At 39.0% G+C, this 72089-nt stretch overlaps 2 protein-coding genes across 2 annotated transcripts; one reads left to right on the top strand and one right to left on the bottom strand.

The window, feature by feature from the left end:
• The first annotated feature begins 25218 nt into the window (after window positions 1-25218).
• Window positions 25219-31616, top strand: en2b (engrailed homeobox 2b). Its single transcript, XM_058418850.1, has 2 exons — window positions 25219-26020; window positions 30023-31616. The coding sequence occupies exons 1-2, from the start codon at window positions 25609-25611 to the stop codon at window positions 30340-30342; spliced, it is 732 nt and encodes a 243-aa protein (XP_058274833.1). The 5' UTR covers window positions 25219-25608; the 3' UTR covers window positions 30343-31616.
• A 5667-nt stretch (window positions 31617-37283) lies between these two features.
• On the bottom strand, window positions 37284-51748 carry cnpy1 (canopy FGF signaling regulator 1). The gene is made up of 6 exons (XM_058417899.1): window positions 51513-51748; window positions 48914-49013; window positions 47457-47572; window positions 41855-42064; window positions 40795-40891; window positions 37284-37492 (listed from the first exon to the last, which is right to left on the bottom strand). The coding sequence occupies exons 2-6, from the start codon at window positions 49002-49004 to the stop codon at window positions 37452-37454; spliced, it is 555 nt and encodes a 184-aa protein (XP_058273882.1). The 5' UTR covers window positions 49005-49013; window positions 51513-51748; the 3' UTR covers window positions 37284-37451.
• Window positions 51749-72089: the final 20341 nt, after the last annotated feature.

The raw sequence follows: 72089 nt of genomic DNA, 5'->3' as shown, positions 1-72089 counted from the left end.
CACACACACACATTGAAAACACACACACACACATCGAAAACACACACACACACACATCGAAAACACACACACACACACACATCGAAAACACACACACACACATTGAAAACACACACACACACATCGAAAACACACACACACACATCGAAAACACACACACACATCGAAAACACACACACACACACACATCGAAAACACACACACACACATTGAAAACACACACACACACATCGAAAACACACACACACACATTGAAAACACACACACACACATCGAAAACACACACACACACATCGAAAACACACACACACATCGAAAACACACATACACACACATCGAAAACACACACACACACATTGAAAACACACACACACATCGAAAACACACACACACACATCAAAAACACACACACACACATCGAAAACACACATACACACACATCGAAAACACACACACACACATCGAAAACACATACACACACATCGAAAACACACACACACATTGAAAACACACACACACATCGAAAACACACACACACACATTGAAAACACACACACACACATTGAAAACACACACACACACATCGAAAACACACATACACACACATCGAAAACACACACACACACATCGAAAACACACACACACACATCGAAAACACACACACACACACACATTGAAAACACACACACACACACATCGAAAACACACACACACACATCGAAAACACACACACACATCGAAAACACACACACACACACACATCGAAAACACACACACACACACACACACACATTGAAAACACAGACACACACATCGAAAACACACACACACACACACATCGAAAACACACACACACACATCGAAAACACACACACACACACACATTGAAAACACATACACACACATCGAAAACACACACACACACATCGAAAACACATACACACACATCGAAAACACACACACACATTGAAAACACACACACACATCGAAAACACACACACACACATTGAAAACACACACACACACATTGAAAACACACACACACACATCGAAAACACACATACACACACATCGAAAACACACACACACACATCGAAAACACACACACACACATCGAAAACACACACACACACACATAGAAAACACACACACACACATTGAAAACACACACACACACACATCGAAAACACACACACACATCGAAAACACACACACACACATCGAAAACACACACACACACACATCGAAAACACACACACACACACACATCGAAAACACACACACACACACACACATCGAAAACACACACACACACACACATCGAAAACACACACACACACACATCGAAAACACACACACACATCGAAAACACACACACACACACACATCGAAAACACACACACACACATCGAAAACACACACACACACACACATTGAAAACACACACACACACACATCGAAAACACACACACACACACACACACATTGAAAACACACACACACACACACACACACATTGAAAACACACACACACACACATCGAAAACACACACACACACACATTGAAAAGACACACACACATCGAAAACACACACACAGACACATTGAAAACACACACACACATCGAAAACACACACACACACACATCGAAAACACACACACACACATCGAAAACACACACACACACACACACACACATTGAAAACACACACACACACATCGAAAACACACACACACACACATCGAAAACACACACACACACACACATCGAAAACACACACACACACATTGAAAACACACACACACACATCGAAAACACACACACACACATCGAAAACACACACACACACATCGAAAACACACACACACACATCGAAAACACACACACACATCGAAAACACACATACACACACATCGAAAACACACACACACACATTGAAAACACACACACACATCGAAAACACACACACACACATGAAAAACACACACACACACATCGAAAACACACATACACACACATCGAAAACACACACATACACATCGAAAACACATACACACACATCGAAAACACACACACACATTGAAAACACACACACACATCGAAAACACACACACACACATTGAAAACACACACACACACATTGAAAACACACACACACACATCGAAAACACACATACACACACATCGAAAACACACACACACACATCGAAAACACACACACACACATCGAAAACACACACACACACACACACATAGAAAACACACACACACACATTGAAAACACACACACACACACATCGAAAACACACACACACATCGAAAACACACACACACACATCGAAAACACACACACACACACACACACATCGAAAACACACACACACACACACATCGAAAACACACACACACACACACACATCGAAAACACACACATACACACATCGAAAACACACACACACACACACACACATCGAAAACACACACACACACACACATCGAAAACACACACACACACACATCGAAAACACACACACACACACATCGAAAACACACACACACATCGAAAACACACACACACACACACATCGAAAACACACACACACACACACATCGAAAACACACACACGCACACATCGAAAACACACAGACACACATATCGAAAACACACACACACATCGAAAACACACACATACACACATCGAAAACACACACACACACACATCGAAAACACACACACACACACATCGAAAACACACACACACACACATTGAAAACACACACACGCACACATCGAAAACACACACACACACATCGAAAACACACACACATCGAAAACACACATACACACACATCGAAAACACACACATCGAAAACACACACACACACACACATCGAAAACACACACACACACACACACACATTGAAAACACACACACACACATCGAAAACACACACATCGTAAACACACACACACACATCGAAAACACACACACACACATCGAAAACACACACACAAACACACACACATCGAAAACACACACACACACACACACATCGAAAACACACACACACACACATCGAAAACACACACACACACATCGAAAACACACACACACACACATCGAAAACACACACACACACATCGAAAACACACACACACACATCGAAAACACACACACAAACACACACACATCGAAAACACACACACACACATCGAAAACACACACACAAACACACACACATCGAAAACACACACACACACATCGAAAACACACACACACATCGAAAACACACACACACACATCGAAAACACACACACACACATCGAAAACACACACACACACACACACATCGAAAACACATACACACACATCGAAAACACACACACATCGAAAACACACACACACACACACACATCGAAAACACATACACACACATCGAAAACACACACACACACACATCGAAAACACACACACACATCGAAAACACACACACACACACATCGAAAACACACACACACACACATCGAAAACACACACACACACATCGAAAACACACACACACACACATCGAAAACACACACACACACACATCGAAAACACACACACACACACATCGAAAACACACACACACACATCGAAAACACACACACACACACACACATTGAAAACACACACACACACATCGAAAACACACACACACACATCGAAAACACACACACACACATCGAAAACACACACACACACATCGAAAACACATACACACACATCGAAAACACACACACACATCGAAAACACACACACACACATCGAAAACACACACACACACACATCGAAAACACACACACACACATCGAAAACACACACACACACATCGAAAACACACACACACACATCGAAAACACACACACACACATCGAAAACACATACACACACATCGAAAACACACACACACACACATCGAAAACACACACACACACACACACACATCGAAAACACATACACACACATCGAAAACACACACACACACACACACACACACATCGAAAACACACACACACACACATCGAAAACACACACACACACACATCGAAAACACACACACATCGAAAACACACACACACACACACACACACATCGAAAACACACACACACACATTGAAAACACACACACACACATCGAAAACACACACACACACACATTGAAAACACACACACACACACACATTGAAAACACACACACACACACATCGAAAACACACACACACACACACATTGAAAACACACACACACATCGAAAACACACACACACACATTGAAAACACACACACACATCGAAAACACACACACACACACACATTGAAAACACACACACATCGAAAACACACACACACACACACACACATTGAAAACTCACACACACATCGAAAACACACACACACACACACACACATTGAAAACACACACACATCGAAAACACATACACACATCAAAAACACACACACATCGAAAACACACACACACATTGAAAACACACACACACACACATCGAAAACACACACACACATTGAAAACACACACACACACATCGAAAACACACACACACACACATTGAAAACACACACACACACATCGAAAACACACACACATCGAAAACACACACACACACATCGAAAACACACACACACACACACACACACACATTGAAAACACACACACACACATCGAAAACACACACACACATTGAAAACACACACACACACATCGAAAACACACACACACACACACATTGAAAACACACACACACACATCGAAAACACACACACACACATCGAAAACACACACACACACACATCGAAAACACACACACACACACACACACACACATTGAAAACACACACACACACACACACACATTGAAAACACACACACACACATCGAAAACACACACACACACACATCGAAAACACACACACACACACACATTGAAAACACACACACACACACACACATCGAAAACACACACACACACACACACATCGAAAACACACACACACATCGAAAACACACACACACACACATCGAAAACACACACACACATCGAAAACACACATACACACACATCGAAAACACACACACACATCGAAAACACACACACACACACACACATCGAAAACACACACACACACACATCGAAAACACACACACACACACACGCATCGAAAACACACACATACACACATCGAAAACACACACACACACACACATCGAAAACACACACACACACACATAGAACACACACACACACACATCGAAAACACACACACACACATTGAAAACACACACACACACACACATCGAAAACACACACACACACACATTGAAAACACACACACACACACATTGAAAACACACACACACACACATCGAAAACACACACACACACACATCGAAAACACACACACACACATCGAAAACACACACACACACACACACATCGAAAACACACACACACATCGAAAACACACACACACACACACACATCGAAAACACACACACACATCGAAAACACACACACACACACACACACACACATCGAAAACACACACACACACACACATCGAAAACACACACACACACACACACACATCGAAAACACACACACACACACACACATCGAAAACACACACACACACACACATCGAAAACACACACACACACACACACATCGAAAACACACACACACACATCGAAAACACACACACACACACATCGAAAACACACACACACACACATCGAAAACACACACACACACACATCGAAAACACACACACACACACACATCGAAAACACACACACACACACATCGAAAACACACACACACACACACATTGAAAACACACACATACACATCGAAAACACACACACACACACACATTGAAAACACACACACACATCGAAAACACACACACACACACACACACATTGAAAACTCACACACACATCGAAAACACACACACACACACACACATTGAAAACACACACACATCGAAAACACATACACACACATCAAAAACACACACACATCGAAAACACACACACACACACACACATTGAAAACACACACACACACATCGAAAACACACACACACATTGAAAACACACACACACACATCGAAAACACACACACACACACATTGAAAACACACACACACACATCGAAAACACACACACACACATCGAAAACACACACACACACACACACACACATTGAAAACACACACATACACATCGAAAACACACACACACACATCGAAAACACACACACACACACACACACACATTGAAAACACACACATACACATCGAAAACACACACACACACACACATCGAAAACACACACACACACACACACATCGAAAACACACACACACACACATCGAAAACACACACACACACACACACATCGAAAACACACACACACACACACACATCGAAAACACACACTATTATAAATCAGCAAAAGCAAATCTGATTTTTTTTAATGAAAATGAAATATTTAAGGTGTTTCTATTCATTGATGTGAATCTGGTGTAAACGTTAAAGCTGATGATCTCATAAACCTGATGTTCTACACCACGGGTTCTCAAACCTTTAACTATAAAATATTCCATAAACCCCCAAGTACAGGTTTAATTGATGAACACAACCTAACTATTTAACTATTCAAAAATATTCAGATATGAGTCTCATTATGTAAATGTGCACAATATTATCTTAGCTAATTACTGAAGCTGGAGCGCTTTCCGCTCACAGAACGCTTCTAAAAATAATGATTAATAAAATGATCATGTGATCTGAGATTAAAGTCAATATGGTTGTAGATGAATTATTAGAATGTTATAATAGATAGATTAACTTGGATTAAATCATTCCACACCCTTTGGCATCCCTGAAACCTGACCTGAGAAACCCTTTACACATCATTCTATAAAATTCTATAAAATTAGAATTGAAAAAAAAAAAAGGAAGCTGCTGTGAGACAATGTCCAGCTGTAGGAATAAATAAAACTGAATTGAATTTTGATGAAACGTGTTTAAACGTGAGAGAAATGTGACTGAAGAACCAACATCACGTTATCCAGGCAGCTTCAGTTTCTGAAATGTGACAAAAGCAGGACTTCTGATGTCTTTTGCTCAAGATCATTTTTAGCTCAAACAAAGGTTCTCACATCTCAATCTCACCCTCACACACACACACACACACACACTAATTTAACTGAGTAGAAAAGTAGATGTTTATGTTTATCTAAGGTTATATGTTGAAGCTGCTTAAGAGAAATCTCAGGTCTATACGCCACACACTGATGGCCACGCTGAATAAATGACACTGGATTATTCGGGTCATAACAAGCAGCATGATGTAAGTGAATCCTATATTTCTGTTATTGTGCGAGTAAAGTATCAGGTTGCGTTTGGGCCATTACCTAAATCCCCGTCTGAAAGGCCGCTTAAGGAGCTTAAGGGCCTCGGTGCTCACGAGCGGCCGGTGGAAAGCGGGCCGTTCAGCTCGGCTGAGCCTTTATGAAGTGGGTTAGGCCCGAGGCTCGCTAGGCCTCTCGGTCTTGCCGCGGCCCCTCGGCGACTCTCACAGCTGTAAGCGAGGAGAAGAAAAGGCTGGATTTCTCTCCGTCGTGCACTGCTGAACTCCCGGCTGCTCCCTGTGTCATTCAAAACAGGCCTCCTAACGAGACTGCTACTCCGAATAACCGAGACCGGTGTCATTCAAATCACTGACAAAAAACTGATATGCCATATAACTGGCGCTTGTTTCATTCAAATAAGCGACAAATCTCTGAGAGTTCAGCCTGGAGGACCAACTGAGACGTTCTGCAGAGGCTCTAACGTCTGATTTTCATAACATTCAACACTGAAATGCTTCAAAACTGTATTTAAAGACAGAATATGAGCTGTACCCTGAAGGAAAAGGTTCTTTAAGAGTTTTTTTGTAGAGTGTGGATCCATTTCTGGTGGATCTTTAAGCGTTCTCTGAGAGGCAGATAGACAAAGAACCTTAAATAATATCTATTGATTGAGGTGTAGAATTAATGTAGAGAAAATATCATAATGTGGCTTCCTCTTTCTCTTCCCATGCTCAGCCGTTTATCTCGTCTTTTTATATTTTTACAATTAAATTTCACACAAAATTCAAATCAAATATTCAAAATATTTTTTATAATAATATCTTTGCCATCTGGATCTGATATCTTTTTATTTATATAAATATATATTATATAAATATATATATTTATTATTAATAATATTTTTTTTGTTTTCTGATGTCTGGTCCAGTGTTTTGTTCTGGTTCTACCTGGGACCGGGTCCCAGGTATCAGATCAGTGTGGTCTCTAATGGATTTAATTCAGGATTCTTTTAATTCTACTTAATTAAACATTCCTGAATCTGTAAGTAAAAAAAATCTCTAAGTGCTTTTTCATACATTTATTTTCAATTGTTATTTTTCACATGAGATTTTTCCACCCTGTGATCACACATTACATGAGAAACGTAAATGCTCATGTGTGTGTGTTGGGGTATCTATTAGTGTGTGTTGGGGTATCTATAAGTGTGTGTTGGGGTATCTATGAATGTGTGTTGGGGTATCTATGAGTGTGTGTTGGGGTATCCATGAGTGTGTGTTGAGTGTGTGTTGGGGTATCTATGAGTGTGTGTTGAGTGTGTGTTGGGGTATCTATTAGTGTGTTTTGGGGTATCTATGAGTGTGTGTTGGGAATCTATGAGTGTGTGTTAGGGTATCTATGAGTGTGTGCTGAGTGTGTGTTGTGGTAAATGTAAGTGTATTAGGGTATCTATAAGTGTGTGTTGGGGTATCTATGTGTGTGTTAGGGTATCTATGAGTGTGTGTTGAGTGTGTGTTGGGGTATCTATGTGTGTGTTAGGGTATCTATGAGTGTGTGTTGAGTGTGTGTTGGGGTATCTGAGTGTGTTGAGTGTGTGTTGGGGTATCTATAAGTGTGTGTTGGGGTATCTATAAGTGTGTGTTAGGGTATCTATGAGTGTGTGTTGAAGTATCTATGAGTGTGTGTTGGATGTATCTATGAGTGTGTGTTGAAGTATCTATGAGTGTGTGTTGGATGTATCTATGAGTGTGTGTTGGATGTATCTATGAGTGTGTGTTGGATGTATCTATGAGTGTGTGTTGGATGTATCTATGAGTGTGTGTTGGATGTATCTATGAGTGTGTGTTGAAGTATCTATGAGTGTGTGTTGAAGTATCTATGAGTGTGTGTTGGATGTATCTATGAGTGTGTGTTGAAGTATCTATGAGTGTGTGTTGAAGTATCTATGAGTGTGTGTTGGATGTATCTATGAGTGTGTGTTGGATGTATCTATGAGTGTGTGTTGAAGTATCTATGAGTGTGTGTTGAAGTATCTATGAGTGTGTGTTGGATGTATCTATGAGTGTGTGTTGGATGTATCTATGAGTGTGTGTTGAAGTATCTATGAGTGTGTGTTGAAGTATCTATGAGTGTGTGTTGAAGTATCTATGAGTGTGTGTTGAAGTATCTATGAGTGTGTGTTGAAGTATCTATGAGTGTGTGTTGAAGTATCTATGAGTGTGTGTTGGATGTATCTATGAGTGTGTGTTGGATGTATCTATGAGTGTGTGTTGGATGTATCTATGAGTGTGTGTTGAGTGTGTGTTGGGGTATCTGAGTGTGTTGAGTGTGTGTTGGGGTATCTATAAGTGTGTGTTGGGGTATCTATAAGTGTGTGTTAGGGTATCTATGAGTGTGTGTTGAAGTATCTATAAGTGTGTGTTAGGGTATCTATGAGTGTGTGTTGAAGTATCTATGAGTGTGTGTTGAAGTATCTATGAGTGTGTGTTGGATGTATCTATGAGTGTGTGTTGGGGTATCTATGAGTGTGTGTTGAAGTATCTATGAGTGTGTGTTGGATGTATCTATGAGTGTGTGTTGGATGTATCTATGAGTGTGTGTTGAAGTATCTATGAGTGTGTGTTGGATGTATCTATGAGTGTGTGTTGAAGTATCTATGAGTGTGTGTTGGATGTATCTATGAGTGTGTGTTGGGGTATCTATAAGTGTTTGAAGCTACACACAGCCTAACTACTGGTGTGTGTTAATGAGTGTGTGTACCTTTTATACCTTTAGTCTCTGTTACGCAGACAGATTACACTCTGTGTTAGAATCACCTGTAAAGGTGCAGTAGATCTACATTACAGGAGCAGTAGATCCACATTACAGGTGCAGTAGATCCACATTACAGGTGCAGTAGATCCACATTAAAAGTACATAGATCCACATTACAGGTGCAGTAGATCCATATTAAAAGTACATAGATCCACATTACAGGTGCAGTAGATCCACATTAAAAGTACAGTAGATCCAAAATTACAGGTGCAGTAGATCCACATTACAGGTACAGTAGATCCAAAATTACAGGTACAGTAGATCCATATTACAGGTACAGATCTACATTACAGGTACAGTAGATCCACATTACAGGTACAGTAGATCCACATTACAGGTACAGTAGATTCACATTACAGGTGCAGTAGATCCAAAATTACAGGTACAATAGATCCAAAATTACAGGTACAGTAGATCCACATTACAGGTACAGTAGATTCACATTACAGGTGCAGTAGATCCAAAATTACAGGTACAATAGATCCAAAATTACAGGTACAGTAGATCCACATTACAGGTAGAGTAGATTCACATTACAGGTACAGTAGATCCAAAATTACAGGTACAATAGATCCAAAATTACAGGTACAGTAGATCCACATTACAGGTACAGTAGATCCAAAATTACAGGTACAGTAGATCCACATTACAGGTACAGATCTATATTACAGGTACAGTAGATCCACATTACAGGTATAGTAGATCCACATTACAGGTGCAGTAGATCTACATTACAGGTGCAGTAGATCCACATTACAGGTGCAGTAGAGCCACATTACAGGTGCAGTAGAGCCACATTACAGGTACAGTAGATCCACATTACAGGTGCAGTAGATCCACATTACAGGTACAGTAGATCTACATTACAGGTGCAGTAGATCTACATTACAGGTGCAGTAGATCCACATTACAGGTGCAGTAGATCCACATTACAGGTACAGTGGATCCACATTCAGGTACAGTAGATCCACATTACAGGTGCAGTAGATCCACATTACAGGTGAAGTAGATCTACATTACAGGTGCAGTAGAGCCACATTACAGGTACAGTAGATCCACATTACAGGTGCAGTAGATCCACATTACAGGTGCAGTAGATCCACATTATAGGTGAAGTAGATCTACATTACAGGTGCAGTAGATCTACATTACAGGTACAGTAGATCCACATTACAGGTACAGTAGATCCACATTAAAAGTACATAGATCGACAGTACAGGTGAAGTAGATCTACATTACAGGTGCAGTAGATCCACATTACAGGTGCAGTAGATCTACATTACAGGTTCAGTAGATCTACGTTACGGGTACAGTAGATCCACATTACAGGTGCAGTAGATCCACATTATAGGTGAAGTAGATCTACATTACAGATGCAGTAGATCTACATTACAGGTACAGTAGATCCACATTACAGGTACAGTAGATCCACATTACAGGTGCAGTAGATCCACAGTACAGGTGAAGTAGATCTACATTACAGGTGCAGTAGATCCACATTACAGGTGCAGTAGATCTACATTACAGGTTCAGTAGATCTACATTACAGGTGCAGTAGATCCACATTACAGGTACAGTGGATCCACATTCAGGTGCAGTAGAGCCACATTACAGGTGCAGTAGATCCACATTACAGGTGCAGTAGATCTACATTACAGGTGCAGTAGATTTACATTACAGGTGCAGTAGATCCATATTACAGGTGCAGTAGATCCACATTACAGTTGCAGTAGATGCACATTACAGTAGATCCACATTACAGGTGCAGTAGATCCACATTACATGTGCAATAGATTTACATTGCAGGTACAGTAGATCCAAAATTACAGGTACAGTAGATCTACATTACAGGTGCAGTAGATCCATATTACAGGTGCAGTAGATCCACATTACAGGTGCAGTAGATGCACATTACAGTAGATCCACATTACAGGTGCAGTAGATCCACATTACAGGTGCAATAGATTTACATTGCAGGTACAGTAGATCCAAAATTACAGGTGCAGTAGATCTACATTACAGGTGCAGTAGATCCATATTACAGGTGCAGTAGATCCACATTACAGTTGCAGTAGATGCACATTACAGTAGATCCACATTACAGGTGCAGTAGATCCACATTACAGGTACAGTAGATCCACATTACAGGTGCAGTAGATCCACATTACAGGTACAGTAGATCCACATTACAGGTGCAGTAGATCCACATTACAGGTACAGTGGATCCACAAACAGGTACAGTAGATCCACATTACAGGTACAGTGGATCCACAAACAGGTACAGTAGATCCACATTACAGGTGCAGTAGATCTACATTACAGGTGCAGTAGATCCACATTACAGGTGCAGTAGATCTACATTACATGTGCAGTAGATCCACAGGTTCCAGGTGAAACAGATTACAGGTACAGTAGAGAAAGTCTCCACCCCAATATGGAGGTACAGGGGCGTTCCCCTCTTTCCCAGAGTGCAGGAGATTTTATTAAATATATTTTTCCTCCTAAATCCATCACTACAGTTTGTCCAGTGCAAATATTCACACTGAGCAAATAAAGAGTTTTTAAGAATAAAAATATTAATATTATAAGTTAAAGAAACCTGTCTGACTTTTCAACTTTCTCTCTGAACACACACACACACACACACACACAGTGACGACAATGACGGCGTGATTCTGTCACAGTGAAGAAATAAGAAAGTCAGCCGAGCGGAACTCGGGATTATTTTACATCTCAGCGCTAATGACTGCTTTTAATCTCAGCTTTAAAATCCAATTTAAATGCATCCGGATTTAAGTGACACAGAACACACACTTTAAACATTAAAGCTTAAATGAGCTCTCTCTGAGTGTGTGTGTGTGTGTGTGTGTGTGTGTGTGGACAAAGAGTCATCTTCAAAGCTGTAGAAATTGAAGTGTTTTTATATTAATTAGAAAATTGATTTAAAAACCAAAAGTTGGTTTCATCTGTAACTCCATTTCATCTAGAAAGCACACATCATCATCTTCATCATCATCATCATCATCATCATCATCATCATCATCATCATCATCACCACATTAACATTAGAATAAGGTTTCAATGCAATAAATAAAATAAAAGGTTATAGAAAGGTGTGCAGTTGGGACATGTGGGTCAAATAAAATAAAATAAAATAAAATAAAATAAAATAAAATAAAATAAAATAAAATACAAATATATTCAATTTAAATATTAAATATTAAAACTAAAAAAATAGAATATAAATTAGAACATATTACAACAATCTAGAATATAATATAGAATATATTAAAATATAAAATAAAAATTTAAAAAAGTTTGCAAATGTGGCACCTACATAGTAACAAATAAAAATAATATTAAAATATTAAAATTCGAATAAATTGAAAGCTTGCAAGTTTGCATTTGTGGCAGTGAGTTTGAATAAAATTATTTTTAAAAATTAAATAAAAAATTAAATACAATTTGAAAAAAATAAACATGTGGTATATAAGTGTGTTTGCAGTTGTGGCACTGGGGTCGATTAGAAATAAAATAAAATAAAATAAATTAGACTAAAATAAATTTTAAAAAAATTAGTTGCACGAGACATTGCGGTTGATTTAAAATAATCAGAAAAATACAATTCAAGAAGAATAGATTAAAATAAAATGCAAAAAAGTAAAGCTTGGACAAAAGTTCAATTTGTAGGAATTTGTTTTCGAGGAATTTCGGAAATAAACTCCTCAGAGATGACCGGAGGAGCGCGAGCCCCACCCTTCACCCTGACCTTAACCCTCCCCGAGCCGTGCGCGCGCTGAGTCTCATCAACATTTATATTAATTTCTGTCTCTCTCTTTAAATGAAAAAATTCCGGCGCAGGAGGAGAGAAGAGAGGAAGCCTGGTGTGTGCTGAGACACAGAGACTGATCCTCCTGAACAAAGGAAGGTGTGTGTGTGTGTGTGTGTGTGTGTGCTTGGCCTGGCTTTATTAAATGACCTCACTCACAGCGAGCAGATTCGCTCTCTCTCTCTCTCTCTCTCTCTCTCTCTCTCTCTCTCCATTTCAAAACTATGCCAGTCCTGTGACGTCATTGGGTGGTGGCCAATTAATAAAGCGCACACCTTCTCACTCCTACCTGTCTGTACGTGCGCGTGAGGTCGCGTTTATCGGTTTTTGATTATAATAATAAAATATTGATTACTCTCCAGTGCAGTTTTAAATAAATATAAAGAGCAAACAATGCGATTAAACTAAATAAAACCGCAATGAAAGTGAACTCTCAGTGAATTAAAACAACAACAACAACAACAACAACAACAACAACAACAACAACAACAAACAACAACAGAAACAAGTTATGTTTCTAACAACTATAAAAACAGCAGCAACAACAAAATGCTATTTTAAATAGATAGCTGGATAGATAGATAGATAGATAGATAGATAGATAGATAGATAGATAGATAGATAGATAGATAGATAGATAGATAGATAGATAGATAGATAGATGTTTTCAAAAACAGTACTCGATATAGAGTAAAATAAATAAGAATAAATAAATAGTGTTCTATCTTTAAAAGCAATAAATAAAGCAATAGAGATATTTCTCCTTCTTTTTTTAACTGAATAATTGTGTGGGTTTTAGATTATTTCCTTTATTGGAGAATATCAGGAGTGATTCGGTTTCTATTTCGTTTTGAACGATTCTGAATAATTAGGAGCAACGAATTTGCTTTGTTTAATAAATGACCTTTTTTTAAATGAAAGGATTAATTAAAGAAATGTGTCGAAATGTCAGAAGAGCTTCTAACAGATCTGCTTCTGGAAATGAATTTATACTGAACTGATTCTGAGGTTATGGTTATTAGATTAAAACGGAACATTTCCATAATTATGTGATATCATATGTCATAAATATATAATTATTATATTAAGTGTTGGATTTTTTTGTCCAGTTCATCATAGGAATTAGAAACGGAATGAAACTTTATTTCTGCGAATAATAACTCTGATCCATCTGAAGTGGTTTAGAGAGAAATAAATAGAAAATTAAAAAAAAAATTTTGAATTCAGATTGATTTTATTATATAAATTAAATGAATTCAGATTTAAGTTTATGACGTGAATAAATTTCTGTGTAGGAGAGAGAGAGAGAGAGAGAGAGAGAGAGAGAGAGAGAGAGAGAGAAAATCATTCAGCCTTCAATATATGTCTGTATTTTTAGACAAAGTAAAAAACCCACAGAAAAACACCTTTTGGAAAAGCTCGCGCAAGCAAGTGTGTGTGTGTGTGTGCGAGAGAGAGAGAGAGAGAGAGAGAGAAAGAGATAGAGAGATAGAGAGAGAGAGAGAGAGAGAGAGAGAGAGAGAGAGATGTCATCAGGTATGTGCGCGAGGCCATATGTGCTTAATCTTCATAAAAAAGCAGTTGCTGTGAATTTACAGCTCATTTCAATTCTTTTTCTGTGTGTAAAACGAACAGATCAGGACCTGACCATGACTGTGGAGTGTTATAGAAAACTATAACAATAATGTTGTAAAGGGTTAAAGAGGGGAAAAGGAAAAGTGTAAAGAGAAAGAAAAATAATTTGTTTAAAAAAAAAACTTACTATAAAGTAAAAGATCGAGTTAAATTTCACTCAACTCCCTAACCTTCATCTCAGAGAAAATCAGGCACGCGCACATTCCACTGTAGAGGAACAGGTTTAGATCAGTTCAGAAGAACAGAATGTTGTAAAGGGTTAAAGAGGGGAAAAGGAAAAGTGTAAAGAGAAAGAAAAATAATTTGTTTTAAAAAAAAACTTACTCATGAGGTGTGATGTGGTGTAGAGCTTTAACTTCCTGACGTGTTGATGGTGAAGGACAGGAGTGATGTGGTGTGATGTCCCTCCTCCTCACCCAGACACACACACACGCACACACACACACACACACACACACACACACGCACTCCTCTTTCACACGCCAGCATCTGGCTCGCTCATTATCGCGGAACAAAAAGCGGAGGAGACACACCACTTCCTCTCCGCCATGAAGCCTCTGCTCCATATTCATCTCCACTGCATTAATAAAGATGTCGGACTGATACTGAAGCCCAAGTCATGGAGACTCTCTCTCTCTCTCTCTCTCTCTCTCTGACACACACACACACACTTCCTCTAAACAGGAACATTCACTTCCGCTTCATTCTGACATTACAATCTTAACCTCGTGCTCTAATATTATTATTATTATTATTATTATTATTATTATTATTATTATTATTAATAATAATAATAATAATAATAATAATAATAATAATAATAAAATATTTATAAAATTTTATAAATATATATTTTTATTTATATATACATTTTTTAATTTATAATGATTAATATTTAAAGAAAAATTATTTATGAGCGAAAACATTTGAAAACTAGGGGGGAAAACAAATGTTTTGTTACTGTTTAACAATATATTGCATATATAATATATTACAATGTTGCCATGTAAACAATGTAAACAATATATGAATGACGTCACGTGGAAAAAGGGGGAAAAAAAGAAAAAAGTATTGATAAATACTAGTATGTATAAAAAAATCTGTGTATATCAACAAACAGACAAACAAACAAACAAAAAGAACGCATGAGATGAATTTAACAAATGAAATGTCTAGAATGAAGACTTCTGACTCGTGATGTTTTTAAAAAGGTGATAATATCACAATATCACAATATATCATAATATTATATTTTAGATATTTCAAGATTCTAGATTCTATAAAAAGAAGCAGTTTTAGTTAAAAGTGGAAGATTTTGTTTTAGTGTCACACTGAAAAGAAGTGACTTATAAGACAAAGGAGCTTCTTCATTTCCTCTTGAGAGCGTGATGCAGTAAAAACGATAGATATAATACCTTCTACTGAGACAATAGGTAACGCCCTTAAAACTGGTCTCTAAAACTTAAAAAAAAACGTTAGCGTTTATATATATATATAAATATGTATATAAGTGACACCAGGCTTTGGGTAATGAGAGATGTCCTTATAGCGTAAATATTTCTGATGGGAAATTAGATGGGGAAACCATCTAACTAATTAATTCAAACAAACAATAAACAAATAGATATAAATAAACAAATAATAAATCCAGGCACGTGCTTTCGAAAGAAGTTAAGAAGAAAAAAACGATCTAAATAATATTTTATGTCACTTTTTTGTTTCTCTCTATTCCTTTTTGCAATCGGGAAATAAATAAATATAAATGTAAATAAATCATTAGTCTCTGTAGCCTGGACACTGAGGTAGTGGACCGGAAGTTGGGGACAGCATTGTTTCTCTGACTTTAACCTTGAATGATTAAAGAGGAGAAAGAAAAGGAAAAGAAAAGGAGGAGAAAATCTTTTGACGGAGGGAGCGGGATTTTCCATTTTCTATGATCACTGAGCGTTACCGTGTGTATTGTGTGTGTGTGTGTGTGTGTGTGTGTGAGGCGCTGATGCCTGACCTCGGACACACAAAAGCAAAAACTTTCCCTAAACAACGAGGAGAAAAGCTTTCATTCCTGCTTTGCTTCACACTTTTTTACTGCTTTCATGCTCCACACACACACACACACACACACACACACACATTTAAAAGCTGCATGTTCACCAGCAACTTTTTAAAACTAGAAAATAGCTGAAAATAGCGGCTATAAGGTGGTCAATAATCTATAATCTAGAAGATTCTGACATTTTTTATAAGGTCATTTTTATCTTCAGTGAGCTCGTAACTCGTATCAAATACCTCAACCCTTGTGTTTATTACATCTGCTGCTATATTTATATTTATGTTTATTTCTATTTTGCTCTACCTCAATCGCTGCTATTGTATTTTTGCACAATACATGTTGTCAGGTCTCAAAGGTGTACATCATTTCATTTTATTTCATTTTATTTCACTGCACATGTTCTTTTTCTTTTTTCGGTGCTAAGTGTCCTGTGTTTTGTGTTGTCTTTTTTGTATTTATTATTTCTGCACTGTCTTGTCTTTGCTCTGTTTGCACCCAGCTGCACATTTTACACTTTATGTGTCCTGGACGAACTTTCGGTCCTAGCTCTGTGTTGTTCTCGTGTTTGATCTTTATGTTGTATGTTTCTGTAGCACCAGGTCCTGGAGAAACGCTGTTTCATTTCACTCTGTACTGCGTCAGATACATGTGGGGGAAATGACAATAAACACTCTTGAATTTTGAAATAACCTCTTCACCGAGTTGAAAAACATTTATTTATTTATTTATTTACTTACTTACTTATAAATCAATTTTAAAAGAACAGAAATAATGTGTATGCAAACACACACAGGCGCGCGCGCGCACACACACACAGAGAGAGAGAGAGAGAGAGAGAGAGAGAGAGAGAGAGAGAATTGGAAGGTATGCAGATGAGATCGGAACGCTAGCCCCGCCCCTCTCCCTGACTCTGATTGTTTGTCATTTGTGTACGATTTCCTGCAAACCTGCAAGCGCAATTACACTCAGCACATAATCCTTCTTCACGCCATGCAACAAGGTATTAAAACACCAAACTGACTAACAGATACAGATGGAGGAAAAAATACAAAAACAAAACAGCGTCTCCACGCGCACTTATATTCCTCAGCAGCTGGAACATCTGGCTGCAATTCTGTTTTCAACTAAATGTTACAGTAATTATCATTTTCTTTTAAACAGGGAAAACCCCGAGACCTGATCAGACAGACTGGAATAGAGTGAATTATTTGAAATCATTTTATAAAAATTGATATTTCAGTTAGTCTAATTAATGAGAAATGAGCAGATTTTAATACTTTATGAAGTGAAATAAAGGCAGATCAGATGCAGTTGCTTGGACAGACTGGTCTTAATGATCATGTGAGCTCTGAGAAAAACAAGCCACTTATAGAGATAGAGTTAGAGTAAGAAATAGAGGTAGAGATAGCGTTAGAGATAGAGGTAGTTAGAGTTAGAGATAGAGTTAGATATAGAGTTAGAGATAGAGTTAGAGATAGAGTTAAAGATAGTTAGAGTTAGAGATAGAGTTAGATATAGAGTTAGAGATAGAGTTAGAGATAGAGTTAAAGATAGAGTTAGAATTAGAGTTAAAGATAGAGTTAGAGATAGGGTTAGAGTTAAAGATAGAGTTAAAGAAAGAGTTAGAGATAGAGTTAGAGATAGAGTTAGAGATAGAGTTAAAGATAGTTAGAGTTAGAGATAGAGTTAGATATAGAGTTAAAGATAGAGTTAGAATTAGAGTTAAAGATAGAGTTAGAGATAGGGTTAGAGTTAAAGATAGAGTTAAAGAAAGAGTTAGAGATAGAGTTAGAGATAGTTAGAGTTAGATATAGAGTTAGAGATAGAGTTAGAGATAGAGTTAAAGATAGTTAGAGTTAGATATAGAGTTAGAGATAGAGTTAGAGATAGAGTTAAAGATAGTTAGAGTTAGAGATAGAGTTAGATATAGAGTTAGAGATAGAGTCAAAGATAGAGTTAGAATTAGAGTTAAAGATAGAGTTAGAGATAGGGTTAGAGTTAAAGATAGAGTTAAAGAAAGAGTTAGAGATAGAGTTAGAGATAGTTAGAGTTAGAGATAGAGTTAGAGATAGAGTTAAAGATAGTTAGAGTTAGAGATAGAGTTAGAGTTAAAGATAGAGTTAAAGAAAGATTTAGAGTTAGAGATAGAGTTAGAGATAGTTAGAGTTAGAGATAGAGTTAGAGATAGAGGTAGAATTAGAGATAGAGTTAGAGTTAGAGTTAGAGTTAGAGATCAAGTTAGAGATAGACATAGAGATAAAGTTAGAGATAGAGATAGAGTTAGAGATAGAGTTAAAGATAGAGTTAAAATTAGAGTTAAAGATAGAGTTAGAGATAGAATTAGAGTTAAAGATAGAGTTAAAGAAAGATTTAGAGATAGAGTTAGAGATAGTTAGAGTTAGAGATAGAGTTAGAGATAGAGTTAGATATAGAGTTAGAGATAGAGTTAGAGATAGAATTAAAGATAGAGTTAAAGAAAGATTTAGAGTTAGAGATAATTAGAGTTAGAGATAGAGTTAGAGATAGTCAGAGTTAGAGATAGAGTTAGAGATAGTTAGAGTTAGAGATAGAGTTAGAGATAGAGTTAGAGATAGAGTTAGAGATAGAGTTAGAGATAGTTAGAGTTAGAGATAGAGTTAGAGATAGAGTTAGAGAGAGTTAGAGATAGTTAGAGGTAGAGATAGTTAGAGTTAGAGATAGTTAGAGTTAGAGATAGAGTTAGAGATAGTTAGAGGTAGAGACAGTTAGAGTTAGAGATAGTTAGAGGTAGAGATAGAGTTAGAGATAGAGTTAGAGATAGTTAGAGGTAGAGACAGTTAGAGTTAGAGATAGTTAGAGTTAGAGATAGAGTTAGAGATAGTTAGAGGTAGAGACAGTTAGAGTTAGAGATAGTTAGAGTTAGAGATAGAGTTAGAGATAGTTAGAGGTAGAGACAGTTAGAGATAGTGTCCCCAAAATCACATTAAAACAATATAAAAAAGAGAGAAGTTGAGGGGAGAAGTCATAATGCTGGAATACATTACACTAATAGGAAATAACCTTTCTCCTCAGTGCTCCAGTGTGTGTGTGTGTGTGTGTGTGTGTGTGTGTGTGTGTGTGTATTAAAGCCCAACAGGAAGTCGGGGTGATGCGGTGTGACCCCGATATGAGAGGTTCTGAATGGAGTCTCAGTCTGAGCTCTGTGATCTGCGAGCTGCTGAAAAAAGAGCTGAAATCCCTTCTTTACTCGGAGAGGAAAACACAAATTAAAGCCGCTTTCACTTCTCCGCCTTTCTTTAACGCACATTTCTCATTGCTTTTGTTCCTCGGCTTTTGTGAATTTCTCTCCGTGGCCACATTATTAAAAACAACAACCAAAACTATATCCAGATTTTTTTTTACAGAATAAACTGAGCTTGATGTGAAATTAAATTAAAGATCTTTATGAAAAAAAACCTAAAAAACCAAATGCCACAAATATAAAAAGTGACGCTATTACTCATGTTATCGTTAATGCACCGTTAATGCATTGTTTACGGTGTGTGTGTTACAGTGTGTGTGTTACAGCGTGTGTTACGGTGTGTGTTACGGCGTGTGTGTTACGGTGTGTGTTGGTGTATAATCGTGTGCTTTATGGTGTGTGTTATTGTAGTGCAGGTGCTAAAGTGTTAAGCCTAAAGAATTTCTCTGGGATTAAAGAGAGTGGATCTAATCATCGACACCGAGGTTAAAGTTTCTAAAACAATCCGTGTTATGGCTGAGAGGCAAAAATTAATGAGGAAAATTAAAACCTTCTGTAAACAGACACTTGCTTTTATATACTGGGAATGATATGATTACACGCTCCGTTATAATTCTAATCAGGATTTTCAGCAATGTGAACGCAAGCAGTTTACGATTAAAATATAAGCAGGAACGTGTTGTTTTTTGTTTTTTTTAAAACGTCTAAAAGTCTATAATAATAATAATAATAATAATAATAATAATAATAATAATAATAATAATAGACCATATTTATTGCTAATTACAATATTTTTTAACTGGCTTTTTTTTTTTTACAATCAGTTATAGGCTTATTTTGAACTCATTTTAGAGTATGTATACTTTTTTTTGTTAAAATAGAGGCATAGAAACGAGACAAATTATAAACTACTAGAACACAAAAATGCAAAAAAACAAAAAAACAAACAAAAAAAATAAATAAAAAAAACACCATAAATGTATTTATTAGAAGATAAAGTTATCAGGATTAAGACGTATTAGAAAACGTATTTTCTATTTTCGGGAATAAAACTGATGGGAAAATGGGCTTTTATTTGTATTTCTTTCTTTTTTTCACTTTATTTTCATTAAAATATTTTCAATAAAACTGTAGAGATCGCAGTCAGGCTACATTTCTGAGCAATTTTAACGCATTCGATTTGACACAATTGATTTTTTTAACAGCTCGTGTCACTTCCGCCAGCGTCCTGCTGAAGGTCACACACTCGATTGTCGGTCAGCTGCATATGAACACGAACACACATCCTGTGTGACTCAAACGGCGGGTTTATCACTGCATGAATCTTCATTCAGTTACTGATTAAACTGTTAATAGCATGATATATGATATATGACCACTATATAAGCATGGTGTATGATATCTGACCACTGTATTACATGATGCATTTTTAATGAATGACCAAGGATACGGGGATTAGCTCGCGCATTTTATTTGAATAATGAATCTTTCTAATCTGCGTCCTTTCTCATTAGACTTAACGACACTTAACTATACAAGCTAATTAAAGTCTTAAGTCTTGTAGTGTTGAGCGAACACCAGCGGTGTAGAAATTTTCATTCAGATCCTGCCAGATGATCAGAATCAGACATTTATTTGCCAAAATGCACAGGTCGCAAAAAAAACAGAGGAGGAGATGAATCCAGGAGGAAGTTCCAGAAAACTGTGGAGCTGCTGCTAATTCAGCACTGTGGATTTATTTTTGCTGCTTGTGCATTTTGTAGGCTGTGTATTTCTCATGCATGTGTGTGTGTGTGTGTGTGTGCGTGTGTGTGCGTGGGTTTCATTTCGCCGCTGTTGGTGCGCATCACTGGTTTCTTTTAAAGCGCCACCAGCAGCGTCCAGGCCGCTCGCGCACTCCGCATTACTCTGCGCTGGAGTGTGACGGCTCTTCATACACCTTTTAAAATTGCTGAAGTGAAATAAATAAAACAGCAACGCGGATTTCATAACAAAATCATCAACTTAAGCCTTATAAAACCTCACGAGTCACTCCGGTTCATTAAAAATGAGTGTTTATAACCTTCGTGAAATATGAACATATTATGACCAACAGGCTTTGACATTCTGTGGTATGAGGGGTCATATATACATACATATGATATTATAAACATGTTAATAATAATAGCTATTATAAATATGTTATTTGGCAAAAATACATGGTGCAGTGTGTAAGCAGTTTATTACTTATGCGTTATGACACTCTATATTAAGTTATGACCAGTGTGTTGACCAAGGAATTAAAACGCACCAGTACGTTAATATGGAGCATGTCATGCCATAAGCTAATATATTGAGCTATATACATGCAATATGTAATATGTTACGCCATATGACCAAGGCTAAAATGTATGGAGTAGGCATTTTATCAGCAGCATGATGGAACCGAATAACGTCCTAAAGTCTTAATATCCTGTATAGCATAACTAATGTTATTTAATGACATATGACCAGTATATGACCACTGTGTTATATGGTTAGTGTGTAAGAACGTATATGACCGATACAGATTTATCACTACATATGACCAAGACATTTTAATACACTAGCCTATCCATGACCAAAGCCAATAGTCCACTATGACACATCAGTTATACAGTCAAAATGTGTCCACCAAACTGTAATAACACATTAATAACTAATGTGTTTTATCTAATGATACATGACTAATCTCTACAAGCAATAAATTACATGACGTGTATGTGTTTTGCTATAATATGATGCTAATGGTCAAAAGATTCAAAATATTACATGACCCCAGTGAGATAACATACATAAACAAAGTATTTTTTCACAAATGTGTTATAGCATGTAACAAGCACTTTATAACATGTTAAATATGATCAATATATTCTAGAATAAATATAAAGTATGTCCCATAAACAATTCTGTCATATATCACGACAGTCTTGTTTAAGTCTTGTTCATGTGTCATAACAAATTTGCAATATTTCATATGATAAAGACTTTATAACACTTTATACATAACCAGTTTGTTGATATGACTCATGTGGAATGACATATGGTTGATATGTCAAGCTTTAAATAAGTTATGTGGCACATGAGACTGATATGACCAAGATCAATATCCTATATGGCCAAAATGTGTGTATATATGTATATGTGTGTGTGTGTGTTTGTGTGTGTGTTTATATGCAATAAAATGTATAATTTTGTCCCACTGCATTTTATCTGCTATGTGCTAAAACACACTTTTTGCTCTATATGACCAATATCAAGTTATATACCACAGATACATTATATTAGCATAACATTATATACCATGTGACTCATATGTTATAAAGACAAAATGTACAGAGCAATGTGTAATAACACATGTAACCAATATGTTTTATTATTAATGTTTTATAACATGTGATTACCAAGACTTTATAAAGCCATACATATTAGATGGATAAAACGTAATGACTCATATTAAGCTTTATATCTATTTAACAAAAAGATTATATAACATACAGAGTGTTAGTAAGGCATATGATGACCAAGGCTTTATAAAGCCCTCCGTGTAGCCAGCAGGTCATACGGGTCACGTGATGACATATGAAGCTTTATATGACCACTATTGTTAGATATTGGCCAAAATATTGTCATTAACACATGATGTCATATTAGAATAAACTAACCCCTAATCTAAATTTGATCAATGAGTTAGATTGAACATATATTATTCCTAGCTTATACACGAACTATGCATCCTATGGTCAATATGTTATGACACATGACAAATACGACCATTAACCTTTGACTTATCACTTATGTATGCATATGTTGCCATGTATGATGATATAATTACACAACGCGTGACCAGTGCTGTATTCCGCAAATAAGTTGAGGATCATCTTACCTATTCTGTCTGTAATTTTTTTTTTTGTAAGTCTCGTGCTAATCATCTGTACGCAGCGCGAGCCTGTAGTATATGCTAATTTAATTCATGGCTTTGGGTTCCTGTAGCTTTAAGTGGAGGAAACTAGGCGAGGCTGAGATGCTGTCACTTAGCGGAGTCTCCGGCTCACGTGACACAAACGGCGTCTCCTTATTGGCAGAAGGCACGTGTCCAGGATACGGGAGTGCGACGTCACACGGGAGTCTCGTATTAAAAATAAGAACAAAAAAAATCCGTAGTGAAAGTATTTGAGAGCCAGTTGGCAGCTCTTTATTTAGCCGTTATTTGCTCACTGAGGCGCGACTACAGCACCGGCTCCTCCAGCGGCCTTACTATTATTACTAGTGCTATTATTATCATTATTATTATTAATAGTGTCATTTTTTTGTCTTAATAATATTCCTCCAATATTGTTAAGAACTACTTCGTGGAGCTCGTTGTGGAATTAACGTCTATAATTATGTTTTTTCTTTGTGCGCACGAGACGCGCTCAGGTGGCATTTAAAATCCAGAAAAGATTTTTTTCTATCTTTCATTTTTTTTTCTGTCGCTCAGTTTTATTATTATAATTTTTTTTCAAACTGAAGAAAATCTAAACCCAAAAGAGGAGAAATATTTTTTAAAAACTATACAAAACTGGAAGTCGGGAGCGCTCGCCTTGGTGCGGGAGAGAAAGGGGTTAAGGAGAGTTTCAGGATGGAAGAGAAAGATCAGAGCAGCAGAGATGCAGGAGACGAGTCCAACAGAGCCATCCTGCCGCTGCTCGAGCCTCCCGGAAACCTGCACCGGATCACCAACTTCTACATCGACAACATTTTGCGCCCGGACTTCGGACGCAGGAAAGAAAGCGCCGCCGCAGTGAACGCGACTGAGCGCAGCGATATTAACGTGTCCGGTAGAGAGAACCGGTGTCCTTCAGAGCCAGAGACCGGCACGGACCGAGCAGGATCACCGGGGTCGGGTGAAGGAGCATCAAACCCCGCCGTCAGCGGCTCGAAGTCAGGGTCCGAAAGCGGCGCGGATCAATGCGCAAACTCGCCTAATAACCAGCAGATGTTGTGGCCAGCCTGGGTTTACTGCACCAGATACTCGGACAGACCCTCATCAGGTCAGAGTTCATTTTGGAAATATACTAAACAAAATTACTCATAATAATAATTATTTGAACAAGTTTAAATACATTAAGAACAAAATATTACATTTAATCAAAAATCTACTAAACATGAATCGAAGTCAAATTTCAAATGATATAAAAATATAAACTGCAGAACAAAAACATTTTTGCATGCGTTACTTTTATGTTAATATCACGACGGACAAAAATATCCGAAAAATTCGGTAAAAAAAAAAAAACTTCCGTTCATAACACAGTAAGAGAGCTCACAGTGAAGAATTGGGAATATGCTAATTCTATTTAAATTTATTTTTCTAAAAAAAAAAACACGTTTGGAAAGACCTTTTAAATCATAAAATGTGTGTGTGTGTGTGTGTGTGTTGGGGGGGCGGTAAATAAAAAAAAATCGGTTCCCAAAACTGCGGTCAGTTCCTGTTTATTGTCAGGTCAAAGAGTTTTCTGTACCTGCTTTTGCTTTTCTGAATCTTTATATAATTCATGAGACTTAATTTACTAAAATCATAGCGTTTAAAGAATAAAACGTTAAAACAAATTTAGCCGAAATCTCTCAAAATCGGCAGAGGATTAGAGTCTGATCTACACACTCATGTAAATCTTTATGCAGCTAACATGTTTTACTTGTTTAATTACACATATATTTTTATCATCTTCGAAGTAATCTACAGTAAGCAGATCCGATGTATAGTGACAAATTCTACATAAATTAAAATAATAAAGTTGTTTGCAGTGAGTCTTTATGGAAATAGAGTGAAGATAATCAGATGGAAATTTACTAAAAACCTTTGTGAGGCCATTTTAGCAGGCAAGCAGCACGAGCGTACTTTTGGAAAGTGAATTAAAAAAAAAGAAAAAAGGTAATAACATACATATACATATATATATATATATTTTAAAACAAATAATCCGTTTCCAATTATCCGGATTTTAAAGAGATGTAAACTATTAAAAGCATATTTATATATTTTTTGAAAATTTGAGTAAAGAGTGCGGATTGATTAGCGACTTTAAATATGCTCAAAACCCGGCTGAAAAAAAGATAGCACATTATTATTATTATTATTATTATTATTATTATTATTATTATTATTATTATTATAAATGCAGCAGTGTGTGCATATTTGACGGTAGTGATGCGTTATTACAGGATATAACTAAAGAAAGGATTCGGCTGAAGATTTTCAATGAAAGTGTGTAGTACATGATCTTTAATAAAAATGAAAATAGTATTTTTGAAGAGTTTTTGCGAAACCAAGCTAAGTTTAGCGCCTTTGTTCGCTCGAGGTCTTTGTTAATATTTCATTAGCATATTTTTGTTGGACAATGGAGATGAAGGGACTCGAGGCTTCAGACATTTTCTGCTAAATATTTAAATAAATATTCATTTCCATGAAGAAGAGTTTCAGAAATGTTTCAGTAAAAATGATCCTTTAGCACTTTATAGAAATCCTGTATAGAATTGTACTGCGCTTCACAGCGAAAAGTTTCGGTGGAAAAACCCCAAACAAAGCTGTCTAGATTGTTATTATGAATATTAAGATTTATTGTATTGTTTAAGGATTCTCAGGTTGAAATCAGACATTTCTTTTAGGGTAAATGATGTCGTGATCAAGTTGAAAAACACTTCAAGTCCAATCTGAGGCTGTGTTGTTTTAATCTAATCATTAGCTTGAAACCTAAAGAGCAATTTAATCATTTCAGAACAGACATAAAACAGTTTATAGATAATTGACGTGGGATTGTGGGAAATGTAGTTATAATATTAAAGAAATACGCATAAACAAACTTAATATATAATGCACAAACTCTTACTCGTGTAACCTGTGTGTAAACTGCACAGTATGATGCCGCAGATGTAATAATAATAATAATAATCTAATGTCACATAATTCCTTCAGAAAAGATTCTTATACATTCTGGAACCAGTCTCACATCTCTGACTGCAGACTGACAGAAATAAACCGGAAGTGGTTATTCCGTGTACATCCGTGCAGGCGCAGCACTTCCAGCAAAGTTTATTAAACAGTAATAACAGCAAGAAGCGATTATTTAAAAAATCTAGTTGCTATGGAAACAGAGGAGGAGGGAGGGAACGGAGGAGGAGAGGGAGGGGGAAGGGACCAGTTAACCCCACCCCCTTCATACGACCACCCCCACCCCAACCCCAAACCTCCAAAAAAAAAACTCCAGCACCCTTTTCAAATATGGACATGTGTATGCAAATGTGTGTGTGTGTGTGTGTGTGTGTGTGTAAGAGAGAGATAGAAAAAAGCTTTGTCTGGAGTTTTGAAGAACAAAAAAATTCCTTCGGAGAGTTTAAAGTTATAGAGTCTGAGAATAATAATAATAATGTTATAATAATGTTATAATAATAATAATAATAATAATAATAATAATAATAATAATAATAATAATAATAATAATAATTTTCTTCTTCTTCTTCTTCTTCTTCTTCTTCTTATTATTATTATCTGCTTTTAAAGTCATGCTAGAAGGAAAAACTCACAAACCTCGCTCTTGTGTATTTATAATAGTGAAGTAAAATTCTTTAAGAGCGTCTGATATTATTCAGAAATGTGCAATAAATGCACTGCTCACACATTTAATAACAAACACTTAGATTTTATAATAACTGCATTATTATTATTATTATTATTATTATTATTATTATTATTATTATTATTATTATTATTATTATCATTACACTTTGAATAACTTTGAGTTACTACTACCGAAAAGTTTCTGATTCTAAACCCTCAGGCACTCCTCTGTTACCATAGCAACCACGTTTCATAATGTTGTTGTTGTTTTTAAAGTTTCTATACCTGTTTATATACGAGTATAATAATAATAATAATAATAATAATAATAATAATAATAATAATAATAATAACGATAATAATAATAATAATAATAATAATAATAATAATAATAATAATAATAATAATAATAATAATAATTTTATTTCGGCGACATAAAATAGGCTACAGCTCAAACATTATATCCATATTAAATAACCTATTTCGTCTTTTTTTAAATAATTCTCTCTAGTCTAACTTCTCTAGTGTTGTCTCTCACACTGTCGTGTTTTTTGCGCTCACGCGCTCAAGTGTTTTATCACATTTAATGCAAAATGTTCGTAAACACCTAAACACCACATTAATTGATACCTCTGTTTATTTATTTATTTATTTATTTATTTATTTATTTATTTAATTTTCATTTCTGAGCGGAAGTGGTAATAGAATCATGCTGCGCGTGCTGCCGTAGACTTCCTGATTCTAATCTAGAAAAGAACACGAGCAGGACACCTCCGATGTCCACTGCTGTCCTGTTTACAGTTTATTACAGAAGCGCGAGCTGGGGTAGTTTATCAGGTTCCGGAGGTGTGAACGTGCAGTGCGCCGCACACACACACACACACACACACACACACACACACACACACAGGGTGCAGCAGTCAGGAACTTTTCCATTTCATACCTAATCATGTAAAACAGAGCGGACCTTCTGAAATCCCACAGTGCACTGCGCAGTAGTGGGCGTAGTCTAGGGCTTGCAGACCAACCAGAGCTGTTCTGTAATGAAAAGGCAGAGTGAGAAATAAAGAAAATAAACAGAATATCATGAATGTCACTCAGGCACGCTGTGAGTAAAAATCCTCTTAATATATCTCAATACAGCTCTTTGTGAGCGCGTGCTGTTGTTCTTAATATTTTATATATATTAAGTTACTAGAAAAAAGTTTCCACAACTAAAACTGGTGTTAAACGTTGATGTTAAATATTATATAAGTTGCTATAAGTACAGAACATCGTCTTCTCCTTCCTCTTCCTCTTATTATTATTATTATTATTAGTAGTAGTAGTAGTAATAGTAGTAATAGTAGTAGTAGCGAGTAAACCACACCTCCCTAACGCAAACCTCTCTCTCTCTCTGTCCGTGTGTGTGTGTGTGTGTGTGTGTGTGTGTGTTCAGGGCCCCGATCGCGCAGACCAAAGAAGAAGACTGTGACTCGGGAGGATAAGCGACCCCGCACGGCCTTCACGGCGGAACAGCTGCAGCGGCTGAAGGCGGAGTTCCAGTCGAACCGGTACTTGACAGAGCAGAGGAGACAGAGCCTAGCCACCGAACTGCAGCTCAACGAGGCCCAGATCAAAATCTGGTTCCAGAACAAGAGGGCCAAAATCAAGAAAGCGTCGGGCACCAAGAACACACTGGCGCTGCACCTGATGGCACAGGGGCTGTACAACCACACCACCAACTCCACCAAGGATGACAAATCAGACAGCGACTGACCACGACGCGTCATAACGCGCGCGCATAGACCTGAACCATGAGCGGCCTGGGTGCTCGGACAAACCAGCGGAAATGGACTGGATGAGCTTTTTTTATCACTCTGCAATACCTTTATGTAGCCTTTCATTTTATGTGGTATGAGTTTGGTTTTAATTTTATAAATATTCTTTTTATTTTTTGCAAACATTAACTCCACACAGATGACGTAGCTACACTACACTACACTCTCAGAGAAAAGGGTACTACAGGGTACCATTCCCTGACCCTGTACTGGTGCCATCAAGCGTACACTCTTAGTACCTGTAGTGCGTCTGGAACTCTCCTGTGTCCTAAAAAGAGAGCGCTCCAGTTTTGTAGCTGAAATCTTTTATTAAAGCGCTCTCTCTCTCTCTCTCTCTCTCTCTCTCTTTCTCCCCCCCACACACACACAGCTCCAGGTGAAACACCGAGGCGCACTTCAGTACCTTTTTTTCTCAGAGTGTTTACGAGTTTCTTGTTTAAAAGAAAGCGCTTCTGATTGACTCCTGATCTTTAATCCATGCTGAAGTCCAAAGAGTTTTTTAATTTCCTTTCTGCATTCAGGCAACTGTGATTTAAAAATAAAATAAATATGTTAATGTCCGTTTTCCATGTTTTAATGTCTAATGTTATGATTCTGGAAGAATATTTTTTAAGTTTTATGTTTTTTTGTGTGTGTTAAACTGGAATTTCTTTTCTTTCTTTAAAAAACAACAACAAAAACAACAGCATATGGATATGTGTACACATTATACGCATTATACTGTATTTATAGGTTTATAAGCAAAAGGTCTATTTAACTTGGTTGCAGGTTACACACCGGTATTATTTCCGCACACAACACGGTCTCGCGCCAGGAAAATCGTAGGAAATAAAGGCAGTGTTTATCAGCTGGGGCATTTATCACGACTTCATGGAAGTCCGAGCTACGAATTATTATTATTTTTTAATTTTCTGCGTGAAATCGTGTTGTCATACAGATATTAATATAATTCTTTCATTTTCAGGTTTCAGACAACTGAATGACGAAGTCGCATAATGAATGGAAATACTTGACCCATGAATATCCTTTTCTTTCTTTCTTTCTTTCTTTCTTTCTTTCTTTCTTTCTTTCTTTCTTTCTTTCTTTCTTTCTCTCTCTCTCTCTCTCTCTCTCTCTCTCTTTCTTTCTTTCTTTCTTTCATCCCTCAATTTATTCACCAATCCAATAATGCGTTCTTTTCTTCCTTTTTCTTCCCTCTTTCCTTCATTTTTTCCCCAACCCATCTTTACTCGATTCATTCACAAATTCCGTCATGATCTTTCATGACCGTCATGACCGTCTTTCTTTCTTTCTTTCTTTCTTTCTTTCATTCATTCATTCATTCATTTCTCGATATCTTATCTCTCTCTCTTTTCTTCCTCTCTTTTTGTGCGTTTTTTTCAAAGCAATATCCTAGATTTGTGCTTTAGCTTGTTGAGCGTGATTTTTATTTCATAATCGGGAAGAAAAAAAAGTCTAATCTCTCAGACAGCAGAATCCGATCTCATCAGCGAATTGATTAAAGTCGGAAAAATTTCTCAGCTTGGCTTTTTACCCACGTGTCACTCTCTACAGTCTTGTTCAAGCTCATTTCTACGAGTTTCTATTTGTCTCGACAATTTCCTTTTCCTTTTCGTGTCATCCTGCAATAACTACGAGACAAGAACAGTTGAAGAAACCAAATTGTGACCTTTTATTTAGTGTGAACTGCGTCCTGTTGTAATTTTCGGGAGGAAAAAAAGTGTGTATGATGGATCTATTCACCAAACAAACACACACTTTGCCTTAAAGTTCTGAGAGGAACTTGTGTTTTTTTATTATTATTATTATCCTATGAGAAACTGTGCTCTTCGTTATCTATAGGCCTATAAAGAAACAATTTACAGCAGAATCTACAAAGGATATAAAACAGAATGAGATAATTTAAGTTTTTTTTCCCTTCGTCTTTTTTAAATGTAAAAAATTCATGTGGTTTTCTTTGGAGGTATTCTTTAAAAAAAACAGATGTACATAATTTGTATCATGTTTATTTGTGGCATTAAAATCCAACTGGATGAACAAGTCAATAAAACAAGGCTTATTTGTAAGGTCATGTTGTTTATTTTCTTTATTTAGATTTTTGTTTGTAATATTTTTGAAAAGCACTAAAGCTGATGGTGAACTCTTTCACTCCGAAGTGATAGAGATGGTTTATCTGCTCGGACCTGACCGCTTTCATCATTCATTCATTTTAATTATAAATTAAAAACCCTTTCTTATTTACACTATAAGTTCAATGTTTGTAAAATGACGGTAAAATCCCGGCTGCACGGCTTCCAGCTGTTTCCTGTCGCTTTTACACTTTTATTAAATAACTTCAGCTTTCATGAATTCTTAGTAAGCTTGACACCACGTTGTTACGTCATCATCATCATCATCATCATCATCACAGTTAATGTGATGTGAAGAGTTAAAAGCTAGGAGATTAAAATGATGATAACAGATAAAGGAAATATATCCTATGTTTGTTCATTTTTAAACCAAACAATGTTTAACTAATTTTAGAAACCAGCATTATGTCCTGTCCTGTACTGACCAGGTCATTTAATAGGTGTGCTTGTTGTTATTATTTTTCTCTCAGAATTTCTCTGAGTTGCTAATTTAGTACAAAACACAGCCGAACTCACATGCAACGCTCTGATTGGGTGTGGTTATGGGGAAGGGGCGTGTTTAGGTTAATTACAGCTTGATTTGTAACCTGATTGGATTTGTGTTGGGATCAGTGTGAGAGCTAATTCAGGTTAGCATGAAGACAGAATTCAAAACTAGCACAAAAATGTCACGTGATCTCACTGAATTTAATCTAATAAAACCGAAAGTTTTAGATTTTCTCTCTTTTAGTCAGTGTTTATAAATCGCCATCGACACAGATACAGATATCAGCTAAACGCAACTTCTGGTCTAACTTAAAAAAAAAAAAAAAGAAAACAGCCAGTTTGAACATCATCATAAACGCGACAGACCTTATTATTTATATCACATTTATATAAAACTGAGATTTTTTCAATGTAGAAAACTCGAAGTCGAACAAGCCTGATCCGTACGAAAGGTTCTGATTGGCTAAGGTTAAGAAAGGGGCGGGGTTAGGTTAAATATAACTTCAGTGGGCTAAAATGAAACGAGCACGTGCTGCATCAGGTAGGTTTATACTGCTAGCGTGTGATCTTAAAGACTGTACATGTACATCTTCTTGTGTCCTGAGTCTCATTTATAACTGCACACCAGTAAAGTGTCCATGAAGCTAGGCATAGTTTAATCTCTACAAGACTTCATGCAACATATGAACCTTTTTTTTTCTTTTTTTTAAAATTAAAATTCTGCATATTTATATTTGAGGAACGTTTGCAGACTGTGAAGGCACTGTGGGACGCTCTGCTGGTGAGACACTCCAAAGACCTTCAGAAATCTTGAGAATAAGTAATAAAGTAAAAAAGCTAAACCAGAAACTGGAGAATGAAATGTCTATACATGGTGTCATGTGAGAAACTTTGCTGAAGAACTTCGAAAATATCTACTATGAACCATTTTTCTTGTTAAAACTTGACAGATGTTCAAAAACAGACAACAAAAATGAAGGAAGAAGCGTAAATGTGATCTGTGGGATCTGTAGCTGTATTAGATGGAAACTTCAGCAGGAAGGCTGCAGACCTGAAGCGTGTAGAGATCACGTAGGAGTATCTTCACTCTGACACGAAATACAGGCTAAGTGCAAAGAGGGGAAAAAAAGTTGTAGAAGTGAATAGGAGTCGATACAAAAAGGGCAGCGAGAAGCAGCAGTGAGAAAGCCTTCTCAGCATTGACCTGCCTTCCTCAATGCAGCAGGATCTCATCTGCATTTCTATTCGCCAACATGGAAGTGGCCAGCGACTCCAAGCTTCTCTGGAAAAGTGTAAAGAGAGGCTGAAGGTCAAAGCTCCCTCCCTCACAGCTCACAGGTGGCTCTCCTCCTCCTCTCTTTCTCTCATGCTCTTTCTCTCTCTCTCTCTCTCGCTCTCTGAAACCTTTCATCGCCTCCAGATTCAGCAACAGAGCTCGAGACTTTTCTGCAGAGTTTTATGTTTCGACCTTTTCACCTTCAACCAAACCGGGTTCAGATAGAAGCTGATGTTCGAGACCTTTAAGCAGATTTAGGGTTTGTTGTATTGTGCCATTAGCGGTGTCTTTAGATATGGTGCCAGGATGTGATTTCTTTTTTTCTATGGATTTTAAATAATTGATTCTTGCACCACAATAAACTTGTAATAAAAGTGCTTCAAAATCTGATTGTGGTTCTTAGAATGAAGAAATATATAAAAGGCTCTGAAAACCTGACCGCAAATGTCTATGCACAAATCTGAAAACTTCCCGTCAACCAGGCCTGACAGTCCCATTGTGTTTAAAAAATAAAAAAAGAAAACCCTCTCACAAAGTGGCGTACCTTCCAAAATCCAGGCGTCTCATCAAATCCACACACATGCCCCGAGCTGAACTCCAACAAACGGCCGAGCCAAAGGCCAGCCACGCTCCGAAAGAAAATACATATCAGAAAAAGTATTGACGTCCCCCACTTGGCCCCCATACAAAAGGGGCAGCGTCGTGACCCCTCCCCCACTGAGCCATTTATCCATAGTTTCTGGCCAGCTTCCTGGTCAGATCTGAATATGAGACGAAGAGCCCGAGAGCTCGGTGACGAAAATATAATTAAGGCAGAGAGCGGAGGCAAAGGTGAAGAATGGAGACGACATCAGGCTAATTTCACACCCGGCTCGCCGATGGCCGAGCCCTCGCCGCACCGTGCAGATCAAAGTGCACTGGGAAAGTTAAAAGGAGGACTTAAGCATGCTAATCTCCAGGACAAATATATTTTAATCTTGTTAGAATACAAGTTAATGCTGAACTTAGCACTTGCTACAGCTTATATTTGCGAGCTGAGACTTTCGGGCCGTCCGGCATGGGCTCGTGTGAAATTTTCACAAATCAAAGACAGAGAACAAAGCGGCCATTACGGCCATAAAAATACGGGGAAAAAAAACAACAACAAAAAGCAAAGCGAACCCAGAGCTCTGCCTTCGGTCAGTCACCTAGTGCGCATAGGAAATGAGGCTTCGCTTGGCCAGTGTGTCTCAGCTGCACCTTGGTAACCCTTGATCTCTCATGGATTTAGGCTTAAGTCAGCCGGCCGAGCACAAAAGAGAAAAGCCACTTTCTTAGGCTGCAACACTTAGAAACGCAAACCGAGCTGCTTCCTCAAGCCGAAAAAGAAAAGAAGGGAGAGGAAAAAGAGGCTTAGAGGGTTAATTACACAGACGGTTGCAGAGCGAGTGTGAAAATGCTTGTACAATTTGGCCCTACTTGCTCATTCATTCTTTCAGATGAATCAGCTGGTTTTAAAATAATGGATAAGAAGGAAGCAGCTGAGATGTTCCACCATGAAGAGCTGTGGTCACTTGTTTTTCACTGATTTATCACAGATGTGAATCAGACAGGACTCAGAGTCGCACTAGAGTTACACAACAGAAGTGAATTGTCTTCAAACCATTCCATTACACTGATAACAATATTTAATAAATAACACTCTGTGTGTGTGTGTGTGTGTGTGTGTGTTCAGAGAGACCAGGAGATGTGAGTACTGTTACTGAGTTTTATTCCACAATAATTTGCCAAGATTTTTTACATTTAATGCTGTGGAACGTCCATGAAACAAATCAGTTCCTGTTCTCACGTACATTATAGCAGCTATAAACTCTCACAGACTGACACAGAGGCCACACCTGCTTTACTGAGACTGACAGAGGCCACGCCTCCTGCACTGAGACCCACAGAGGCCACGCCTCCTTCACTGAGACTGACACAGAGGCCACGCCCCTCACGGAGACCCACAGAGGCCACACCTCCTTCACTGAGACTGACAAAGAGGACAAACCTCCTCCATTGACACTGACACAGAGGCCACACCTCCTTGACTCTGACTGACAAAGAGGCCACACCTTTTTTACTCTGACACAGAGGCCCCACCTCCTTCACAGAGACTGACTCAGAGGCCACACCTCCTTCACTGAGACAGACACAAAGGCCACACCTCCTACATTGAAACTGACTCAGAGGCCACACCTCCTTCACTACAACTGATTCAGAGGCCACACCTCCTTCATTAAAAATGGACTCAGAGGCCACACCCCCTTTACTGAGACTGAGAAGAAGAGGTTCTTGTGAGAGAACCCCTAACTCTTAGGATTTCATACCATTCCTTCATCTCTAGTAATCTATAGGAAGTTTTTCATGGTCGTGTGGCTCTGGAGTCTGACCCTGGAATGATGTCCATTGGGCATGATTTAGGAACATAGAGCCCTTAACAAAGAACCCCCTAAAGAACCTCTTTAAGTGTCCTCTTTAGTTAAAGTAATAGAAATTTAACACAAAGAGTCTGAGCTGAGAAGCTAGAAAATGATCCCTTAAAGAACTCGTGAAGAATCATAGTGCATGTGTTGCCATGGTTACTGGGCAGTACAAACCCTAAGACATTGCTGATTATTTTCCGACGCTCCTGATGTGCATTATTATCACGGAACCGTATTTGGAGGCTCTACAGATGTTCCATGTTCTTAGTCTGGTTTTTACTTCAAAACTTTATAAACCACGACGACGAAAATTCATCACCAACCATCATGTTCCTCTCAAAATCCCGAAAAGCTCGAGAATAAAACCCCACACATGCTGCACTGCGACACGTGAGCTGCCCGCATCCTCACGTGACCATGACGATGCCGATGACATCACCGCACTGTCCACTGCAGCGTGTTGTGTAACTGCATGCGACTAAACTCCGGCGTTCGGAATAAATAAAAAATAAACTAAAGTCTGTCTCCGTTTAAAAGACTTTTATTCTTCTTTACGAAAATAATCTTACAGCTCAACCTCACAGAGTCGTTACAAAACACTTTACACTGCTCTCTGCTCCTGCATTCGGATAATCTGGTCCTTCCGTGAGGTTCTGCTCAGAACCCGGTCCGGCTTGGAGCCCTCCAGGTGTTCGGTCAGCGTGGTGTTGAATCACAGGTCAGTGTGTTGGAACACGCTGCTTTTACAGTGACCTGAAACACACACACACACACATACACCGTTACACACACACACACACACACACACACACAACACAAGAGCTTCCACACACAGTGTGTATGTGTGTGTGTGTATGTGTCATTTTCCAAAAATGCTAAAAAACCTTTTTCAAACTTAAAAAAAGAAAAGAAAAAAGCTATAAATAATACAAGACTATCTTATAAAAACGTTCGATTTGTCATTTAAAGCTCTTTATTTTTCTTTAAAACAAAACAATATTTAAATAAATCTCAGTTGTCTGCATTTATTTGGATTTGTCGTACACATTTCTGTTAAAGGCTAAATAATGTGTGTAATGACATCACTTCCTGAAAAAAAAACACACACAAGACAGTGGGGGCAATGGAATCAAAAATGTCCATCAACATGTAGTTCTGTGTACATCACCAATCATGAAAAAGTGAACAAACTCCATGTGTGTGAGTTGAGGTTAGACTGAAACGATGAAATGATAAAATGATGAAATGATGAACATTAACACAGCCTGAAAGGTTACACCAGGTCACATTCTGATAAACACCACAATATTTATTATTAATATTAATAATAATTCTCTTAGCTGTAAACAAATACATCTGTTTAGAAATAAAATAAAATAAAATAAATGAATAAACCCTGGTTAATGCAGCTAGTGCAGCTAGCAACTAAATAAAATAAAAAATTAAAAAGGTATTTTCTTGAGTATTTCTTACAAACATTTCTTCAGATACAATAATGGCACGGTGTATTAAACTCGAATCCTGAAATCAGAAATAGATCAGAGATCCAATCAGTAATCGATAAACCGAAGATTTCGGGCTAAATTTTATCCCACTACATTTTATCAGCTCTGAGATTCTCAGCGTAACACACCCTGAGACCAGAGTGGTCACTGAAGTCCACTCTGACTGAGATATAACCAGGTTTTAGTTTTTTAATCGTTTTGTATTTATTGTTTGAGATCGAAAATCTGCATCACTTTCCCAAAATACACGGCTGTGTGTTCAGAGTGTGTGTGTGTGTTCGTTCAGTGTGTGTGTTCAGAGTGTGTGCGCGTGTTCAGAGTGTGTGTGCGTGTTCAGAGTGTGTGTGTGTGTTCGTTCAGTGTGTGTGTTCAGAGTGTGTGCGCGTGTTCAGAGTGTGTGTGCGTGTTCAGAGTGTGTGCTTGTTCAGTGTGTGTGTGTGTGTGTGTGTGTGTGTTCAGATTGTGTGTTCGTGTTCAGAGTGTGTGTGCTTGTTCAGTGTGTGTGTGTGTTCAGAGTGTGTGTTCAGAGTGTGTGTGCGTGTTCAGTGTGTGTGTGTGTGTGTTCGTTCAGTGTGTGTGTTCAGAGTGTGTGTGCGTGTTCAGAGTGTGTGTGCGTGTTCAGAGTGTGTGTGCGTGTTCAGAGTGTGTGCTTGTTCAGTGTGTGTGTGTGTGTGTGTGTTCAGATTGTGTGTTCGTGTTCAGAGTGTGTGTGCTTGTTCAGTGTGTGTGTGTGTTCAGAGTGTGTGTTCAGTGTGTGTGTGTGTGTTCAGAGTGTGTGTGTGTGTGTTCAGTGTGTGTGTAGCATCTCACAGTCACATTTCCACCATCACAAAGTTAAATAAAAAAGTGTGAGCTCCTTAAAGCGGAGCAGGATTTCGTTACCGGAGCTCGTTACCTGAACACCTTCACAGCAGAGACGTGACGAGACGCCTGACCGCTGATCTTATATAATCAAATAATAATAATAAAAATGTCTTGAAATAGAAATATACAGAAATATAACGTTTTCAGTACATTTAATTTTTTTACCAATGCAGACGATAGAAACTGAAATATTTCATCTTTAATCTTTAAATAACACCAAAATTTTCCCCCAATTCACTTCAGAAAATCTGAAATAAACGAGGGATGAAAAATCCTGCAATGACACACACACACACACACACACACACACACACACGGAGCATCACGTGAGCAGTTTCCATCACGTGTCTGAGCTACAAGCTGCAAAGTCGAGTTTAATATCTGAGTAATAAAAAAAAAAAAAGCATGTGTCTGTACTGCTGGAAAAGTTTGAGTTTTATTTTCATTTCATTGATTTTTTAGGAAGAAGACGAACCTGGGACGTAAAATCAGCAGCTCTGGAGTGTGATAAAGAAACTAAACACATTTCCTTATGATATGCGAGACATTTGCAATGAAATTCTATGAGAATTTGGTTAAATATTTAAAACAGGTTTGTTTTCGTAGTAAGCAGATTCTCTGCCTCTGGAATCAGAAGAGTTTTTTCTCGTTTAAGGAATTTCTGTTTTAGCGAAAGACGAGAAAACAAAATAAACACACTCTGTGTACGGATATTCACCTGATACTGGACACACACACACACACACACACACAACACACTCACAACACACACACATATCAAGAAATACATATCTATATATATACACATACACACACACAATATATATATTCACAACACACATCAACAGTTTGAGAATTTTCTGATTAAAATAAAAGATGAGACTGCAGACCTGGTCATCAGCTCGTGCTTCTTCCTGTTTGTGCGATGAACTGATGACCAGAATAAAGAAGGAGAAGAATGGCTTCATAACGAGAAGCTTTACGCGGCTATAATCACGACGTGACGTGTTCCTGTGTTTACACGTGATCACGGCTGCGCTCGGGAAGCGGAAATGAAATGGTGTATATCTGACCTTTCTTTTTTTTTTCTCCGCACAAACACACGCGCACACACACACGCACAAACACACACACACAAGATGACGTAATCATCCATCATAAAACGCTTGGAGGCGAGATGAAGGAATCCTCCTCAATTTGGGGGGAAATTTTTAAATATTTAACTAAAAATATGTTAAATAAAGCTATAAGACAATGTAAAGAGGTCGGGTCATGTTGAAAAAAAAAAATCACAATATTAAGCGAAAATTATATAAATAAATAAATAACTATTTATAGCGCTTCAGGAAAGCGTCACTTTACACACTACTTTAATTTAAAAAATCGTGTTTAAACAAATGCAAAATTTTATTTAAAAAAAATAAAATTTTTGTATTGTACATTTTTTAAAATTTATTTGCGTTAAATTTTATGAAGTTGAAAATTTTCATGGTTGAAGTGTAGAATATAGTTGCAGAAAAACACACACACACACACACACACTAAATCTAAAATATAAAATTTTACAAATGTAAAAATTATAAAATGTGATTAATGTTATGATGTCATGACATAAAAGTAAACATGGTGCAGGCCGAGTGCACTACCCTAGTGTGTGTATGTGTGTGTGTATGTGTGTGTGTGTACCTGACACTTCGCTACACAACCTCTGGGCCACGTGCTGGTCTTCTCGTGTGAACAGAGTGATGATGTCGTCCTCCAGCTCCTCCACGATGGTTTCACACTGAAACATACGTCTGATTTTCACTACACAGTAAATAACACACACACACACACACACACACACACCGAATCTTCCTGTCAGCGTGCGCGAGGACGAGCGGCGGCCATCTTTAACGCTCTAACATACACAGGGCTGCCATCTTGGAAAGCTCATGAGGCGAAATAAAAAAAGAGGATCTGATCAAAATGATTTAGAATAAAACCACAATCTTGTTTTCCAGAATCATCAGATTTACTCACGGAAAATTTGGAACGGTCCAAAAAAAAACAAATAAATAAATAAAAACATTCAGGTTTAAAGTGAGAGCAGAAGTGAGAGAATTTACAGATGTTGTATTACTGATGTTTGAGTAGAGAGAGAAATTCACCACAACAATCTCACAACTTTAAGTGGAAGTGGATCTGAACACAGCTTTCACTAAACTTCATAAATTTATCCTGATCTCAAATAAAACTCTTGGTTCTGATGTCACTGTGTTCATTTACTCAAAACACAAAACTTCCACTTCTGAAACACAAAAATAATCTCTCTCTCTCTCTCTCTCTCTCTCTCTCTCTCTCTCAAACTAAAAACATGTCAACTTGTGAAAAATTTCCTTTACAAGAACACAAACTTCTATAAACTATCATTAAAATAAATAAATAATCAATCAGAATACACTAGGACTTGTGCAGGAAAACAATCTGAGCAAAAAATTCATTTCTGAATTCAAACAAAACAAAATAAATAAATAAATAAAATTGGAAGAAAAAAAATTAAAGTTGATAAAGTTTACTATAGAGATGAGTTTGGTTCAAATTATCAAAATTTATTTATTTACTTTTTTCAGAAGTAAAATGTGTCCCAACGATTTAGCAACTTTAATTAGATAAAAACAAAATAGATAATTTTTTAAAAATAAATATAAACTGCTCTTTGTAAGGAAAACCTTTGTAGGTTTTAAAGGAAAACTTGAATACTTACAGCGAACTTTAAGGAATCGGAACCTTCAGGTCCGGAGAATTTAAAATTTTTGAAATCGGGAAAGTTCCCGCCGTCGCTGCTCCTCGGTGCGAATCTCCTGTAGCTCTGTTGTTTAGTGACCGGATCCTCGTACAGCGCGTACTCGCTCATGTTATTACAAACTCCGTCCAGCAGCTCGGACAGGTGAGTCTCAGAGCGAGCCAGAGGAACCTACGGACCAGAAAACTTTTAACTACAAAAGCAAAAAATTAAAACTTACAATAAATAAAACCCCCAGTGGTGATAATAGAAGGGCAGGAGGGTCACAGTGATGACCTTTTCCTTCCGTTCATATTGAAGCGAGCGGACAAACCGGTCCACGGTGCGACCGCGCTGACTTTTAACCTGCGTCCCGAAAAAGTTAGGAGAACAAAACAAAACAAAAAAAAATGAGGCAGTGGCGTCTAGACAGGTCAAGGTGCAGTGCTGCTCCCGCCCCCGGGGCCTCCCTCCGGAAGGGCGCAGGGGAAGGGGGCAGGAGAAGAGAATGGAGCGCTGCCTGGGGGGTAAGCGGCGGGGAGGGGCGGTTGTCAACAGCAGCCAAGTGCAGGGTAAACAGCGCTCTCTCTCCTCCACCCTTGGCTGATCAAAGCAGGAAGTTTCTCCCTGTCATCCCGCTGAAAAAGGGGAGCAGGGGTGAGGAGGCATGGAGAGTAGGGTAGGGGGGTATTAGCTGAGGAGAAGAAGAAGAAGGGGTGGTATGTGTGTGTGTGGGGGGGTATTTAAGGGGCAGGTTGCGGATGAGCTGGATTTTTTTTTTCAGCATGTAGATATGACCCCGGCTGCCCCCTTTCACACACAGTATGGACCCTTCCGGTCCCATTACATTATAGAGGTGCTTTTTTTTTGGCCTTCAACACACCCCATCCTTCCATCCACATCACCCCCCTCCCTCCCTCCATCCCTCCCTCCATCAACCTCCTCTTCTTCTCCTCCGAGGATCAGCGACACAAAGAAGCTTCCGTGGCTCACCGCCATCTGGTCACAAAATAAGACAAAAGGTCCCGGGGAAGAAGGACAGCGACCCGTGCGCTCATCCCTCCCGATTTTAATTAAAAAAAAAAAAAAAAAAAAACAGTCGGATGGACGCACAGAGAGAGAGAGAGAGACAGAGAGAGAGACAGAGAGAGAGACAGAGAGAGAGAGAGAGAGAGAGAGAGAGAGATAAGACAGGATACAATCGACTTGGAGCATGAATTAAGGAATGGCTCCAGTCGCTCCACAGGAACAGGAAGATGATAAAAAAAAAGGCACAAAGGCCACATTGTGTTGTGGAATATTATTGTGGAAAATGAAACAAAGTGAGGACGGAGTTCAGCGTGAGAATGTATCAGATGAAACATCTCGGGTTATTATTCTCCAAATGCAGCTCATTAAAGTCGTCAGAATTTCAGAGCTTCAAGATCTCGGTGCTGGCTGGAGCTCGTCATCGTCAACATGGTGGGGAATTAAATTCGTGGCCGTAACAGTCGGAGGGGTTTGAATAGGGCCTGTCAATAAAGAATTTCTGCTGGGATAAAGGAGAGGGTGTGTGTGTGTGTGTGTGTGTGTGTGTGTGTTTGTGTGTGTGTGTGTGAAAGGCTGCTGGAGGATGCCATCCTTCACTGATTTCGCCTCAATGGAAAAGCAACCAACATCAAAAGTGCTGCTTCATTTTTATAAAACCAAAGAGAGAAAAAAGATATAATGATTTCCCTCAAAGATGATGAGAGACTGGACTTTGACTGGACATCACAGGACTGTCATATAATGCAAAAAAAAAAAAAAAAAAAAAAAAAAAATCAGACCTTAACATGCATCGCATTATTAACAGCATAATCACGAAACACTACGTTCACACGAACAAGCAACAGACGATCGCTCTTTTACTCCAATCACATTACGCAAATTAGGTAAAGCAACAAATATTAACAAATGTCTGGACCGACTCCTCAGACTGACCCTCAGGTTTCTTCAGTTTTATGCTCACAACCAAGATCAGCGGTCAGGTCTGATTTACTGCTCCACGTAAAAATGGAAGAAAAAGTCATACGCGTGGTTTCACACATCTTCAGTCTGTTATTAAATGTTTATCAGAGACGTTAGGGAACAGGGATCGGCGGCGTCTCCAGTCAAGATAATACACTTTGCTAGCTTTGCTAATCTAATCCGAGAATCGGGCGCTAATATAAAGGCAATCACATAATGTAAAAAATTTGATTAGTACGTTATTTAAAGTTGTGTTTATTTCAAACTCATTTTAAAGCGACTACAGTTCTTCTAATAAAAATCAATAAATAAATAAAAATAAAAATACTTGTCACCTGATGGTGTGATTATTAATCTTGGTTAAAAAAAAAACAGTCAAAAATCTGTTGTATAAAGAGAATTTCATTCATTTTTTTAAAGTTCAGTTACGGAAATTTAACTGCTTACGAAGTTGCAGAAAGACGTCAACATTTTAATACTGAACTGAGGAGAGATTATAAAAATAGAGGGAGAGAGGGAGAGGAAGAGGGAGAGAGAGAGAGAGAGGGAGGGAGAGAGAGGAAGGAGATAGATAAATAGATAGAGAGAGAGAGAAAGAGAGAGAGTGTGAGAGAGGAAAAGCCAGGCCTGAGTAAACACTTGTTATTCATCCGTAGCTACGATCAAGAGGAGATTAACCCTGAATCAATGGGCGAGTCGGCCACCTAATGACGCTCCCTGGACAGCCGGGGTCAGGGCTCTGAGTTCATTGGGTCTGACCTTTAAATACTGACACCATGGTTAAAGAGGAAACAGTTAAAACTGCCCTTTTTACGTCAGCAAGCGTTATGAGTCTATGGATCTACAAAGGGCACAGGGGGGTAGAGGGGCACTACGGGTCAGAATAAAAAATAAATAAAAATAAGAATAAAAATAAAAATAAAACCACTGCTGATGAAATGACCGGGTGTGATTTCTGATGAGAGAAACATTAACTGAAATAAAACAAATGTTTCTACATTTAAAGTGACCAAAAAGAGAATAATCTCAGTGTCCAGTCAGAAGGTCATTAACACAGCTGCTCTGATGAACACCAGAACACACACACACATAAAAAAAAAAGAGTTAGCAGTGTGTGTCCCCTCAGGTTGTGTTACTGTGTGAGAGTGTGTGTGTCCTCAGGTTGTGTTACTGTGTGAGAGTGTGTGTGTCCTCAGGTTGTGTTACTGTGTGAGAGTGTGTGTGTCCTCAGGTTGTGTTACTGTGTGAGAGTGTGTGTGTCCTCAGGTTGTGTTACTGTGTGAGAGTGTGTGTGTCCTCAGGTTGTGTTACTGTGTGAGAGTGTGTGTGTCCTCAGGTTGTGTTACTGTGTGAGAGTGTGTGTGTCCTCAGGTTGTGTTACTGTGTGAGAGTGTGTGTGTCCTCAGGTTGTGTTACTGTGTGAGAGTGTGTGTGTCCTCAGGTTGTGTTACTGTGTGAGAGTGTGTGTGTCCTCAGGTTGTGTTACTGTGTGAGAGTGTGTGTGTCCTCAGGTTGTGTTACTGTGTGAGAGTGTGTGTGTCCTCAGGTTGTGTTACTGTGTGAGAGTGTGTGTGTCCTCAGGTTGTGTTACTGTGTGAGAGTGTGTGTGTCCTCAGGTTGTGTTACTGTGTGAGAGTGTGTGTGTCCTCAGGTTGTGTTACTGTGTGAGAGTGTGTGTGTCCTCAGGTTGTGTTACTGTGTGAGAGTGTGTGTGTCCTCAGGTTGTGTTACTGTGTGAGAGTGTGTGTGTCCTCAGGTTGTGTTACTGTGTGAGAGTGTGTGTGTCCTCAGGTTGTGTTACTGTGTGAGAGTGTGTGTGTCCTCAGGTTGTGTTACTGTGTGAGAGTGTGTGTGTCCTCAGGTTGTGTTACTGTGTGAGAGTGTGTGTGTCCTCAGGTTGTGTTACTGTGTGAGAGTGTGTGTGTCCTCAGGTTGTGTTACTGTGTGAGAGTGTGTGTGTCCTCAGGTTGTGTTACTGTGTGAGAGTGTGTGTGTCCTCAGGTTGTGTTACTGTGTGAGAGTGTGTGTGTCCTCAGGTTGTGTTACTGTGTGAGAGTGTGTGTGTCCTCAGGTTGTGTTACTGTGTGAGAGTGTGTGTGTCCTCAGGTTGTGTTACTGTGTGAGAGTGTGTGTGTCCTCAGGTTGTGTTACTGTGTGAGAGTGTGTGTGTCCTCAGGTTGTGTTACTGTGTGAGAGTGTGTGTGTCCTCAGGTTGTGTTACTGTGTGAGAGTGTGTGTGTCCTCAGGTTGTGTTACTGTGTGAGAGTGTGTGTGTCCTCAGGTTGTGTTACTGTGTGAGAGTGTGTGTGTCCTCAGGTTGTGTTACTGTGTGAGAGTGTGTGTGTCCTCAGGTTGTGTTACTGTGTGAGAGTGTGTGTGTCCTCAGGTTGTGTTACTGTGTGAGAGTGTGTGTGTCCTCAGGTTGTGTTACTGTGTGAGAGTGTGTGTGTCCTCAGGTTGTGTTACTGTGTGAGAGTGTGTGTGTCCTCAGGTTGTGTTACTGTGTGAGAGTGTGTGTGTCCTCAGGTTGTGTTACTGTGTGAGAGTGTGTGTGTCCTCAGGTTGTGTTACTGTGTGAGAGTGTGTGTGTCCTCAGGTTGTGTTACTGTGTGAGAGTGTGTGTGTCCTCAGGTTGTGTTACTGTGTGAGAGTGTGTGTGTCCTCAGGTTGTGTTACTGTGTGAGAGTGTGTGTGTCCTCAGGTTGTGTTACTGTGTGAGAGTGTGTGTGTCCTCAGGTTGTGTTACTGTGTGAGAGTGTGTGTGTCCTCAGGTTGTGTTACTGTGTGAGAGTGTGTGTGTCCTCAGGTTGTGTTACTGTGTGAGAGTGTGTGTGTCCTCAGGTTGTGTTACTGTGTGAGAGTGTGTGTGTCCTCAGGTTGTGTTACTGTGTGAGAGTGTGTGTGTCCTCAGGTTGTGTTACTGTGTGAGAGTGTGTGTGTCCTCAGGTTGTGTTACTGTGTGAGAGTGTGTGTGTCCTCAGGTTGTGTTACTGTGTGAGAGTGTGTGTGTCCTCAGGTTGTGTTACTGTGTGAGAGTGTGTGTGTCCTCAGGTTGTGTTACTGTGTGAGAGTGTGTGTGTCCTCAGGTTGTGTTACTGTGTGAGAGTGTGTGTGTCCTCAGGTTGTGTTACTGTGTGAGAGTGTGTGTGTCCTCAGGTTGTGTTACTGTGTGAGAGTGTGTGTGTCCTCAGGTTGTGTTACTGTGTGAGAGTGTGTGTGTCCTCAGGTTGTGTTACTGTGTGAGAGTGTGTGTGTCCTCAGGTTGTGTTACTGTGTGAGAGTGTGTGTGTCCTCAGGTTGTGTTACTGTGTGAGTGTGTCCATCCTCAGGTTGTGTTACTGTGTGCATGTGTGTGTCCCCTCAGGTTGCGTTACTGTGTGTGCGTGTGTGTGAGTGTCCCCTCAGGTTGTGTTACTGTGTGTGCGTGTGTGTGTCCCCTCAGGTTGTGTTACTGTGTGTGTCCCCTCAGGCTGTGTTACTGTGTGTGTCCCCTCAGGTTGTGTTACTGTGTGTGTCCCCTCAGGTTGTGTTACTGTGTGTGTGTGTTAGTGTGTGTAGTACATCCACACTGACTGTATAAAGTGTATAATCTGACCTTTTTATCAGTGAGGCTTCCATCAGGATTCAGTCGGAATCCTCCCACCTGGACCGTCTTCTTGGGGTCGATTTGGCTGATGGAGTATTTCAGCTCCTCAGCGATCGCCATGCAGGCTGTAGGACACACACACACACACACACACACACACACACCATCACATTGAGTGTGTATTCACTGTACAGTAATAATATTTCTGTAGAAATCTTTTTTCAATAATCCCGGAGGAAACGCGAGTGTGAGGATTCGCTAGGAGCTAGCTAATACTGTAGCCTGTTAGCTAATTAACTTTTCTGAGATGTTTTGATGGAATGTACAAAAATTCAGAACGCTTTTTAAAACAATAAAATTTCTTTCAATAAAATGAATTGAGTGGGATATTTTTTTCCCGTTAGAATAATAAATACACAAAGTGTCTCACATTTCACTGAAAACTAGAACAAACTTAAATAAAAGGAAAAAAATCATTCTTTTTGTCAATTAAGAGACATAATGGTGAAAATATCGATGCTGTAACCTGACACTCGGGGTGTAAATATATATGATTTGGGACACAGCTCAGGATTCTGGGGTTTGGGGTGAAGCCCAAATTTCCCCTTTTGTTGCTGAGAAGAATCAGTTCCAGGGTCAGAAGGTCATCAAAACACACGTTTAGCACCGGTGTGATGAAATAAACGCTAAACTTCAAATAAAAATCACACCCGAGCTCCCTGTGGGGAAAACATTTATAAAGAAAACAATAATAAAGTGTTGAAATAAAGCAGGTTGGATGTTGTGAACATCGTAGAGCGTTTGTGTCCCGTCATCGGGGTGGGGTTTGGTCAGGGTTTGGTCAGTGCTTAGTCATGCTCGATTGTCCCCATGGGAACTGCCAGGCCTGGGCGCCTCTTAAAAACAGGATTTAAATGAATCGAGCTTCAGAGCTGGAGAGAGTTTAGCGCGCTGTGGCCATCACAAGGTCATCAACACTTTCAGGAAAGTAATCAATGATCTAAGGAGTTAATGATGGACTGACCAACACACACAAAGCTGATTCATTTCCCTCAGTGGTGTGTTTTATTTCTTGTCATCTCATTTACATTTAATTTGCATTTATTACAGAACACGCCTAAATAGTTTTACTCTAAAAATATTTTTTATCCGTTTAGAATTACATTTCATGTGCTGGAACAAGTTGACTCTCTAAAGTTAATAAAAATCAACGCAGCTTGTTCAGCTCTGACTCGTGCTGGAGACTCCTTCCGTCACCAGAGCAACATTTACACCGATTATTATTAAAGTATCCACAGTACACCTCTGTGTAAAGGAGCTGTTACTATGGAAACAATAAGATATGAGAGTGAGTACATAAATATAAACCTGTGCTACAGTCAGAACTGCTGAGAGAATTAATCAACACCCTGAACACTGACCAATCACAATCTCGACACAATTCTGAGCTCACCTGACCAGCTCACCTGAGCAGTAGAGCACTTCATCTCGCTTCCCCTGGGCCGTCTTACACGCAGCAGCCATCAGCACCAACACAAAGTTGATCCACCGCACCATACTGATGTCCTGCAGAGGAACACAAGAGGAACGTGATGTGAGGGAAAAGAGAGAGGAGGTGAAAACACACCCTGTACTTTACACATCACCTTTAATAGGAGTGTGCAGGGGTCAGGGATAGGAGGACAGGTCAATCCTAACAGTAAAGTGATTCGAGACGCAGCTGCTGTCTCGCTCTCTGAAACACCTCCTGAAGAAGTTCTCCACATCTTCAGGACAGAGGAGTTTCTACTTCTTTGTGGGTTCTCAGTAACTGACCAGCTGCATGTTTTAGTCTTATTAAAATAAAGAGAGGCTGGAGAGGATGTGTGCTTATACACTACATTGCCAAAAGTTTTGGGACACCCCTCCAAATCATTGAGTTCAGGTGTTGTTTTTCAGGGGTTGGGCTCGGCCCCTTAGTTCCAGTGAAAGGAACTCTTAATGCTTCAGCTTCATACCAAGACATTATGGACAATTTCATGCTCTTTGTGGGAACAGTTTGGGGATGACCCCTTCCTGTTCCAACATGACTGCACACCAGTGACCAAATCAAGGTCCATAAAGACATGGATGAGTGAGTTTGGTGTGGAGGAACTTGACTGACCTGCACAGAGTCCTGACCTCAACCCCATAGAACACCTTTGGGATGAATTAGAGAGGAGACTGTGAGCCAGACCTTCTCATCCAACATCAGTGCCTGATCTCACAAATGTGCTTCTAGAGGAACGGTCAAAAATTCCCATAAACACACTCCTAAACCTTGTGGAAAGCCTTCCCAGAAGAGTTGAAGCTGTTATAGCTGTAAAGGGCGGGACAACTCCATATTACATTCATGTGCAGGTAAAGGTAGATGTCTCAGTTTTGACCTGACTCACAGTCTCCACTCTAATTCATCCCAATGGTGTTCTATGGGGTTGAGGTCAGGACTCTGTGCAGGCCGGTCAAGTTCCTCCACACCAAACTCACTCATCCATGTCTTTATGGACCTTGCTTTGGTCACTGGTGTACAGTCATGTTGGAACAGGAAGGGGTCATCCCCAAACTGTTCCCACAAAGAGCATGAAATTGTCCAAAATGTCTTGGTATGAAGCTGAAGCATTAAGAGTTCCTTTCACTGGAACTAAGGGGCCGAGCCCAACCCCTGAACTCAGTGATTTGGAGGGGTGTCCCAATACTTTTGGCAATATAGGATATCTGCTATAACGTAAGCGAGAACAGGAACTAATTTCTGAGCCATTCCACAAGGTTAACATTGTTTAATAAAACAAAATATATAATCAGCAGGAATTTGCTGTTAGAATTAATTTCCAGAAACAGCACACTTCACAGTAACTCATCACTGATTATTATACAGAAACAGCATGACACACGGTGTGTTATTACACACTCAACAAACCATAATTAACATTAACAAATAAAACACTGAGCTAATATCTGTAATAGTAATAATATTAATCATAATAATAAGTGATTATTATTATTAAGAATTGTTAATTAAACACACCTGTTTATTCACCCCCATGACTAATATTAAAGCCACATCAATAACATACACTGTTCCTAAATGTTGAGATCTTGCTGAACTCTACTTCCTGCTAGTCCTTGTGAATATTATTTAGATTTCTCAGTTAAAGCTCCGCCCTGTAGGACATGTTCACATCATCACACTGGGATTAAAAAGCCAGAAAATGAGAGGTGATAGACCAGCCGGCCGTTTGCCACACTCCTGTCCAGCACTAGGCCACACCATAACTAGCATCTTTGGCCATGACCTGCATTTAGACATTGATTAATTCTGTTTATTTGTCCAGCTGTACAAAGTTTCAGAAGTATTCAGAACTGGCGTTCTTACAAACATGTAGGCCAGTGTGTTCCCTACTGGTGAATAGTTTTCATGTAATGCTTTTAGACACCCTGTTAAACAGTGTGTAGGGTGTGTTCTTGAGCTGGTGAGGTGTGAAGTGTGTTACAGCGTACCTAAACACAAACTGTACATTAAATGAGCACAGAGGCAAGAATGGAGGAAAAACAAGCTCTGCTTGTGCCTGATGGAAAGAAGAAAACTGAGAAATAGTACATATTTAATACCGTGTCAATGAAAACTATTCACAGTAATAAATTTATATCAGTCATGCTCCTACTGCGCGTGCGCAGGAGCTCAATGAAACTTCTCAATTATAGACTGTGACATAACTGACACTTTAATAAGCATAAAATATCACTGTATACTAATCCAAAATATCCAGATATGTACACGATAATCATGTAGTGTTTGGTTTGATGTCGACCCGCATAATAAAAATATCTACAGATTTCTGTATGATATGATCCAGTCACCAAGCCTCATTAGCTGTCCTGTAACAGGTGCACGTGACCACCTTAATCAGACTTCGTAAGCGGTTATAATGACCCTGTGTTCGAGATTTTACTGCAGGAATCGTGTAAATATTGTCAGATCGCAGTGTAAACACGGCCCTTGTGCACTACACTCATGTGGCTTTGTTGTGTAGTTGGGTGTCATCTTACCTGTCTGTTACTGCAGGTGAGCGAGAAAAAAACTTTTCCCTTTAATAAAATTAAGCGATTTAAATACGATCTAAAACACAATGTTAGCTCGTAAAAACAAAGCTGGTGAACAGTCCGTGTTGTGTCTCTCTGTGGTGCCAAAACAAGATTTGCAGGTTCTCGGTACAAAAAGGTACAATTATGTTACGTGCCGGTCTGTAGCGTTGCCACGACCGACAAGCGTGCTGACATGGGCGGTGATTGACAGCTCTGCTAGCCAATAACGTGGCTCATCACAGATGCCTGGCCAATGAAAGCTAAAGCTGCAAGGGCACCGAGTACCCGGATGGAGAAGGAATCGGACAGTAAAGTAATTCAGTTGTGTGCAGCAATCTGTGGAATAGTGATACGCTAAACGATTCTTTTTAGGGATTCGACTCATTCAGTTCGGACCATTTAAATGATTCGTCTCCTCCGATCAGTGATTCGTTCGCGTTCTTTAGTAAAATTAGAGATAATTTAGTCCATCATTTTTATGGACTAAATACGTTTGTTTAGAGTTTGCACTTGACATAAACCCTTAAAAATATAATAAAAGGATCATGGAAGGGGGAAAAATATTTTTTAGGTAACATTCTCTCGAGCCAGACCTCTAGCTTTACTGTAGACTCTGGTCAGTTCTTTTAAATAAACGTGTCCAAGACCAGCTGATTGACAGGTCATATGACCAATTATCCTTTCATGTAGCAATTCTAAAAAAAAAGTGCAAGATAATCTCCTTTACTCACCTCTGACTGTTTTATACAACAAATTAATCTAGTTATTACTTTTTTTCTGTATTCAAGTGCTGAGAGTCAGGGGTCAGCATTCAGTATTCTAAAGGTTGTGGCCAGAAAACTGTGCAAAAGGATACTGGGACTAAAGTGATATTTATAAACAGTACATTATGATAAAAATGTAACGTTTGCTGAGCTTCTACCACATTTTAGTCCACATCCTCAGACCATGCAGCGACTCGGTCATTCAGCTCCAAATCAGTCCCGATAAGGATTTAGCTGCATGTCCTGATGAGGATGACCAGCCAGCATAGCAACTGATGCACACGGTCCGGTTTTGCCAAACTTTACCCGACTGTGAACGGTTTTGGCTAAATCTGTGAATCTGTTGCCCACCTGCCCCCTGCAATTAAACCATATGGATGAGGCAGAGGCTGGTCTTCCTGAGCCAACCATTTTGGCACTATAAATGTTTGGCATGTGGAATAAAAGATGAGATCTGAGAGAGAAAAAAAAAAAAAGAGTCTTATCCAATACAATGTTGGTATTCTATTTATTCATTTAGCAACAAACACCCAGCAGCATTACAGCTCATTTATCCCTGACTGAAACTTAAATTAATGGGTAAAAATATATAAAAAGATAATCTGATTTCCTTCTAGTATACTGTAACTAGAAAACAAAGATTTATGAATTGTGTGTTAAATGTAAAAGTCTGATTATTTAGATTTAATCCAGGTTGAAGTTTAATCTGTCTGTGATTTCAGTCCAATTATGTGGTGGATTAGATGTACTGGATTTTATTTGATATTAAAACAAGTTAAAGTCTTTAAAATGCAAAAGTTGTGGATCTTAATATTTAGTCTGATTTTCTGAATTTGTTAGAGAAGTGGAAAAACAACACACTTAACCAGAAACTATTACAAATACCAACTGGATCATGACTATTTTAATACAAAAGGATTCTATCTCATAAATAAGTCTCTAGCTCCAATAAATAAAGCTAACATTATTTCAAATCATTTAAATAATCCTAAAATAGCCTACTTTAAACAAAAAAAAATAGTTATCTTTCAAAACAAACAAAAAAACTTGCATCAAGGACTTGTGTATTAAATACAATCGCAAGCCTTTAGCTGATGAAGAAATGGAGAATTAAATGTGTATCTCATTAAAAAACTAAAGACAGATGCAGGGACATGAACTGCCTCAGTTTTATTAAAGGAAATACTGCATTAAAAAATCCTGCAAAAATCCACAATTACTCACTGATCCAATTGACTATTTCTTCTTTTGAATGCAATAATAATAATAATAATAATAATAATAATAATTATTGATAGATATTTAACGCTTTTTTTTACTGCGATAACACTTAAAATACAGCTCCACGAGCGCGTGCCAAGACCAGCGCGAGTCAATTAGATATTCATTTAACAAGCTAGCTAATTAGCTTCAGCTTCTGTTTTCTAATTAGTGACTGACACCAAACGGAGACTTCTGGCTAGTGGTACTTTTGGTATTTACAAATAATGTAGATAAAAATAGCTGTAAATTTGCAAAATAACATTATATATATATATATATATATATATATATATATATATGTATATATATATATATATATATATATATATGTATATATATAATGTTATTTTGCAAATTCAATTAGTCAATTAGTATATATATATATATATATATATATATATATATATATATGTATGTATGTAAAATATAAAATATGTTTGCTTTTAAAAAATTGTGGCAAACTGCTTATTTTCCTTAGCCATTAGCTGGCTAATACTCACTGGTTTTTGTAATAATGTTTATTTGTTGATGGCTAATATCGACAAATAAACAACAGACGATTATTTTCATCTATAGTTACAATTTAGAGCGATATTTTAAATGAAATAAATAAATAAATAAGACGTTATATGTGTCGCTTAGCTTAAGAATGAAAGTAGCAAAGCTGTCTAGATTGCTAACTAATGGTGCAGAAAGAAACTAATTGAAGTGTATTGAAACCGAAGGGCTTCTAATGCGTTAACTCAGACCCATGGCATCCCAGTAAACAACATTTTGTGTTTTCCAGATGATGAACTGTTTCAGAAGGAACACCTGAGGGAAACATGGCCAGGTAGCTGAAGTGTAGTGCTTTCTGCAGTTAAAACTCTTTTTCTCTTCATTAAAAGGCTCTGGTTTGTTTACTGCTGTTCAGATGTGTGAAAATAAGCCGTGTTGGTTTAAGATAATTACTGTTTGTCACTGAAAGCCTGTGTGTTTACATGGTTTAATTGGTTTGTATGCAACCCTGCTGCTGCTAATCAGTGCACTTGTCTTTGGGACAAACTTTCTGTACTTTATTTTAAATCTACTAGGATAATCCTTAACAGAACAGTTTGTTGATAATTTGATACCGTGACATTAGTTCAGTCCAGTTTTACACGTCCTGATGGTATCTGATTTGACCTCTGCGTTAGTGATGAGTCTTTACACTGAGTCACATTTGGATCTTTTTTATTTAATGTTGTTCACCTCTAAGGTTTAACTCGGGCAAACGAAATCAAGGCTCGGTCGATCGTTTCAGCTTTTAAAGTGTAGATATGGCAGACACTCCTCCTAATCTCCATATACACTGATCAGGTGTAACATTATGACCACCTGGCTAATATAGTGTTGGTCCCCCTGACCCGTCCTGCACTGTGTATTCTGACCCCTTTCTATCAGAACCAGCATTAACTTCTTCAGCAGTTTGAGCAACAGTAGCTCATCTGTTGGATCGGATCACACGGTCCAGCCTTCTCTCCCCACGTCCATCAATGAGCCTTGACCGCCCATGACCCTGTCTCCGGGTTATAGTTGTTTATAGCTGCTATAACGAAACCGAGAACAGACATTGTTTTGAAGATGTTCTAGAACATTAAATGTAGTTATAAATGGATAAAAACCGATTAAAAAAAAAATGTAATTGTTGGCATATTTAAGATAAGATGCTTGAGAACATAATCATCATATGAAATTAATTCCTCATGTTATTTCTTACATAGAAACTTTGCTGTGCCAAATTGCTGATGTTTATTTCTAATCTGGTCTTATACGAGTCGCTCTGTTTACTTCTGTTGACTCTGGTGTTGCTTAACTCAGTCTTTTTGCTTTGTCTTTGCTTTCCTTTAAAGTGATATGGAAGAAGACATTCTTGATGACGACTCTGACAGCCCTGAGTGTGAGTGTTCCATACGGCCACACCTCCCTGGGGTTTGGGGGGAAAAATAAATAAGTAAAAAATCAAGCTGTCCGAGCGCAGTGTACGTTGGGCTAGAAGCGGATGTCTGTATTACTGGATCAGGTGTAATGATGCATAGCAGCTCTGTGTGTGTGTGAGAGGGAGAGAGTGGCAGGTTTAAGGTAAAGGTGTCGCATTCTGCCTCGGGACAGGTGATGGCTGCTTTCTTGGCAGGAGAGGCAGCCGTGTTTCTTTCCCTGGTAATGGTGTGTTGTGTCCTCCAGCAGCGAGGCAGAGCGTGTAGGATAGACGAGAATGAGCTGTGAGTGAGGCGCTGCTTCAGGAGTGGTGTGGTTTTATGTCGGGGAACTGCAGGGCAGGTATGACGGCGCTGTCTGAGTGAGATATCACCGCTGTAACTGAGCTGGAGTGATGCTGTACAGACTGACCGGCTGAGGGAAGATCTCACTCACTCGATGTAAACAGAAACCTTTTTTAACTAAACGCTAAATACGTCACATAACCTGGTTCCATATTACAGGTAAATAAACTAATGACTGGTTTCACTCATTTATTTGATTTAAAAAAGGTTGTATCTCAGTTTTCTCACTCACTTAATTTATATCCATTTACTAAGTATCATCCGTCAAACATTAGCTATTTATGCTATTCAGGTTACTTGATAAGCACTTAAGCCTACTGTGTGATGACATCATAAATAAAATGTAATAAAAACAATACCTTATTTTACATCTTTCTCCAATAAAATGTCAACAAACCTTGATACCCAGTCTCTTCCATATCAGTTCTATTAAAATGTTTGTATGAATATGCAAATTAGACAAGGTCCTCGATCTCTCCTGCCATCTCCCTCAGGTGTACTGCTGTAATATTTGTGCACTGTGAGCTGATTAGTTCTCATGTTTTAGGACACAATAATGTGAGGTGAGATTTTTTTCTTCCCTGTTTTGCCTACGTTTTTTAGATGATGTTACGATAAGAATTTCCACACGCTGACTGTGCGCTCAAATAACTTTCACTGAAATGATTTAATTTTAATAATAAACACCTTACTCTATGTGTGTGTTTCAGGACACTTGGGATGAAGAGCTGAACGATGACCTTTTGCGTAGCGATGAAGATGACCCAAACACCAGGTAGAGGTGAACTTTTCCATGCTGAAAGCTTGAGCTCTGGAATAAACACCTCAGTTTTAACACGATGCTTGAACCGTGATCACGGATAGAGGTGGTGGGGTTTCGTTTTTTTTGTTTTTTTTACATCAGCACTTCTTCTCTTACGGTTTTCAATTAGGAGTTTGATTTAACGCTTAAACCCAATTGGTCCAGTGTTTTACGGTATCAGATCAATCCTGATGATATTGTGTGTGTGTGTGTGTGTGTACACAGTGGTGTTAGCTCACATCTGGAATTTGGGGCCAAGGCTGAGGAAGCGAGAGAGCAGGCAGCAGATGACGAAGATGTTTTCGACGTCCAAATCAATGAACCTCTAGGTGATGCATTTCAAGTGAGTCTTCTCTCTCTCTCTCTCTCTCTCTCTCTCTCTCTCTCTCTCTCTCTTTCTCTCTCTCCCCCCCCACCCCCAGATAACATTGGTTCCTTTTCAGTGTGTGTTTGTAAGCTGGTGCTTTTCCGTGGGTTCCCCTGGGAGGCTGCAGGCTCAGCGATGGCAGGAGAGGTGAAATTAGATCCATTATCGCTCTCTGCCAGTTTATTTGTCCTGACAAAGTTAGCGCTGACAGCTTGTTTGGTGGACGGTTCGAGCTCTGACCTTGAGGCTCGCGTCCCCACAGAAAAGCGAACGGCTTTGTGTTTTCCAGAGCGAGACTCCCTGCCAATTATCCAGCCTCCGATAACGCACGGGCTTCCGTCCAAATCTGATAGCAGCCTGTGTAGGTGAAAAAGATTATTGACCTTTTTAAAACCATATCTGTGGGGTTTATATATGACTGCTGTAATTGATGCTCTTCTTCTGTTGTTTCTTTTTTGTGTCTAATTGATAAACCAGACAACAAGATTATCCTTAAGTTGCTTAAGAGAGATAAGTAGCAGGTAAGTGAAGGACGTTGGGGAAGGCGAGGAAAAAGAGGCGTTTTCCAAATAAGAGCATGGGGTGGGGGGGTGTTAGGGGGCGGTGGAGTCTGTTCTAAATGAAACATTACAGTGAATCAAAAAAAGGGGGGGAAATGTGCTAAAAGGACAAAAAAATCAATATACAGTTAAATAAAAATAGATAGGAAGAAATAAAGGTAAAATTATATTAAAAATAAATAAAATAAAAAAGACAAGAAGAAAAAGGATGTTTTCTATTATGAAATAGACATTTCCTAAAAACAGGCATAAAATAGAAAATTTTGACGTTTTCCAAATACTGAAAAAAAATCTGTTCTGTGTTATCAAACATGGATTTCTAAAGATAAATACATATAGAAAAGAAATGAAAATATGTGAAAAATGTCTCTAAAGGAGAGAAAATGGAGATGACCTAAGGGACAATTAAGTCGTCGAGTTCTTTGGACGCTTCCTAACTGTTAAGACGCATGATGTTCAGATAGAAATGCAAGCACAAGACGCAAGAAACGTGTGACACAGTTCACGTGTGAAATTCACTCCTGTCAGGCCTCTTTACCAGGACAGAAACTTTTACCGTAAAGAAAACATGCACCAGACTGATGATTACTGAATGTGAGTTATTTAGATGTTTAGTCTTTTCCCTAACACTGGTCAGCGTGGCTACTGGACACTCAGCCAGGACAAACGCTCAGCCAGCTAAAACGGTGGAACATCTCTCTATTAATTATGATCATCTGTTGGCTGTGATGGAGCTCTCTATTGCCTCTCTCTCTCTCTCTCTCTCTCTCGGTTCCTCTCACTCATTCACACACACACACACGGTGCAGATGGCGCCTGATCTGATCTCCGATTTGCACGCTGGTGTTGATGTGGGCTCTGCGCCGAGCCTGTTAACTTCCATCTGTGTGTGTGTGTTTCCAAAGGAGGACAAAAACTGAGCGATAGAGTTGATTAGCGTGCACACAGTCCAGTCGTTTCTCAAGTGGAAATGAGTGCAAAAGTGAGAAATTCGTTTAGAAAAACTTTACCACTCGCGTGCGTTAATTTAGTAATGTTCTCACACACACTTGGAAATAGTGTTCAGTTTTATTACTCCATCGTCTGCAAAAAGTCACGGTTAAATGCAAATTAAATATTGGCACAGACACACTTACTGTATCTCTATACACACACACACTACGCAGAACAGCAGGAGGAGCATCATGAACAGATGACATGAAGTGTGTGAAGCTGAGCAAACTGACTGCAAACAGCGTGATTATAAACCATCATAAGCAGTGTATGAAGCATGAAGAGACAAACACAAGGCTGTAAAAATGCATTAAACTCAACATGGTCACTTAACTGTACAGAATATTGGTGAATTCAGATAATCTAGGATTCTAAGGAATCATTTTTTTACTAATTAAAAATGTTTTGAGTCAACATTGAGGCTTTTATCAGTTTGATTCTTTGAATTGAATCAAATGAACCTATGACTCTATTGAGTTGAACCATAATCACTAGGAATAGTCTCAGGTTGTGGCAGAATTTTCAGTTGTGTTTAATTGCTTCCTCGACTCGAATCAATCTTTCGATCTGTTCATTGAATTGAGTAGAAGTATGAAATCTTTTATTTTCAAGTTATGTTTCAAATCTGAGCTACATTTAAAATGGATTCATTTAATTGATTCTTAATGAAATGGAATCTTTTAGCAGAATTTCATGTCGATTGAAACAAATCACTGAATAATAATAATCATATTGATTTCTAAAGATTTCTTTGATTTGTTGAATTGAATTAAGTTGTATTTTCATGGTAAATAAGGTCAGTCCTAAAGATGATATTTCATATACAAAATGATATTGGTAAAGGGTCTCGTATATGTGCGAGAGCATTGCTATGGATTAGCCATCAGCTTGTAATCATTGATTTGTGTTTTGATGTCTAACAGGAGAATCGGTTCAGACAGCAGGAGTTTGATGAATGCTGGAAAACAGAAACAACAGCCACTGTGATGCGCTTCTTCACCAGAGATGCCAGGAAGCATGCTGTAGAAGCTCTCGGTGAGGTTCCTCGTGCCCTCCAGGTTGTATTAATTCCCCCAGCTTCTGTTCCGCACGGCTCATTCTCGTGGCAACGGTGAAATTGACATTTCAGTCAAAATTACAAATGCAATTTCATTTTTGTCAGGAGTCAAGACCTCGTGTGACAGCTTATTCGGATGCTGATCAGAGGCTTTGCCCGACGTGGAAATTAACATCGACACCTAGTGTGAAGGAGAATAATTGCCGATCCGCAGCCGACTGAGGAAGCGAGGCTTCTTCACATGGAGCGCTGTACGCCCGTTTGATGTGTATATCAGTGATCCGTGAAGTCAGCAACGCCGCACAAGCAGAAAAATGATTAAAAGCTTTTCTGTTTGTGGTGCTATGGGTTTCTGACACGTTAAACCACACGGGTTTATGACCTGTGATGTCACTCATCACCACACAATCGTCCAAATTGGTCTAAACTGAGCCTGAAGCATCAAAATCACTGCTAGATTGTTTCTCATCTTATTAAGTGATATAAAGATTTATCTGACTGCAAGGCTCATTCAGACACTAGCAGACATTTATACAAGTATTTATATATACACTATATTGCCAAAAGTATTCGCTCACCTGCCTTGACTCGCATATGAACTTAAGTGACATCCCATTCCTAATCCATAGGGTTCAATATGACGTCGGTCCACCCTTTGCAGCTATAACAGCTTCAACTCTTCTGGGAAGGCTGTCCACAAGGTTTAGGAGTGTGTTTATGGGAATTTTTGACCATTCTTCCAGAAGCGCATTTGTGAGGTCACACACTGATGTTGGACGAGAAGGCCTGGCTCTCAGTCTCCGCTCTAATTCATCCCAAAGGTGTTCTATCGGGTTGAGGTCAGGACTCTGTGCAGGCCAGTCAAGTTCCTCCACACCAGACTCTGTCATCCATGTCTTTATGGACCTTGCTTTGGTCACTGGTGCACAGTCATGTTGGAAGAGGAAGGGGCCAGCTCCAAACTGTTCCCACAAAGTTGGGAGCATGGAATTGTCCAAAATGTCTTGGTATGCTGAAGCATTCAGAGTTCCTTTCACTGGAACTAAGGGGCCAAGCCCAGCTCCTGAAAAACAACCCCACACCATAATCCCCCCTCCACCAAACTTTACACTTGGCACAATGCAGTCAGACAAGTACCGTTCTCCTGGCAACCGCCAAACCCAGACTCCATCAGATTGCCAGATGGAGAAGCGCGATTCGTCACTCCAGAGAACGCGTCTCCACTGCTCTAGAGTCCAGTGGCGGCGTGCTTTACACCACTGCATCCGACGCTTTGCATTGCGCTTGGTGATGTATGGCTTGGATGCAGCTGCTCGGCCATGGAAACCCATTCCATGAAGCTCTCTGCGCACTGTTCTTGAGCTAATCTGAAGGACACATGAAGTTTGGAGGTCTGTAGCGATTGACTCTGCAGAAAGTTGGCGACCTCTTCTCACTATGCGCCTCAGCATCCGCTGACCCCACTCCGTCGGGGGCGGTGGTGGCTCAAGTGGTTAAGGCTCTGGGTCGTTGACCGGAAGATCAGGGGTTCAAGCCCCAGCACCGCCAAGTTGCCACTGTTGGGCCCTTGAGCAAGGCCCTTAACCCTCTCTGCTCCAGGGGCGCTGTATCATGGCTGACCCTGCGCTCTGACCCCAACCTCCAAGGATGGGATATGCGAAGAAAGAATTTCACTGTGCTGTAATGTATATGTGACAAATAAAGGCTGTTTCTGTTCTGTTCTGTTCTGTTTCTGTCAGTTTACGTGGCCTACCACTTCGTGGCTGAGTTGCTGTTGTTCCCAAACACTTCCACGTTCTTATAATACAGCTGACAGTTGACTGTGGAATATTTAGGAGCGAGGAAATTTCACGACTGGATTTGTTGCACAGGTGGCATCCTATCACAGTTCCACGCTGGAATTCACTGAGCTCCTGAGAGCGACCCATTCTTTCACAAATGTTTGTAGAAACAGTCTGCATGCCTAGGTGCTTGATTTTATACACCTGTGGCCATGGAAGTGATTGGAACACCTGATTCTGATTATTTGGATGGGTGAGCGAATACTTTTGGCAATATAGTGCATATATATTCTCTGTGTATATTTTTTTATATATTAACCTATTACATAGAGATTGTTACAGAGGCTGAAAAGTGCAAAGGAAAATAACTGAAAACACAATAACAAATCCAAAAATACAAGGACGAATCATAATATAAAGTGGAAAAGGTAGGTAAAGTTTTCGAATGGAATTCTTCCTTCTGATTGGACAAGACATCTGTCACTCAGGATCTACAGGAAGTCCAGCAGTAGCTGCAGCAGTAGAAAGTGGATTGGTGTGTGTATGAACACAGCTCTGCTCTTATAGCGCTCCTTACATCCTTTAATCTGGAATAGTTTGGTCTTCCGAACATTCCTGGTGTGTTTTTAGAGATCGCAAACTAATCTTTACTCCATGATACACTATCAGTATGTCCATCATCACGCTGTCCATATGAACGTCCTTCATCACAGTAGAGCTGAATGACCTCCATTTTCTTGTAAAGATAAATATATATGTTGGTCTTCTTTACAAGATTTAAAGTTGCACTGTGGAGAACAAAAAATGGTTTAAAGTGAAGGCAGAACTCCACACATGTAGAAGAAATAAAGTTAGATACACAATTTCCTACTTCCTGTATATCCAGATGTCTCGTCCAATTAGAGGGAAGAATTCCATTCACACACTATACCTACTTTTTCCGCTCTGTCTTGTGTTTTTCCAGATTTGTTATTTTCTTTCACGCTTCTCGGCCACCCTATATTGTGTGTATTTCATGACTGAAAAATTCATACTAGTTTCTAAAACCTACATTCTATATTTTTCATTTGTGGCACAATTTGTGCTTGCATTGAATTGATTCATTGAATCAAATGAGTCATTGAATCTTTCATTGTATTGAATTGAATGATCACAGTGAATCGTCTCAACTCCTTGCAATATTTAGCTTTGAATGATGAATGAAATTATTGAATCTATTCATGGAATCAAATGCTTCCTTTCCCTCACTACATGATTATAAGTTAATTTTTGTAGATTCCTAACCCGATTTCAGTCCCAGCCTGTAAGACCACAAAGTGGGGATTAGTTCAAGGGGGTGAATACTTATGCAACAGGTATTATGATTGCAGTGTTTTCATATTTCCTAAAAATCCAGTGTGGTGCTGATGCTTTGTTCATGTAATAGCAGTAAAAAAACAGAAGTTGGGAAGTTAAGAGATGGGCATATACAGGATGAAAGCAGCCATATTGTACTCTCTGGGCATTTTGCAGTGTTCGTCAGCGCCGGGCCGTTTGATAGATGGTGCCACCTGCCTGCAGTGAGGCTGTGGGATTTACACACTCACAGCGGAACACCCAGAGCATCTCCTCAGGATAAAATTAAATATTCATGGTTTCAAAGCAGATGTTTACCTGACCTGAAGTAGACCACCGTGACTGTATTTTACCTCAAAACACTGTGTGTGTGTCTGTGTGTGTGTGTGTGTCTGTGTGTGTGTGTCTGTGTTTGCTCACTGATGCAGTATTGTGTGTATTCTGATTCCCACATGCTTTGACTGACAGATGCATGGCAGAGCCGAGTGAAGGAGACGAAGCGTCCTGCAGAAGAGGGGCGTGGCCACCACATCAGGACACAGGTAATGAATTGATGTGTAATTGCTTGCACTATTCATATTAAACATTTAGCAATCATTTCTGATGAGGTTTCTGTGGAAGAGTAAAAAGAATTAAAAATTCTAAAATATAAAAAAAAATTAGATATATTTATATGGAAGAAATCTTTAATCTAACAGGCCACTCCCGTTTCTCTGTAACTTTCAGGCATAGAGGCCACACCCTTTTCTCTGTAACTTTCAGACACTGTGGCCACGCCTCCATATCCAGCTTCAGGAACGGATTTATATTGATCAGAAATCCTAGGATTCGTTCGTTTTGTATTTATAAACCCCTAAAATAAAACCAGATAATTTTCTTTCTTTCTTTCTTTCTTTCTTTCTTTCTTTCTTTCTTTCTTTCTTTCTTTCTTTCTTTCTTTCTTTCTTTCTTTCTTTCTTTCTTTCTTTCTTTCTTTCTTTCTTTCTTTCTTTCTTTCTTTCTTTCTTTCTTTCTTTCTTTTTTTTACAACGCAGTGTTTTTGTAGCGCTCATCTCCTGCTGTAATGTCATTGTGTGGTGTGTTTGCTCAGGAGAGTGTTTGCCATCCACACTCTGTTCCTCTCCTTTAGCCGTGTTGATATTCGGATTACGCTGAATAACTTGGCACTCGTCCACTCGGAGCCAATCATATGAAATTAGCTCAGTGTTTAGTTTGGGATTTAGCATATTGGCCTTTCGGTTCCTGAGCAGATGGCTGGAGACTGAGATTACAGTGGGAATTAAACTCAGGTGAATGTGTGAGAAAAGGCTTTTAACAAGTGCAGAACAATTGAGTGAAAGAAGCAGACTGGGAAAGAGATGAGTGTAATAACTCATTTTAGAAGCCGTGAGCTCAGAAATTTCCCCTCCTAATTTATCACCAGCTCTCAGAATCTTGTGTTCAGTCTCCTGTACTGGATTATTTATTTACTGATGTTGATCATCAGCTCAGGTGTGAGAGATTAGAGTTGGGTGATTAGATTGTTTTTAGCTATAAGTATGTATTTGTAGCTTTTCAGGCATTTCTCAAGCTCAGGGTTTCTAATTTACTGTACAGTTAGGTGCAGTAATATCATGATGAATAAGAGCCTAGGACTGGGCTTCTGTTTGTTTTTTATACACCGGTCAGCCATATCACTGTGAGCAGTGAGAGGTGAAGTGAATAAGACTGAGTATCTCCTCATCATGGCACCTGTTAGTGGGTGGGATATATTAGACAGCAGGTGAACATTTTGTCCTCAAAGTTGATGTTAGAAGCAGGAAAAATGGACAAGCGTAAGGATTTGAGCGAGGATCAAAAGGGCCAAATTGTGATGGCTAGACCACTGGATCAGAGCATCTCCAAAACCGCAGCTCTTGTGGGGTGTTCCCGGTCTGCAGTGGTCAGTATCTATCAAAAGTGGTCCAAGGAAGGAATAGTGGTGAACCGGAGACAGGGTCATGGGCGGTCAAGGCTCATTGATGCACGTGGGGAGAGAAGGCTGACCCGTGTGATCCGATCCAACAGACGAGCTACTGTTGCTCAAGCTGCTGAAGAAGTTAATGCAGGTTCAGGACGGGTCAGGGCTGTTTTGGCAGCAAACGGGTGACCAACACAGTATTAGGCAGGTGGTCATAATGTTATGCTTGATCATGTATTTCCAGTAAAATCATGTGTATGGATTGTAGGTCAGCTTTCTGTCTCTTTTTTTTTTTTTTTTTTTTGCTTTTGCTGATTTTCTTCATATTCACTTATATTTTTAAAAAAAGCTATAAATTATAAAGCGTGTCCAGACACGCCCACATGATTCCATAAAAGGTGAACGAACGGTTGAAGAATGGCTATTAAATGTGATTTTTAAATGAATTGACCTGTGCACTCCCTGTGAATGAACTGTTACTATGGAAACAATAATGTTTGAGACAGAACGAGTGTGTTAATATAAAATAATTTGCAGCTGCACTAGTGTGAAAGCTGCTGTTACAGAAAATTAATCAACACCTTCTAACCAATCAGACGGCAGAATTCAGCAGAGCTGTGATTGTAAGCATTATATTCACCATCAGGATATACCGTATACCTGATTATCAACTCATAACCCTCAAGTGATTCAATGTTCAGGCGTACAAAATGTAAAAAAATCAATCAGTTATGCTCTCTCTCTCTGTCTCTCTGTGTCTCTCTCTCTGTGTCTCTCTCTCTCTCTCTGATTTCATGGCTAATCTGTGATCACACCGCTAATGCACACAGACAGGCAGGAAAGCAGAAGTGACCCTCTTTCTATTACTGCTTGAGTCATCATGTATATTGTGTAAAAGCTGCTGACTCTGTGTGTTATTATAAACGATATGATGTATTTATTAAGATGTGAGAGTTTGAGCTGATGGCAGATCACTGGCACAGGACTGTAGCGACGTGTATCTAATGTTTCATCATGGTTGATTATGGTCAGTACTACACTGCTAAAGACAAAGGAAGTCACTCAGTGCGTTATGTCTAGTGTTTTTACACATGGTGGAAGATCTGAGGTTAGGAAAATATTTAATGCATTGAAACACATTTTAATGAGCAGCATTTACAGCTCTAAACCCTTGATTTCTACTAAAATGTATATACAGAGCGTGAGGAGTTATGGGAAATGAGGTGAGTTTATGTCAGGTGTGTTAATTTGTGCTGCGTGAACTGATTTAGCCCCGATTTTCACCTGACCTTCAGTTGTGGTGTGATGTTAAGCCGTAAAACTCGTGCAGGCTGCTAGCAGACGAGCCAAGATGGATTCTCAGACCTTTGGAACTATTTCATGCTGCAAGTCTGACCTTGGACTTTAAACCTCTGTCTTTACCAATCTCATATGCAGCGATTATCCGGTATGTCCGTGTCATATGTAGTTTAAATGTAAATTTTTAGTATGAGGAAGTGCTGGTGTTTATTTAGCCGTTTCAATATTCTGGATTTTAACCTTGTAAAAGGTGTATTGAGTGAGCAGGAACATAGAAATTCACTGCGCCGCGACCCTAAATTGTGACGTTATTAAGCTGTGAAGCTCAGACCATTAGCGTCCAGCAGGCGAGCGCCAAGGGTTTAACGTGTCTGAGTGCAGGAGTGTAGATGTATTTCATGCTGAAAATGTAATCCATGCTGGGGGAAAGTAGAAATGTTGATGTTAGCTTAGCCAGTGTCCGTATTGGAGTTCTGAACCTGTGACATGCCGTTACGCCGCACTCCTCCTGCCTGCAGACGCGGTACGCATAAGTGAATAAAGCTCATATCAAACACTTCCAGTTGTGAAGTGAGGCCTATCAGTGTTTACAGACTCGCACACCATGTTTAGCCAGGACACTGATGATTAGTAGCTGTGGAACGCTCTCTCTCTCTCTCTCTCTCTCTCTCTCGCTCTCTCTCTCTCTCTGACTCATACACACACACAGCGAGCAGCTGCTCCTCACTCGGAGACTTGAGGGATCTGCAGCAGGACAAGTGATGCATTGTAGAGAAGTCAAGGGCGCTGTTGTAAAAGGAGGATACAAGTCACGAGCACTTCTTCTTACACGCTCTTACACTGTTCAGGTCAAAAACACCCGAGAGCATGACTGCTTTTAATACATCACTCTGTAATACATCTCAAATATACTTTATTCTAATTTTTATTTTCTAAAATGCTAAGACTGCTCACTTGGTACACTCCTCTTTGTGCAGTCTGACTCATTCATTTAGGTTTATTATATTAATGAAAAATTTATATTCTGAAAAGTAATATGACTAAACGTATCATTTTTCTTTTCTGCTTTTTAGTAAACTCACATCGTTAAACCTGATTATCAGAGAATTTAACAATTGAAGAGTTTTGTGTATTGGAAGACAAACATGGACTAGAAACACTGCAACCCCCTTCTGTTCGTCTCCCGTCTCTGTGGGGTGATAAAGCCAGGCACTGTTTGTGCTTTAGGGCTTTTTTCCAATAAATAAAAAATCCAGGAATAATTATGAGATAAAATGGTTAGGGGTTTGTGTCTGTGTGTGCTCAAAGAATAAACATCTCCATATGTCAATAAGGATTCTTTTAAGGAAGGATGCACTCAAAGCAGTACCACAGAAACCACGCCTCCTTCACTGACCACACCTCTTTTACTGACACTAACAAGTAAAGGTCATGCTTCTTTCAGGGAGTTCATATGGCTTACATGTGTAGTGCGTGATGTCATATGTTCTTTGGTAGAATTTCGCTGATGGACATTTTGGCCACGCCCCCTTTTTTTATTGACCACACCCATGCCTCCTTCACTAAGACTAATTTATGCACAAGCCACACCTTCTACACTGACACTAATTGTAGCAAAGGTAATCCGTCCACTGAGTTTGGCACAAAGGCCACGCCTCCTTCACATGGCTTACATTTGTAGTGTGTGATGTCATGTTCTTTGGTGGAATTTCACTGGCCGACATAGAAGCTACACCCCCTTTACTGAGACTAAATGTTGCACTGACCACACCCCCTTCATTTAGAATTAGTTGATACACAAACCACACCTCCTTGACTGAGACTAAATGGTGCACAGATCGCACTCTCTTCATTGAGATTAATTGATACGCAAGCCACACCCTCTTCACTGAGATTAATTGGTGCACAGACCACACCCCCTTCATTAAGATTACTTGATACACAAGCCACACCCCCTTCACTGAGACTAAATGGTGCACAGGCTACAACCCCTTCATTAAGATTCATTGATGAACAAGCCACACCCCCTTCACTGAGACTAAATTGTGCACAAACCACACCTCCTTCACTGAGATTAATTGATACACAAGCCACACCCACTTCAACTAAGACTAAATAGTGCACAGGCCACGCCTCCATTGTGATTCTTTGTGGCTGTCAGTCTCAGTTGAAAGAAAACAAGAGCCCTTTGCTCTGCAGTCTGCTCCCTGCTGGTCACCCTGTGGCATGATGGGTAATTCTCTGTTTAGTGTGAGCATGCGTTTAGCATGCAGGCTACAAAACGCCCTCCGGAAACTTCCATCTGATTAATCACGATTATCATACCATTATCATGCAATCACGCACTAATCGTACATGCAGGGTCCCATCTGCAGGGTGTAAGAGTGTGTGTGTGTGTGTGTGTGTGTGAGTGTGTGAGATATCTTCCATAAAGCAAGGTGTTTAAATATTAATCCTGCCCATCATACCGAACTTCATTTTACAACTGCATCCAACATTTTGGCCTGATTGAAATGCGGAACAGTGAGAGATCTCATTAGCTTTGTTAATTGTGGTTCAAGCTGCTCTGCGCAGACACACACACACACACACACACACACACAGAGCTGTTTAATTCACTGAGCTGATGCAGTCGCAGCTCATAACTTTTTATTCCACAGTCACCGCATTGTGTGTCTTCTAAATTTGTACTTTTGCACCTGATTAATAATGTAAACATACAGTTCCAGAAATTTCACAAATAGTGGCATCTTTCAAGAGAATCTAAATGCGTGGATAATTTATATTAGAAAAAAATTTATTTGAAATATTATGTTCCTCAATAAAAATCTAGCAAAAAAATTAGCTATGCTGAAGAATATTGTAAATAAATAAATCCTCAGTGCTTAGAGTTATTACTCAGTGCATAAGATATTAACTCGTTTAGAAGGTAAAAGTCGCTGTATTTACAAAAAAAACGTATACATTTAAGAAGAAATTATTAAGAAAAATATTAATAATAAGGCCATACTGATGCGCACATGTTTAGTTGAATAAGGGTGCCAATAATTTTGTCCCTTTCTATAAACAGCATAAATACTCACACACAGTACCTTCACTTTGGCTCAGTCCTCACTCTCATTGTGTGTGTGTGTGTGTGTGTGTGAGAGAGAGAGAGAGATGGCCCACTCTGTGTGTCTCCAGCTCCAAGAGTGTGACGCCTGGACTCTAATGAAACATCCTCCTATTGTTCCTTTAATTGCCTTCCTTATTGAAATCAGCGCTATCCACACCTGGCCCCGGCCCCGGAGAGCCTCTCACACTCATCTCTCATTCTCTCTCGCTTTCTTCACCTCCCTCTTTTCTGCTACTGTCTTTTCTCCTCTCTCTCTTTCTCATACACAGACACACTTCTTCTCCCCTCCAAATGCAGGATTAGCCATTGAAGGGTCGTTGGTGCGGTTATCAAATTCAGACAAGCAGCCCCGGCCATTGTGCCGCTATTTTAATTAAATCCTACCGGGCGGCTGGAAGTGACCTTTTCGAGTGCCGAACTGATTAAGCACACAATAACGCCGCCGCTTCTCCTCCACAGTCGGCCGCACAGAGCCACCAATTGACTCTCCGACTCGAATCGAGCCTCGTTCGCTCTGAATCCGAGGGAGGGGGAGAAATCAATTCCGCTCCAGAATGTAGATTAGGCCCGATAGCATCGGGGTAATTAACGGCAGGTAGGAAGCTGGACGTGGCCCAATTTGCGCGAGCGTGAGACGGTGAAAAAAGGTTAATTTGTTAACCGAGATGGATATTTAAGAGGATAAAGGTGAAATTAGAGAGGTTTCGTTTTCATTTGAAAGGATTAGGGGATTGTTATCATCACGTTCTCTCTGTGTGAGGCTTGATGGAATTGCCTTCGCTTTTCTCTCCTGCACGCTGACGTCACGAGCGAAACGCGCTCAGGAGCTTAACATGCACGGAGGTTAAGCTCTCCAATCTGTCATAAGTAGCAGGATTCATAAGAGTACGCGCCTAAGTAGGAGAATTAGGGATAATCATCATTCTGGCACTTGTAGAGATCGCAGCAGTGAAGATCACATTTCAGTTTTATGTCTATATGTTGATGAAAGGGTTTAACACACAGTGCCTGAGTTTGGCTCTAAACTAAATACTGGAAAAGATTTTTTTTTTGTTCTTAAATAGCATGATAGCGAGCAAGACAGTATCTGTGTAACACACACACAGACAGTTAAATGTGGAACTATGAGCAGAATAATAGGTCAACCATTTGACTAAATTAACGATTTATTTGCTAAAGAACAACACAGTACTATTTGTCTGTTTATTGTTGCTTATAATGTAATGGAACATCTGTCAATCAAGTTACTTCCTGTTTTCACTTAATGTTATAGCAGCTATAAACACTCATTCTCTCAGCAGTATCTCTTTTTACTCTCAAACAACTTTACTTATCACGTTACAGAGACACTGCAAAGCATAAACTCCATAAACTCTCTGTCCTGAAATCTTGCAGCTTTACCTCTGAGTGTATTAATGCTCTGACACTGGAGACTCCTTCCCTACATGTTAATAAACATTTAGACAAAACTTCACCAAACAGGTGTTTAATCTGTTTAAGTTGAATGAACTGTTACTATAGAAATGTGTTAGAGTGCATTAATATAAAACTACTGTAAGAGCTGCTGTTGTATAGAATTAATCAACACCACCTGACCAATCAGAGCTCTGTATTCAACCTCACTGGAGCATCTGAATATGTGTGTGTGTGTGTGTGTGTATATGTTTAGTCCTCCAGGCCTTTTCCTGTGTAGCCTGACTGGGGGGGAATCTCAACAGGTGAGATTAGAACAGGGTAAGTGTATGTGCCATGTAAGGGGTGGGGCTATTGAAGGGGTGAAGTTACACAAGCACAGAGTAGCTGAAGAAAATCAATAAAAAATAAAATAATAATAATATCCACCCTAATCACTGATAAATGTTTAAATATGTCTGAAACTTTTGCAGACTTTTAAAAAGTAAATGTCAGCTTATTTATTTAATAATTTACTTTTTAATAATTAATTTTCTTTTTATTTTCCTTTTTTCCCTTTTTGTTAAATACAAAAACAAATACTAGAACACAGTTTATAAAGTGAAAAGTGAATATTCCAGCTGTTGAGTTGTTATAGAAATGTGCACACACACACACACACACACAGATGTAAAAATAAAAACCTGAATTACAAAAAAAATGCATATATCTATTGTACATAATAATAATAATCTCAAATACAATAAGCATGAACTGAATTAATACTGAATAAAAAACAGGAAAACACATTCTAAACACAAATATTTAGTCTCCTCCTTAAATGCTGAGCTCATAAAGATGCTGCAAATACTAAGATTATTATATATAATAAACAACATACACATTAATGAAAATTAATACATAAACAATAACACTCCTGTTTACTGAGGGCCTGTGTAAAGGCACACACACACACATACACATACACACTGGTGTCTGCCGTGCTCGGACAGTCCAGGGGTGTGTTAGTCTAACACAACACACACACATGCACACGCTGCTCCGTTTCCTGTAAACGTCCTGACCATCTGCTGCCCGGCGTGCTCGTCCATCCGAGAGTTTGTCCTTTACACGTGCACGAGACACTGATGCTCACGATCACTGCTCTTTATACAGGACGAGAGAAGGAGGATGTGTTTTTGGAGAAAATAGATTTGTATCTAAACATTTTTGTGTCTGTGACTGCAACAGAGCGTGAATATAACAGAACAACAAGTATTAGTTTTATATAAAGGTTGTTGGTGTTGCTGGTTTCTAACAGAATTACTTCATAAACCTCAGATTTCAGTAACCGTGTGAAAAGAAACCGTCTCCAGGTCGGCAGATGCAGTGTTTCATCATCAGGTTTTAGTTTCTTGGTGTAAATATTAAACCCATTTTCCCCAGTTTATCGGTACTGCTTCCAGGAGCTGTATCTGAGGCTGTACTCATGCTTTAGGTACAATAATTAATCAATAAATACATTTATCATAGACAAAAAAATGTTTTATTTAATGTTTTATTTATAAACAACA

Source organism: Hemibagrus wyckioides, linkage group LG20 (genome assembly GCF_019097595.1).
Source record: "Hemibagrus wyckioides isolate EC202008001 linkage group LG20, SWU_Hwy_1.0, whole genome shotgun sequence".
In the NCBI taxonomy this organism is placed as follows: Eukaryota; Metazoa; Chordata; class Actinopteri; order Siluriformes; family Bagridae; genus Hemibagrus; species Hemibagrus wyckioides.
This window is presented reverse-complemented; position numbering and strand designations above follow the sequence as displayed.

What these genes read in the sequence shown, in the direction of transcription:
- cnpy1 (XM_058417899.1), bottom strand. Translation starts at nt 49,004, where the DNA reads ATGGTGCGGTGGATCAACTTTGTGTTGGTGCTGATGGCTGCTGCGTGT. An exon ending in CCGATTCCTTAAAGTTCGCT is followed by an intron (nt 40,892 to 41,854) that starts GTAAGTATTCAA and finishes CGTATGTTTCAG; the next exon opens with TGTGAAACCATCGTGGAGGA. An exon ending in GTTGTGTAGCGAAGTGTCAG is followed by an intron (nt 37,493 to 40,794) that starts GTACACACACAC and finishes TGTGTGTTTCAG; the next exon opens with GTCACTGTAAAAGCAGCGTG.
- en2b (XM_058418850.1), top strand. Translation starts at nt 25,609, where the DNA reads ATGGAAGAGAAAGATCAGAGCAGCAGAGATGCAGGAGACGAGTCCAAC. An exon ending in CTCGGACAGACCCTCATCAG is followed by an intron (nt 26,021 to 30,022) that starts GTCAGAGTTCAT and finishes GTGTGTGTTCAG; the next exon opens with GGCCCCGATCGCGCAGACCA.